This window comes from Pan paniscus, chromosome X (assembly GCF_029289425.2).
Source record: "Pan paniscus chromosome X, NHGRI_mPanPan1-v2.0_pri, whole genome shotgun sequence".
Lineage (NCBI taxonomy): Eukaryota > Metazoa > Chordata > Mammalia > Primates > Hominidae > Pan > Pan paniscus.
The window spans coordinates 47,368,672-47,440,760 of record NC_073272.2 but is presented as its reverse complement, the minus strand read 5'-3'; the positions used below and the strand labels follow the sequence as shown (position 1 = coordinate 47,440,760).

The 72,089-nt window shown below is 39.6% G+C and overlaps 1 long non-coding RNA gene and 2 other non-coding genes across 3 annotated transcripts; all 3 read left to right on the top strand.

Annotated features, from left to right (window-relative positions):
• Positions 1–39,301: 39,301 nt before the first annotated feature.
• Positions 39,302–64,313, top strand: LOC134729839 (uncharacterized). Its single transcript, XR_010111329.1, has 2 exons — positions 39,302–39,484; positions 39,615–64,313. It is a non-coding gene; the product is annotated as an uncharacterized LOC134729839 (long non-coding RNA).
• Positions 62,471–62,532, top strand: MIR222 (microRNA mir-222). The gene has a single exon (NR_163133.1). It is a non-coding gene; the product is annotated as a microRNA mir-222 (primary transcript).
• MIR221 (microRNA mir-221) lies at positions 63,261–63,370 on the top strand. The gene has a single exon (NR_106583.1). It is a non-coding gene; the product is annotated as a microRNA mir-221 (primary transcript).
• Positions 64,314–72,089: the final 7,776 nt, after the last annotated feature.

Sequence of the window (72,089 nt, the reverse complement as noted above, 5' to 3'; positions counted from 1 at the left end):
AGTCTCAGTTTGTTGCCCTGGCTGGTCTTGAACTCCTAGTCTCAAGCGATCTTCCTGCCTTGGCCTCCCAAAGTGTTGGGATTACAGGCGTGAGCCACCATGCCCGGCCTGATACTTTTTGTTAAAACAGGAACACACTCCTGAGAGGACAAGAGCTTCAACTTCCCCGAACAAGTACCATGTAGAGTCATTTAGTAGCAGCTCCTATGACTAGATTTGGAGAAGATGGGTGATGAAGTATGAGCAAGGAGGGGGCCTTTGGATGAGGAGGGATGAGAAGGGCAGGGCCAGGCCTTGCACACTTCATAGTTAAGGCCTCTCTTTTGCTCAACAGCATGTGAATTTGGGAGACTTTGCTGATTATAGCTTGGGACACAGATTATTGCTTGAACCATGACGTTGCAGTTCAGTTCTGTTCTCTCTCCTTTATTTCTCAGACCCCTGCCAGAATGTGCCTGGGTATGTACCTACCGCAGCCTTTCTTAGGCCAGTATGTGCACTGAAGGCTTGCCCTGGACAAAGCCTCACAGGGTTGCTTCTCCTTGGTTTTTCATCTCCTGTACCTCTAAGATGGTACTCTGTGTCAGTGATAGTGGCATTAGGTACAAATTAATTGAGACGGGGGCAGAAGTAAGAAAAATCATGGCATGCCTTATGGCGTTCAGAAACTAACCTTTACTCTGTGTGTGTGTGTGTGTGTGTGTGTGTGTGTGTGTGTGTTTTCAATAGATTACAGTTTGTGGAGGAGTATGCAAATCATACAGAAACTATGCAAATATATTTCCTATCTTGTTCATGTTTTCACATACCTCACTAATGCCTCTGGTGAAATGCAAAAGGAGAATGTTCTGAATCATAGATCCCAAAAGCTAAGGAGTCATGAGCTATTGGGAAATTCAGTTATATAGTACTTGTTTTTAATCTCCATAGCCAAGTTACAGAAATGTTCATCAGATTTCTGTTATAGGGGAAATAGTCTTCAGCATTCCAATTCTTTCCCTTACATTATAATTCTTACAGTGGAAAGTTGAAATCACGAGCTTTAGAACTGTGCAGTTTCCTTTGAGTTTAGCTTTTCTGAACGGAAGGCTGTGTGAATAAGTTTGCCTTGCCACTTTGCTCTTTCAACTTAAGAGTTATTGTTTCTACAAATGTTGTCTCCTTAGAGAAACGTCTACGTTTCAGAGGAACGGATGATGGATTAGTGTTTAGAGTAATGAGAGAGTAAAGAGAGGTTTGGTAGAGAGGGGGAACCGGTGCGGGAACCATTCAAAAAGTAGCGGTAGCTAGTAATGCTTGTATACTCCCTCTATGCATGAATGATTCATTTTGCCGCTTTGTTATAATAGCCACAGTGTTCAGTCTCTAAGGCTGTCTTGTGATATATCCTTCTTTTGCTAAAAGGCTACATATCAGCAGCCTCGTTTGATTTAGAAGCCGATTCAGCATACCACACATACCATTTGAGAAGAATGCCAGGACCCTTCCTGCTATGAAAATGTCATGCATGCTTAAAATGACAAGGTTTGGCTCAAGCAATGGTTTCAAGTGCTTCTTAATTATCCTTTTTGAATCTTCAAAGCAATTTAATTTTAGGGTTTTCATTTTCAGTTAAGATATAAGTCACCCAAATATTTGCTTTATTTTTAAATATCAAAATGCTGACTTGGCGATTTAGAGTATCCAAAATGTAGCATGAAGGTGGTACCTTTTAAACTGTGGCAAAAAACATATCATAAAATTTCCCACCTTAAGCATTTTTAAGTGTACAGTATAGTAGTGTTAATATATTCACAGTGTTGCGCAACAGATCTCTGGAACTTTTTCATCTTGCAAAACCGAAAGTATATTGAACAACTCCCCATTTTCCTCTCCCCTGCAGCCCCTGGCAACCACCATTGTACTTTCTGTTAAGAGTTTGAATACTTTAGATACCCCATATAAAGGGAATCATGAAGCAGTTGTCTTTCTGTGTCTGGCTTATTTCATGTAACATTATGTCCAACAGGTTCATCCATGTTATAGCAGATGACAAGATTTCCTTATTTTTAAGGCCGAATAGTATTCCATTATGTACATATACCACATTTTGTTTACCCATTCATCTGTGAAGGCAGTTTGTCTTTTTGTAAAGAGTGGTCTCACGAAAGCTTTTCTTGGGAGGTAAAACAACCAAACCACAGAGAACATAGAGAAATTAAATCTGAGACATGTACGCTAAGAAATGGAATTTTTGTTTGTGATATTTAATATCAGACTTTCATACTTGCAAAACGTGGAATTTCCTCCACTGAAATTCTAGTACAAGCAATTTAGGTTTGCACTCCTTCAAAATCCAAAACCCTCCTCCTCATATACCCCATCTGGCTCTCTCTTAGTATTACAGTCTCTGAGACTGTCCCTTAGGGGTACAGACTAAGGCACGTGCTCAAGTGTTCACTGGAGAGCTTGATAAAGTTGGCATTTTCTCCTAAAGTTGTCTGTGCTTCCATAGAATGTCTAGAGGGAAGAGATAAGGGGAAAAAGGGGTGGGGCGAGAAAGGAGCTGTCGGAGCCGTGAAAGGATGGATGACCTATGAGATCATTAAGGTTAGTTAATGGGTTTTCCCATTGGACTTTGTGGGTTTTTCTCACAGATCAGCTTCTATATGGATTCCAGCTCCACTCAGAGTTGAAGCAGCAGTTCTGGCTAAAGCAAAACCACACCAGCAATACGCTCTGTGGTCTGGCTTTAGTCTAAGAAGTGCTGCCAGAGAACCAGAAGACAAAGATTTGACTTGAAAGAACACGTGGTTGGGGTAGAATCTGATAGGGAGAATCTGAAATGCGTAGTGTTACTTTCACTTTTTCTCAACTTTGTTTTTTCCTGAGAGCAAAATGATGAGACAGCCGGAGAGGCCAGATTTTGAGAGTGGCTGGGGTCTTTGTCCTCAAAGATGCTGCAGTGTTAGTGATTGCCTGTCTTTGGCAGGTACAAGCTGTGAGAATGAGCCTTTTTCTCCTCCCCGTCCCTTAGGATTCCTGGATAAGGGTGAGAAGCAACCCAGGGTGGGAGCTTCTCTTTAACTTTTCCTGTAGTTGGCTAGGGCCCGTCTGTGAGCTGGGATGTGGTGTAGAGTGTGTGGTCTCCACTACAGCACTAAAAATGTCTCTATCTTGCCCGGAGTTAAGGGGAGTCAGGGAATGCTTTGCCTTTCTCTGCTTCTTTGATGTCCTCCGGAAAGCAAGACAGTGTGCAGCTGACTGGCTGGAGAGGAGAAAAGCTTCAGAAAAAGATTTTTTTTTCTTTTTTCCCCCAGAAAGCTTCAGAAAAAGCTGACAGACAAGTCTGAAGTGCCTGGGGAAGTACTTGCGTTCTGTAGAATGTGGCTTCCTTGTGGCCCCAGGCCCCAGACCCTCGGACACACTTGAGTTGAGTATGGGATGCAGAGGGAGGACCAGGTGCACCATTTTATAGCAGTGACAGCTGGTCCTGTCCTTTACACTACAGAATGCTGGGGAGGAGTTGCACGCTTAAGCCCTGCCAACTGTCAGGGCAGTCAGCTGTTTCTCAGGTGTGTGTCAGGTGAGGGCCTTGGCAAATCTTTTCCCCAAAGCGAGGGATCCCTTTGGAAGGCAGGTGGAAGCCAAGGACTCCTTGCTTTGTTGAGGCCAATTTGGAGACATGGAGAAATACTTTAAAGAGACTTTTGACAATCCCTATTTTTGTGTGTATACGACTTCAAAAAATAAGTTTTTCCTCCTATTTTTTATGAACATCTTCAAGTCTACAGCAAAGTTGAAAGATTTTACAGTGAACACATATGCCTACCACCTAAAAAATAAAGTTTAAAAAAATTAATACTTTATAACAAATAATGATACATAATTAATTTTTCTCATTCAAAATACTTATGGTATGGAGATATATATAAATTTTTTTTAATAGAGATGGAGTCTTGTTATGTTGCCCAGGCTGGTCTTGAGCTCCTGGCCTCAAGCGATCCTCCCTCGTCAGCCTCCCAAAGTACTGGTATTTTTTTTTTTTTTTTTTTTGTGGCAGGGTCTCACTCTGTCACCCAGGCTGGAGTACGGTGCGTGATCTTGGCTCACTGCAGCATCTGCCTCCCGGGTTCAAGCGATTCTCCTGCCTCAGCCTCCCGAGTAGCTGGGATTACAGGCACCTGCCACCATACCCAGCTAATTTTTGTAGTTTTGGTAGAGACGGAGTTTCACCATGTTGGCCGGGCTGGTCTTGAACTCCTGATTCAAGTGATCTGCCTGCCTCGGCCTCCCAAATACATTATATGAGAAGTGCAGTTGGGAAGGTAATTGGGAATGATAGCATACTATGAGCGTATTGGAAAAATCACGTTTACTCTAATATGAAGTTTATTCCCTTATCGTTCCTGGCTCTTCTCTTGGTTCTCTCACCTCCTCCCTCCTCACACACACACAAGAGAGAGAAAGTATAGCAATTAATAGGTGAAGATTTTTTCCATATTCCAATGTGAATGGCTAGTTAAAAAACTTTTGCATGTTGACAACCACTTTCTTCCATCTTTCCTTTTCATAAGAAATTCAAGGAGAAAGTCTACACCCAATGTTGCATAGCAAGCAAAACCCCTCTCTCAGTTCAATGCAGCCACTCTGTAAAGGCCAAATAGACAATTCCATGGCAATTCATGGTGGCATTTGTCCATGTGGAAGAAAAGGTCCCTATGAAGTGGCAGATTACCTTAGTATTGTGAGGGGCACATTTGTCATGCTCATTAGGAGGTGCAGATGGTGATTACTGGTTCTCTGGGGGAATTCTCCTTTGTGCTATTTATTTTAGTTATACACCACTGCTATTCCAGGTTGCTTGAATGAAACCCACACATGGGTAGGACAAGAATTTGCCCTGGGTCTCGGATGTCCTACCTTTAAAAAATGAAGGAGGTTTGGCTTTGCAGACATTTAGTATGTTCATCCAAATGCCAGGTGTTGTGGGTAAAACAGAGAAACTTCAGGGTAGAATCTCTGGAAGGAGCAAACTGTTGAGTAGGGAAGGGAAGATGTGGGTACATGGTGGGTTAGGAAGGATGAGATGTCAGTGCACTGTGAGTCCAGAGAGCAGGAAGTGGCTGGTAGTCACGGTGGTTAGGGAAGTTTTCCATTTCCATTTCCATTTCCAGTTCTGTTTCTCGACGAGCCTTTGGTTTCAGGTGGTTGGGGATGGATGGACAGAGGGGCAGGGGAACTTTCAAGGCCCCTGTGAATTGCCCAGAGCAAGGAGGCTTTTTCTTTCAATCCAGCAAGCATGTTATAGTGATGGCGGATTTGTGAAAGTCTTGCCAGATAGAGAAGATATGTTGGGGCTGTTTGTGTAGGACCTCAATTGACAGATAAGTTTGAAGGCCAACACAGGCCATAGTTTCCAGGATCATTTTTCTTTCTTATTTGTGATTGACAGAAACCATAGACTAGGGTCTTTCAAAAGAAAGAATGGTGCCCATTTGCCTATTTATTGTTTGGATAAAGAAATGAATTTGACTGTGTGACCTGTTACTAAATAAGTTTAAGAGACATGATGGCCAAGCAAAATATGCAGAATAAATTTTTAATCTGAAGGTAACTCCCTAAATCCCAGTTATTACCTTCTCGCGAGAGAAGAAAGTGGCTGGAAAGAGTTGTGAAGAGTTGCATTCCTTTTTTTAATGGAGATATGGTCACTGTTTAGACCACAAGCAAACAGAAGAAGCCCAGCAGCATTTCTTGGGTATAGTTACTCATCTTCTCAAATGTTGCAAAATACCGAAGGGAAAGGAAAACCAGAAGTTGGTTGGGGTGGGTGGGCTTGGTGGTTTAAAAAATATGGTGACTAACTGACTTGTGCTGACTAATATCGGTGAACTCATAATGAGTAACAATAGTGAATTTAGGAGGAATATAAGTAGAAGGAGAGCTATTTAAAGGTTGCTTTAATACAAAAGGCAGCTGAAGTGGTCACAACAAGGATTCCCTTAGGGAAATTCGGAAGTAACTCCGTTTACCCTTACAAAGTTCTGTTTCCTTTAGAATTCTTACAAGTATGGCTTCTTTTCCACTGGCCTCCTGGGGGGAGTTCTTGGCAGATGAGCTTGCTCGTTGTTTTGCATTGAAGAAATACCATAGATGTACAGTAAGCAAGAGCAACCAGTTGATTAAAACAAGGTTGGCAGTAATGTCTGTGAACTGAAACCATAAAAGGTTTGTTTGACTTTTTCTTCTTAGGGGTTTTTTTTTTTTTCTTATCATGGTATAAAAAAGTACAAGAACTGACCAACCATCTTTTTCATAAACATAGATGCTATCTTTTTAAAATGAAAGATCATAACATTATTTATAAATAGAGCAAACATACAACCAATCAAAATGTACAAGGACAGGATAGTCTGTTGTGGAATTTTCTATTATCTGTGTGTTAATCAGAGAATGTTTTGTTTTCATTCTTCTTGAAAATATTTTGTAAATGTTATTTTCCTTGAAACTCCATTTTCCTAACTTCACTTGACCCTGGGCAAGGGGTCCAGAGAAACCATCCTGTAGAGCTTAGTGTTGTATTTAGGAAACATTTTTTGTATTTAGGAAAAATTTTATCTAAGAGTTTTGCTTTCACAATTAGAGCAGATTGCTTATTTTAAAAGGAAATAACTTTTAAAATCCAATTTGGTTATTGTATTCTACTCTTCAGCGTTTTTGTTGGTATATATAAATGAAAAATGAATTCAGAGGGATTTATATGGACGTTTGGTATAAGAATTGCCTCAAGCCTTTGCAGGACACCTCAATCCAAATTGAGGGTGTCTCCTGTTTTTGTGTCTTTTGGTTTTGGCTAGTGCCACATATTACAAGTATCGTCTCTCTTATGCAGAATCACTATTTCCAATTCATTCTGAAGTATTATAAGCGTTTATTCTGTAAAGTCAGAGATTGAAAGTTTTCCAATCTCATCTAGGTTTAGCACTTTGGAAACTGGTTAATAAACAGCATGACTCTATTTTCATTTTGACATGTAAGCCCCCGAATGAGTTTAATTGTTTTTTCTTAAAAAAAACCTCATATTAGCAAAGTTTGAAATACCTTTCCTAAAATGAAACTTCAGTACTGGATGGAACTTAGAGTCTTGGGTTTATTGGAGCTTTTCAGCAGAGAGCAGTGATGAGCTGAGGAGTATGGACAACAGAAATGTTTTATTAAGGAGGTTATTGAATGGACCAGGAAATGCTATAGATATTAATAAATATGATTGGAGTGCAGAAGCTGAACCTCATTGGAACTGGTGAACTCCTAGCTATTTGGTTTTAATTTAAAAAAGAACTTTGGTTTTCAGCTTTGACATACAAAAGGAAGCTAGAAGTTATTCTTGAATAGCTAACCCTTTGTTTAAGCAGTAAAAATCAGTGGGGTGTCCAGCATCATCAAAGAGTCATGCAAACAAGGTGGAAAGCATTTGTTTCCTCCTTGCTCAGAGTTACTCTTTGAATCTTATGCAGTTTGCAAATGTGTAGGAGGATGGACAGTTTTTATGTTGGTCAATGCTAAAGAGAATGGGTTTCCTCAGACTGTAGAGATAATAGTGGCACAAAGTAATGGCTTACTGAATATGTTGAATGACTGGATTCACAAACCTTGTCTTAAAATTCTGGAATGATAGTGAGGCTTGAAACCTGAAAGAAGGCATTTTAAGAAAATAAAGCAAACAATGTTTTTGACTCAAATCACGGAATAAATTATACAAAGACGTGTGCCCACTGGAGCTATAAAATAAGCTCAAGAAATATTTCTATCAGGTGATGGATACTAGAAGTGTGAAGAGGTGTCTCTGGTCACTGAAGAAAACAGAGTGCCATCTAGTGGAAACATTTCACTATAATGTATTACAGTACACACTAATTTAGATTTAGGTTCTTTTTTTTCCCCTCGTTACGGAGACAGGGTCTTGCCACGTTGCCCAGGCTGGTCTTGAACTCCTGGGCTCCAGGCGATCTTCCTGACTCGGCCTCCCAAAGTGTTTGGATTACAGGCATGAGCCACCGTGCCTGGCCAAGAGTTAGGTTCTTAATAAAACATGTAACAATTGATTTTCTTACTCAAAGAATGATTTTTAAAAACTATTGATTTTGAACTAATTTTAAATTTGCAGAAGAATTGTAAAAATAGGCTGGGTGCGGTGGCTCATGCCTGTAATCTCAGCACTTTGGGAGGCCGAAGCGGGTGGATCACCAGAGGTCGGGATTTCGTGACCAGCCTGACCAACATGGAGAAACCCCGTCTCTACTAAAAATACAAAATTAGCCGCTGGGCATGGTGGCGCATGCCTGTAATCTCAGCTACTCGGGGGGCTGAGGCAGGAGAATCGCTTGAACTCGGGAGGCGGAGGTTGTGGTGAGCTGAGATCGCGTCATTGCACTCCAGCCTGGGCAACAAGAGTGAAACTCTGTCTCAAAAAAAAAAAAAAATTGTAAAAATAGTACAGAGAGTTCCCATATACCCTTTGCCCAGCTTTCTCTGTTAACCGTGGTATACTTATCAAGGCCAGGAAATTAACACTGGTACAGAACTACTAACTAAACTGCAGACTTTATTCGGATTTCACCAGTTTTTCCACTTATGTCCTTTTTCTGTTCCAGGATCCCATCCAGGATCCCACAGTGTTTTTAGTCATCGTGTCTCCTTAGGCTGCAAATCTGAGACAGTTCTTCCTCAGTTCAAAGAGTGTTTACTAAAAATGCTTCTCTAGGGATTGTGGCTGTTATAAAATACATTTTGAAAATACAGGAGACTTAGAAAATTAAAAGGTAGTTATGAAATAAGAATTTTGACCTAGAAATATTTATTCTGCTTGTCCATCCCCTGCCCCATCTTTTAAAACAGCTTTTTGTATTTGCAAAGTACTTTATAAGTTTTACTTATTCTCAAAAGTTATGAGGGGCAGAAACAAATCATTGACAATTTCCTCATGTTACTTAAAAGGAAATTGAGCCATAGGGGAGTTTTATATTTTGCCTTAACTTGTGTAGCCGTCTCTCACACACTGGGAGGTAGGAAAAAGGACAACAAATTACAAAGCAATTGAAAAGTGAACCTTATTTTGCCAACTTTTTTTATTATGACAGTAACTGAGTTTTAAAACAAAAGACAAATTAATGAATCAAATATTTTATTCTTTAAAATTGATATCTTAAATACTAGTCAATGTTTTCAAAATATTTGCCACATTTAAGCATCATATATATTTATCTGGTTTTTAAAGTAACAGTTTGGGCTATCTAAGAGTGCTAAATTTTTACTGCCTTAAATATTGAAAAAATATTTCTATTACAAGTTATTTTTTAAAAATAGAAGTGATTTTTGATCCTTAAACAACTTCCTGGTTTTGTTGCACCCCATGTAACATGCTGTGTATGGGAGATGAGAATAATGAGAATAATAAATTGGGGAAACAGTCTGAGGCTTATTTTACTGGTTTATGGCTTCATTCCCCAAAATACTGCCTTTTGCACTGTGTGAGTCTTCTGAATATAATGACCACAGTGAACTCTGGTGTACCTGAAAGAAGGGGAAAGGCCTGGAATTTCCACAGAGGATGTAACGTTTTCCTTTATCACTGCTCCACACCCACCTTCCCCAAATCAACTCCGATAGATGTGGTGATGCTATATGAAATGCAAGTGCCTCCCAAACTAAGAAGGACGTGAAGGCCTCAACCAACCAACAAAGACACCTTACTCAGAAAGCTCACCATCAGGTTGATGTTGGCGTGAGGGAAGGATGGATGTGCTGTGGCTCCAAGATACCAACAGGTGTTTGAGCTGCAGTCAGCCCGTGAAGTAGCCAAGCTGTCAAGGCTGAGTGCCTTTGGAAGCTGGCAAGTCTCCTTTCTCAGAATGCTCTTCTTGACTGGGAGGTATAAACGTGTTGCTTTTCCATCGATTGTGTAATTGGGCCCTCTCAATTTTTTTTATCAATTCATTTTAATTTTAGGCTTCACCTGTATGCATAGGTAAAGTTGTTTGAAAGTGAAAGCAAACATGGAATTACCTGCCTTTAAGGCCACGTAGGGAAGCAGAGAAATTTAGTGTCTTTTTAAGTTTCTCACCTACTATTAGGAACCCTCCTCTCTCTCTCTCCCTCCTTCCCCAGACTCTCCCTGTGTCCCTCTCCCTCTCTCCCTCCTCCCTCTTTCCCTGCTTCCCCTTTTCTCTCCCTGTCACGCTTCTCTCTCTCTTCTCACTGTCTCTCCCTCCTCTCCCCTTTTTTTCCTTTCCTTACCACTCAGGCAACCCCACTGGGTCATGGGGAGCTTTAGGTGTCCTCCCACCCTGTGCTCTCTTTACTGACAGAAGTAAACTTGCATGTAGCATTTAGACATGTATTTGTGGCTGTTAACTTATTACTCCTTTCAGGTAAAATACTTGAAACTTAATGGATGCCTTGGGAAGGTAATAACTGAGGGCTAAGAACAGATCATTGTAGGCTCGTGACCGTTCAAGCAAGAGCATTTTGCTAATGCTCAGTTGTTCCCCACACCAGGGCTGACCTTGCCAGTGTCTAATCACATGAGAAGCACGCAAAGTAAATCTTATAAAAACTACTGATTATAAAATGGCCTCCTTTGGAACGCAGCAAGCAAGCATTTTTCAGACCTGTGAATGAAAGGAGACTTTCCAAATGAATCCATTTACACAGTGTACTAGATCATATTACATCTCATGAACCGAACTGTAAGAGCAATGTGAAAACATTCCGAAGGAAATGGGAGAAATAATTTGCCTGTTCAGCTATATACTTCTAAAACTTTCTGTTGACATGTTTATTGGAGATTGGATTTCTAAGAGATCATTTTCACATTAATGTTTAGCAGGATTGATTATTTTTCACAAACCTCCATCTTTGGCAACTTGAGTTTATCATTAAGCATTTTCAGTAACATTCTGGCTCTCTGTATATTTCTCCCCTTACAGCAAGTGGGAAAAGAGTTGTATTGGTTCTTCTTGCAGTTGTCTGTAATTAAAAATGGCTTTGTGCTTTTTAGGACAAAATGGTATAAGTTGGGCATTTTATGCACAGTGTTATATGCCTAAGAAATGGTGTGAGAAAAGGAGGGATCCATGTTTTCCCTATAAATATTGAGAGAAGACATTTCACTTTGCAGAAATTATGTTAGTACAAATTATCTTATTCCTAATTAATTTTCTTTCATTGACTCTCAACATATGTGCTTTGTTGAACCATTGGCTACAGTAGTAGTTCTTTAGTTTTTAAAGATGAACTTTCATCACTGCAAACCAGGAACACTTCAAGTGCTTATAGAATCAGGCTGTTGTAGCGAGTTAAACTGTTGAACTGTTCCTAGGATTGGTTGTTGTTATGTGCTTTTGAATTCTTGCATTTGTAAGTGAGCAGTTTCCCTATTTATGTACTCTGCAGTTCTTAGTGCTTAATAAATGTTAATATTCTATAGCTACTTTGGGTTTCTAGAGCATGTGGCATTATCAAGTTTAAAGCCTATGTGAAGAGTTTTTATGACATTTAATGAATACTAAGGTTTTCTGTGTGTTGGAGTTAATGAAAAATTCATTTTTCTTCATGTACTCTAAATACCTCATGCTTTAAAAATAGACTGGTCTTGGCCGCATTTGGTTTTTGTGACCTTTCCTCCATTATTATTTGAGAATGTTACAAAATAGGGTCTGTGCTGGTATTTTAACTTGATTATACTTTGCATATATCATAAAAATATATGTGATTCTCCCCTCATCAATATTAAATGAAAGCACTTTTTTAAGCCTCGGATTTTCCTTGTCTGTATCATACACTCTTCACTATGAGCTGAGCAGGGGTGTTGAATAGCATATAGCACCAGGCCCATGTGGCCTTCTCACCATCCGCAGTGTGGGCCTTTCAACTCGATACCATGCTCATCTTATGTGATTATCACAAACCCATACTTAGCAAGAGAGTTCCCAGCCTATAAGTAGATTTATTCTATCTTAAGCCTTGGCTTATATGAGAGAGGTTTTGTGGCATCTGGGAGATGGAGTCATGGAAATTTGATTAAAAAGAAAAAAGGGGGGAATATTGTTTGGTCTGTCCTGTTTTGAGGTGAACAAGGTCTCTAGGAACTTTTTCTTAAAGGCTGTGTGAATTTGTGTTATTTTAGAAACCCTATTTCCTCTTACCCTTCTCACGAACCACGTACTCAAAGATACCGCATATTTGACAATGAAATACCTGGCCCAGAGGAAAGTAACAATGATTTATATTTTCAGAAGAGAAGTGTAGTATTTTGGAGTTAGCTAGATCTATCCCTCCCCGCTTTTTTTTAAACAGATGGAGAAACTGAGTCCTGAAGGATTATAACATCCTTGAAATTATACAAAGAACTGAAGTAGCATCTGGCTTGTCTAGGAGGTCAAGATGAGAAAGACTTCTCCTTGATTGGCTCCCTCTTAAAGAGAAATGCTTTTGCTCAGCATTGCAACTATTGACCTTCTGATTACATCACTCATGATTTTTTAAAAAATGTTAAAACTTACATTGAAAAAATACATATGCCACTTTTAAAATGGAGGCTTTCAGCAGCATTTCGATCTATCCATATGTTATGGTTTGGGCCAAATTAACCAGCCAATTTCAGATCTGTTTTTTTTTTTTTTTGGAAAGCTTAGGTATATATTCACTTGAACTTTCTGTCAAATCACAGCTTGAAGAAGCTATCTCCAAACTGCTTTTCATGTACTGGTTAAATTAAGGATGCTTCTCTCAGGCAGAGCTCATGTTCTCCTAATTTGGGCTGGCCATCCTTTCACTGGTGCTCCTCATGCTGTGCCTCCTTCTTATCTGCCTCTGAAGCATCACGCTGCCTGTGACCTTTCTGGTGCCCCTCTGTCTTCAAGTACCTGGGCTCCTGGAGGGCCTGGGTCAGGGCCTGAGTGCTCAGGAGCAGGCGGGAAACCACACCAGAGAGCCCCTCTCTTCCTGCCCACGCCTGGAGAGTCAAGGTCAGCAAATTACCTGGCTAGAAAGCTCCCCTGGGGTCTCTGATCACAGCCAGGGCAGAGAATTCTTGCTATAATGATTGAAGGACTCATCTCTTTGCGGAGAAACTCAGAAAATAACATGGATGATACTAACCTTTACTCAGGGCTCATGTGTGAGGTCGAAGGAGAAGATAAGAGGTTTCCCCATATTCTTTCATGTGTGTTTATTTGTTAAATATCTGTCTGTTGTGTGCCAGGCTCTGAAACAGTTATTACACATTTCATCTGTACTGCAACACTGTGAGGAAGAGATGATTGGCCTTATTTTAGAAATGAGGCCATAGATACTTAAGAGAGCATTCAAGTCATTTGCGCAAAATCACATTGTAAATGATAGAGAGGATATGCGTTACCTTCCCTTGTCTGATTTCACCAAGCCTATACCAAGAAAAAACATACAGCAAAATGGATGTTGAGTTTGAGATTTCCTTTCTTATTCATATATCAGTATAAATAACAAATTTGTTTTTCAAGGCATATTTTTCATTTTGCAGAGTTTTGGTGTAATAATGACATTGGGAAAATAATTCTGAGGTTCCACTTTATACCAGATCCTGTCTAGGTGCTGGGGATACAGCAGTGAGCATATGCAAAAGTAAGTTATTTTTATCAGGTTCTGAGATAAAACTAGAAAGAAGCTGTATCTGTGCATATTTCATTATGTTCTTTCTTTAATAGCAAGGCATGGAAACATAGAGCCCAAGATTAATTGCTGTTATTTTTCCATTGACTCACAGAATTACTGAACTAACAGGGTACTTTTGAGGTTACTTAGCCAGCTTCTGAGGGTCTGGAGGGAATGCCAACCTAAACCATTCTAGTATTCATCATTTTCAAGGAGGGAGATTCCATTAAGCCTTTGTGGTAGCTGCTGCTTTGGACCCTTACAGCCTGCTGTGATGATGATAAATTATTTCTGCCCCGTCAGAGCTGGATGGAATAAATGTGGTTTTTAAGTTGAATACATGAAAAGCATTTTTAAAATCCTAAATTCTATACTTTTATCCAAAATAAGCACCTTTAGAGGTTATGAAATGAGAAGCAGAGTCCCAGGCAGGTGGTCACACACCTGTTTGGTACTGGTGTGTCCGGAATCCTACCCACTGTGATGACAGTGCCTGATAGTTTCTTCTGCCTTTCTATCCCAAAACGATTGGTCAGTTTACCCAAGTTTGCAATGCAGTTTAGAATCTCCCAGGAACATCTCTTCTAGTAGTTGTCTTAGCCATCTTGTAGTTGATTTGACTTTGTTTTTTTTTGTTTTTTTGTTTTTTTTGCTTCCAGAAAGCTCTATGCTTCATATGGACTTGCATACCAATTTTTTGTTCATCTGTTGGTCATGATGGTTAGCAGAGCCTGACCTCCTGTTACAATAGAATGATCGGTTCCTGGGCTACAGACTCGAGTCTGTTTTTTTTTTTTAAACCTTCCCATGTGGCAATTTGCCATATGCAAAACTTAAATGGTAGCCAGTTTCACCTCAAGTTTCAGATTCCATCATTGTGTTTGTCCCTTGAAAGTATAGATTATTCCCCATCATGAGAATGCCAGGTGTAGGGGAAACATCTCCTGAAAGAATAGCTTGTCAAACCCTGATAGAAATTTTTCATTAGAAGTCTCCTCATCTGTGAAATAAGGGCATGGGCAGAGAGATTTATGAGGTTACTTTCAGCTTTATGAGTCTGACTAAATGGGGGAAGAATTGCAGCCATTCAGTTGGGTGCCACGACTTTGTTTCCAAACTCAGGCTGACTCCACTCAGGTCCCCTGCCTTGGGTTGGGAATGGCTGGCTTGTTGTTGTCCTGAGGAGCCCATGCCAGAAACCCAAGTCACCTCCTTTGAGGTATCTGAGGGCAGTGTTTTTCCAACTTTTTCTGTGGAAGCTAAATTTTCTTAAAAGGAATAAAGAGTTAAAAAAAATATTCCTTGTCACATGTAGGCAGAGACTGTGTCAGCACCTACCCTGTGCCTGGGTATTTGCTTCTTGTACAATGGAGGAATCCCAGAAGGTAGCCTCCCAGCAGGTGGTTCAGAGGGTAGTTGCTGTAGTTGGAGAGAGAGTGGTGAAGTCCCCATGGCCTTCCCTGGCCAGCTTTACTCTTAGACCTGACCCCTCCTCCACCTACCACCCCTGGCCCCACCTCCAGCCGCACAGTTCCCAGCTCATTTCATAGAACTAAACATTTCAAATCCTTTGCCCTGGCCAGGCAATAGGAATTTTGATGGCTGTGCTAACCACTGTGCTGTGTGACAACCCGGGCTCTGAAGCTGGGAACCTGAAATTTAACCCATCAGCATCCTCCTCTCAGCTCCCCTTACCCATTATCTGATTGTTGCCAAGAAGGTTGGGAACCTGTCTGTGACAATCTGGAAGATCCCAGATCAGGTGGTCTCTTCTGGAATTCAAGGAGATCAAGTAACTGAATCAAACTTGAGAATTCAACAAGAACGTCTTGCAGCTCCAATTCCTGAAAAAGCCACAAACTACTGGAACTCACCTAAGATGAAATTGACAACCCGAATAGTCCTATAACCATTAATAAAACGGGATTCATAGTTAAAAATCTCCTGAAAAAGGGATCTTCAGACCCAGATGGTTTCAGTGGTAAATTCCAACATTTAGGGAAGAAATGACAGTCTCTTCTAGAATAAGAGGGAAAACATTCCAACTTATTTTATAAGGCCAACATTACCCTGATACCAATGGCAGTAACAAAACAAAATAATGATGACAAAACTACAGACCAGTATCCTTTATAAACATAGATAACATAAGTTCATCAAAAAATACTAGTAACATCATCCATCAAATTTATAAACATTCCCTTCTTTTAATGTCTGTGGGATCTGTAGTGATATTCCCTCTTTCATTCCTAATATTAGTTAAGTTGTGTTTCCCTTTTATTTTTTATTAGTTTTGCTGGAGTTTTAACAATTGTACTGATATTTTCAAAGAATCAGCTTTTGGTTTCATTTTTTTCTATTGTTTTTCTGCTTTCAATTTCATTGCTTTCTGCTTTTTCTTTCTTGCTTGCTTTGGCTGTATTTTGCTCTTCATTTTCTAACTTATTTAGGTGGAGGCTTAGATTATTGATTAGAGACCTTCTTTTCTTCTAATATAAACATTTAATGTTGTAAATTTCTCTGTAAGCACTATTTTAGCTGTATCACACAGATTTTGATATATTGTGGTTTTGTTTTTGTTTTTGTTTTTGCTTTTTGAGACAGAGTCTCACTCTGTCACCCAGGCTGGAGTGTAGTGGTGCAATCTTGGCTCACTGCAACATCTGCTTCCCGGGTTCAAGTGATTCTCCTGCCTCAGCCTCCCGAGTAGCTGGGATTACAGGCACCTGCCACCACGCCCAGATAATTTTTGTATTTTTAGTAGAGACAGCATTTCACTATGTTGGCTAGGCTGGTCTCAAACTCCTGACCTCAAGTGATCTGCCCACCTCAGCCTCCCAAAGTGCTGGGATTACAGGTGTGAGCCATTGCACCCGGCCGATATATTGTATTTGCATTTTGTTCAATTCACTTGAGACTTTCCCTTCACTGAAAAATTATTTAGAAGTGTGTTGTATCATTTCCATGTATTGGGAAATTTTCCTTTTCTTTCTGTTGTTGATTGCTAGTTTAATTTTATCATGGCCAGATGACATACTGTGTATTATTTTAATTCTTTTAAATTTATTAAAGGTTTATTCTTTAGAGTATGGTCTATCTTGGTGAATGTACCTTTTTGGCACCAGGGACTGGTTTCATGGAAGACAATTTTTCCATGGATTGGTATGGGGGTGGGAGGGGTGAGGGAGTGGGGGGATGGTTTCGAGATGAAACTGTTCCACCTCAGATCATCAGGCATTAGATTCTCATAAGGAGTGCACAACCTAGATTCCTCGTGTGTGCAGTTCACAATAGGGTTTCCACTCCTATGAGAATCTAATGCGTCTGTTGATCTGACAAAAGGCAAAGCTCAGGTGGTAATGTTCACTCGCCTGCTGCTCACCTACTGCGGTGCAGCCCGTTCTGGTACTGGTCCATGGCCTGGGGGTTGGGGATCCCTGGGTTAGAGTATTTTATAAATATTAAATTTAATTGATTGATGGTGTTTTCTGTCTATTTCTATATATTACTGAGAGAAGAGTGTTGAAGTTTCCAACGACAACTGTAGATTTACCTATTTCTCCTTTGTATTCTGTCAGTTTTTGGTTTGTGTATTTTGAAGGTCATTTGTTGGGTAGATACGCATTTAGAATTGTCATGTCCACTTGGCAAATTGATACTTTTATTATTATTATGTGATGTTCTTCTTTGTCCCTGGCAATTGTCTTCAAGTCTGCATTGTCTAAATATAGACACTCTAGCTTTCTTTTCAACAGCTTGCATGTTACACCTTTTTTCATCCTTCTGCTCTTAACTTACCTGCCTATATTATATTTCAAGTGAGTTTTGGTTAGACAGCATGTAGTTGGTTCATATTTATTTATTCATTCTCACAGTCTCTGCCTTTAATTCTTGTGTTTAGACCATTTCAGTTTAATGTAATAGTTGATACGTTTGGATTTATGCCTTCTGTTTATTCCATTTTTGTTCCTATTTCTCCTATTCTGTGTTTTTTTTGAGCTATTTGAATATTTTGTAGTTCTTTTTTTGTGTGTGTGCCTGCTTGAGGGATTGCAATATGTATAGTCAACTAGAATCATTCACAGTCAACTTAGAATCACTTCGAATGGACATTTTATCACTTTAAGTGGACTGTAGAAACCTTACCACCATATAGGTTCCTTTGTCCTCCTGCCTTTTGTTATGATATCTGTATTCCACCTTTATTGAAGGATACATTTGCTGGATATAGAATTCTATATTACAGTTCTTTTCCTTTAATGCTTTAAAAATATTGTGCCACTTCTTTCTTTCCTCCATGGTTTCTAGTGACAAATCTATAACCATTTGACTTTTTGTGCCCCATACATAGATAATAGGGCATTTTTCTCTCCCTGCTTTCAGGAATGTTTGTTTCATCTCTGGTTTATAGCATGGTTTGGGGGGGTTTATCCTACATGAGGTTCACTCTGCTTTTCCAAGAATTTGTACGTATATGTGTCTCGTGAAATTTATGAAGTTTTCAGCCATTATTTTGTCAAATATTTTTCCTGTACTGCATGGCATTCTTTCTCTCTTTCTGGGAACTTCTATGACACAAATGGCAGACCTTCTCTTATTGTTCCCTGGTCCCCTGAGGCCCTGTTCATTTTTTACTTTAAATATTTTTTCTCTTTCTTGTGCAGAATGGCTAATTTCTATGTATTCAGCTTCAAGTTTGCTGACTCTTATATCCATGATGCCATTGAGCCCATCCCATGAGTTTTTTATTTTGGTTATTTTATTGTTCAGTTCTACAGTTTCCAACAGTTCTTCTTTAGATCGTTTGTCTCTTTGCCCAGACTTTCTCTTCCGTAGGTTTCAAGATTGTTTATGATTGGTTGCTGGAGCATTTTTGTAATAACTTGATTTAAAGTTTTTGTCAGTCCAAATGTCTGTCATCTCAGCCTTGGCACCTGTTGATTGTATTTTTCCATGCTGAGTAATTTTGAATTTATCCAGGGCATTGTGAATATTATGTTATGAAACTCTGCATCTTGTCTAAATCCTATGGAGAATGTCAATATTTTTGTTTTAGCAGGCAGTTGATAATGGTTAGGTTCAGAGAACAAGTTCCAACCACCTTCCATGAGCTGTGGTCCTTTGTTAGCATTTGCAGCACCATTTGGATATATCCGGTGTGTGTGCTCCACAGTGGCCTATCTGGGAGCTAGGTCTTCAGTTCTCAAAGTCATCGGTAGACTGTTAGGATGAGGTCAACAAGTGCAAATCTGAGGAGTGACTTGCACGTGGATAAGCAACTTTATGGGGTCTCTTTCTTGAGCTCCTTCCCCTTTGTGCTCTCTCTAGTTCTTTCCAGTTCTATGGGGCTTCTCTTTTGGGCCATTTAGCTAGAAAGCTTGGGCTTTAGTTACTCTATTTTGCCATGTACTTTCACAACTGTGCCCATGTCCCCAGGGTCAAGCCCCTGGAGGACAGAGACACTAAAAACAGTGGGATTTGGCCCTACTTTCTTGGAATCACGGCACTGTTGAATCTAGAGGAAGGTTTTCCTCCCTCAGAGTTCCCTGTCTTGCAGGCTCCCCTTGCTGCTGGCTGCTGTAGCCACTGCAGGGTTACTTGGGGACTGTGGCCTGAGAGAACAGAGAAAAGGAAAAAACAGGGGATTTTTCCCTGTCGTCTGTCAGCACCTAGGGTCTGCCGACAGTGTGTTGAGACCAGGCTTGGGCACACTGGATGAAAAAAGAAGAGGAAACTGTCAGTTGGGTGGTCTTTCATGTTCTAGTCTTCCTTCTTAATGTGCCTGCTACTGTTTACTTTTCAGAGTCCTCGTATAGCTGCTCCAAGCATTCTTTCTGAGGTTCGTAGTTGCGGCCCTGGGAAAAACAGGGTGGAGTGTGCTGACTATCTATCCTATGTAGAACTGGAACCTCTGTTTGATTTTGAATATGGAGAATAGTATGACTCTAAACAATGGGTGCCTTAATTGCCCCCTTAGTGTCACTCTACCCAACTTTACCTCTTTGCTTGAAAAACCATCCTTAGGATCCACAGACACCTCTTAGGAGGAAGGTGGGGTTAGTGCTGCCAGTTAAAAGCATTACCTTTACCATCTGATGAAACAAAAACTTGCTTCTTGACTCTACAGCTAAAACTAAATTGGGAGTATTTTTTTCTCATTAACCTTTTTATTAAAATGCAAGTTCTTTTTCAAAGATGAGAGTTATACATAGTAAGTCGAAGATTTCTGAAATCCTTTTAGTCCAGCTTAGAAGAGGACCAAGAAGATAATGCTTATGTAAATCTGAATCCAGCAGATACTCTCTCCACTAAATTGAGATATACTTCTCTCATGAAGAGCTTTGTTGTGCAGATTTTGCAGTGCCACGTTTTCGATTTTGAATGTTGCATATGCTTATAAATCCCGTAGAAGTGATTCTTGTGATAATAGTTTAAAAAGCTTAGTGAAAATCAAGAGAACAGGCTTCTATGAAAATCCGAAGTGAAGTTGTGCGTACCTCCCTTAGTAGCTAATGGCCAAATGGTTAAAGGTGTTACCAGGGTGGTGAATGATATTCAAAGACCTGTTGTTCAGGAGGGGTGGGGAGCAGGAAGCTCTGTTGGTGTAAGTGGAGAATGGAATGTTTTAGGGAGCCGGGTTTTGTCATTTCCAGGAGCAGGGCGGGCAGCACGGTGGGAAGGTCTGGCTCCAGCTTGAGCCCACTCACAGGATGTCAGGGGGAAGTGTGACTAAGGTCACGGCCACGCCACGTGGTGGGCCAGCTGGATCCAGAGCAGGGGCCGTTGTGGCCACACATCCTGAGTTTCCATGGTCTAATGCAGTGGGCTTGAAAAAAAAGGGTGGATGCAGGATGCTGGCTGGGACTGTGGAGTGCGTGGGCAGTAAGTCTTAAGTGACAGTGGGTGGAGATTACAGCATTTCATCTGCTTTTCCTTTGACACCTTTTAAAGATACAACCCACAGTTTTCAAGGGTTTATGCCAATGTCTGCTAGAGGGATCTTGCAGTAGATCTTAAACCCTATAGTATTCTTAAGAGCACAAGGAAATTCTTATTTGGGTTCCATTTACAACAAAGGTGGAAATTTAGAACTAGGCTGAGAATTTGAAATGCTGTTCACATTAAGCAGTTTATTAGGGGGTTATTTTGAAATCGTTCTTAAGTAATTTTAAGATGTTTCCACATCTCAAAAGGATACATACATTTTTCTTCAGTTTTCTTTGGAGAACGTCTGTTCAGGATGTTTAGCAGGTTGGGTTTCAGAATTTCAGCGGCTTTATGGTGCTGTCATCCAGTTCGACAGATTGAATTTGCACGTAGAGGAAATGGAATGTATTTTTAATCACCGGAATGTATTGTACCTAAGGAACATGGGAGAGTGTATGTCAGGTTTCAGCTGTGATTAATATTTTGCTGCTGATTTCTCAACTATGTGGCATGCTTACACTCTGCCTCTACTTGAACAATATCTAGTATTTCCTGATTATAACAATGGAAAAAAGTCTTAGAAAATCAGTCTAGAATTCTTATCCTTAGTCCATTAAAACTTGAGAAGGTCCTGAGCCAAATTCCTTAACTTTGAAAGAAAATTTATTATTAAAAGTTATAGGGTCCTAATCTCACTCCCCCCAACAAATTATGTAAAAAAAAAAAATACTTGAAGGAATGAAGAAAGGGATTTTCTTCAGATTACTAAGTAGTTTGAAATCAAACCATTTGAGTTCAAGAATCACCATAGAAACTTGGGTGGGAGGCTATAAGTACTGTGGGGTATATGGGGTGTTATTATTAGACACCATTGTTGAAGGTGCTGTGTTTTTAAGACCATGCCTGGCAAGAATTCATCGAAGTGTAGAAAGTATTTCCTTTAATGTGCTACTTATTTATTTAGTTCAGTTGCTCTTCCTAAGAATTAAGAATTGCATTCCTCTTATGGAGAGAAAATAAAGAGAATCAGAACCTTTAGTTATATTATTTTGAATATAATGTCATATTCAAAATATACGTGCATGCCTTTGAAATCAGGTGCCTAGAAGGGATAGGTATTTGCTTCAGAAGTTATGAATTCCTTAACAGAAAGGGAAAGTGGGAACCAACATTTCTTAAATGCCTCTTATGTGCCCTCCTGGAAGCAGGTTATCCATTCTGCTTATGGTTTCTTTTAAGTTGCATAACTGTTCATTGAAGTAAATTTATTGGTATGAAAACAAATTCATAGGTTGGTGAGTTTGGCTTTTGTTGGGTGGAGGATGATAAGAAGGAATGGGTGCACAGATTGGCGTGTTTGGGGACTTAAAGCAGTGGTTCTCAACTGAGGGTGACTTTGTCCCTCTGAGGGCATTTGGCAATGTCTGCATACTGTTTTGGGTTTTGGTTGAGGAGGGGAGATGCTACTGGCATGTAGTGAGTGAAGGCCAGTAATGGAGCCTAAATACCCTAGTGCCTTATGATGCACAGGATCCCCGCCCCCCCCCCCCCGGAACTTTCCCACCAACCAAGAGTGTTCTGACCCCATATGGCCACAGTGCTGACATTGAGCAACAAATGGCTTAAAATTAACACAGAAAAGAAATGAAAACCAAAGTCCTCCCTGCTGCATTCACTCGTATGGAAGATACCTGTCAATTTAGCCTGATTCACTCATTCCTGCAAATAGGTATGTCTAAATATTACTTCTAGACATCTCAAGGAATAGAAACTATAGCTTACTAACAAAAAGGTTTTACATGTGGTTTCAGAGATTCATTGTTTTTTAGGTTTTCACTTTTAGGATATACTTCTTTTTCTCAAGCCTGAATTTCTATAGTGTCATTTTAGCCTCTTCCATTTCCAGTTGAGCTTTCTGTCATGGAGGTAGCAATTAGCTGGTAGCCATTCTGCATGAAGTATTCTTTGTCCAAGTTCTGTAGGGGCTGCTATTAAATTGCCCCTGAGCTTTAGATAGCATCGACACAGTAAGGAGTGCTACAGTGTATTAACATTATTTGCATCCTTACTAAACATATAAAGATAGTGGGGTGGCAAAGACAGAATATAATGCTCCCTAAGAATACTGCCTTGTTGGCATCCAGTGGCATTATATGGGGTTCTTGTTAATAAAACACTTAAAGGTCTGTTTTTACATGTTTAGATTGTGCCTCAGGACTTGAGTTTGAGTTGTGAAATGCTTAGCAGTTAGCTGTGCTCCCACCTGCCATCCCAACCTTGCAAAAGGGAACAGAACCATGGTATCTGGGGCAATACATCATTCTTAGACATTTCTGGTGACTTATCATCAAATGTCAGGGCACTAAAATCAATGAAGAGATGGGGTAGAGCTGGTACGAGAGAAGAAACCTGGAAAGCAGAGAAAGGGAAGGTTTGTGAAGAATGGCACAGTAGGGAAGAGTGTAAAACAAACCAACAGTGATTGATTCCACATGCCAGAAATCCTTTTAAGCACCTAGCTAGGGAGCACCACATTGCTTTAGGCAGTAGGGATGCAGTAGAGAAGGTGAGGCAAGGACCTGGCCCTGGTACGGAGCTCATATTCTAGATGGATGAAATCTCAATAGAAGGTAACTGTGGTAAGTGAATGAAGGAGATGAAGCTATGATGTGGGAGCATTAACAAGGAGTGGGCTGTGTGAGGAACCTGAAGAAATTTAAGACGAGAGAACAGAAGGGATTTAGCTAGAACTGGAGGGGCAGGTAGAGGGAACAGCAAATAGAACAATCCTGGCTGCTGATTTTATAAAATGAAACATTTTATCATAGTCCTAGGAGAAGCCTACATGTCTGCTTCTCAGTTTCAATTGTGACATGTGCTTTAGTTACCTGGAAAATCACTGCCTTCTTAAAATTATATTTTAAAAAGATGCCACCACCATCTCTACCAAAAAAAAGTATATGAGGGTATAGAATATCATGAATTGATAATATATTTTCAATTATAAGCCCTAAAGTTCAATATTTAAAAATGCAGCTCTCCCCCCATACCTTTTTAAAAAATGTGGAGTTGTAGATATACAGATTTTTGCTGTTGCGGTTCATTGAATATTAGCCTTTACCACTCTTTTTGGTACCTTCTCTCACCTCAGGAAGTTAAAAAAAAATCAATAGGAAAATAGATAAGCAATTGAATATGTAAATATTGGCCTGAAAATATTTACATATTCAATTGCTTATCTATTTTCCTATTGATCTTTGTTTTAACTTCCTGAGGTCAGAGAAGGTACCAAAAAGAGTGGTAAGTAGCTTTCACTCAGGGTCTTTTTTGTTTGTTTGTTTTCCTTGAATTTTAATCTCTCAAAAGGACCTTGTACAATTTTTCTCATTGTGGTTTAAAAAAATTTGCCATAAAACTAATCATCTTACCCATTTTAAGTGTACAGTACAATAGTGTTAAGTGTATATGTACCTTGTTGCACACAATTTTTTTTGACTTGGCCTGAGTTACAATCTTATATGTGCTTCTAACAGGGTGACTCTGAGTGAGGCATTTAGGAGGAAGAAAAAACAATGTGGAGGGGCCAGATGAAACAAGATTAGCACAATGAGGATAATTTTTGAAATGGCTTTTTTTTTTTTTTTTTTGAGACGGAGTCTCACTCTGTCACCCAGGCTGGAGTACAGTGGTGTGGTCTCGGCTCCCTGCAACTTCCACTTTCCAGGCTCAGGCGATCCTCCCACCTCAGCCTCCCAAGTAGCTGGGACTACAGTGGCGTACCACCACGCCTGGGTAATTTTTATATTTTTAGTGGAGGTGGGATTTTACCATGTTGGCCAGGCTGGTCTCGAACTCCTGACTTCAAGTGATCCACCCACCTCGGCCTTCCAAAGTGCTGGGATTACAAATATATATATTTTAAAGGCAGCAGAAATAGACAAAACTCAATCTTATTTCAGGACTACAGTTGGTGTTCTTAAAAGGTCAGAGGAAGAGCTGAATATATCTAGAGGTCAAGTACAGCAGCCTGCAGGGTATGGGGCCAGTTCAGGATGGAGTGTAGAAGCAGTATTTGAGGAAGGGCACAGATAGAAATTCCTGATCCAGCTAGATTTGGCTCTCATAAACCCTCCAGTGAAGGGCCGTTTCCTGTGAAGCCTGTCTCTTGCTCATTGCTGTCAGCCCCATTTCCTCTAAAAGTTGGCCCACACCTTCCATTGTCCTTTATGGCCTCTGGATACAGCACCATCTCCACGCAACACATCTGTTGCGTTCTCTCAGCAAGATGATCAAGAATTTCTTTACTTACTTCGGCAAGTGTAGGATCTGCTCATTTCTGGGACACTTTGGTTTTTGCCCTGAACATCTGATTAAGTATCTCTCTTCAGTGGTTGGGTGCCTGCAGCCATCTCTGTATTACCTTTTGAGAGTTGTTTTCATTCTGATGTACAGGATCCACCTCACCCTGTTCATCTCCGAACTACCGACCTCTCCAACCTCACATTTGACTTTCTGTAAACTCCAGCTGGAGCTGCTGAGAGCAGAGACTTGGGATATATCTCAAAAACCTCAAGAATACATTTTGATGTGAGAGTGCCAAAGATGGTCCTAGCAACCCCAGGAGTAGGAAGGCATCACTTTCAGTTCTGATAAGGACCAAGATTCTGAAGGGCAGAAGATGAGAGCTCAGGTCTTATCACCTTTCCGAAGGTGGAGATAGATGTAGCGCCCCTTGCCATCCTGATATGGAAGTATGCATATACCCCCTCTCCCCCATTTACTTTGTGATTTTGATATTTTTTCCTCTAGTAAATCCCCAAGTGAGGTCTTTAAAAAACGTGAGAAGGGAAAAGAGGATGAAAAGAATTAGATTGGGATTGAGGTAAACATAACAGCATAACTGAAGAGCTTGAAGAATTGCGATGTGGAGGGCAATAACACTAACCCTGGCACTGTTAATAGTGACTTGGTGAGTAACTTATATGTAGATTTCCTTTTACTTAGAACCTGCTACTCCATCTACCTCTCTTAAGCTGTAGTGTTTCTTTAATGGAGGAGGAAGGAAAGACGTTGGCTTACAATTTGCTGCCTAATCTAATATTTGGTTCTCATGCACTGATTTAACAGATATGTATTGAGCACCTACCTTTGTTAGACCTTGAACAAGATACTGGACCCAGTGCAATAGGCAGGATCAACTCAGACCCCTCTTCTAATATAGGAACTGCACACTGGCCTGTAGACATGTTCTCTTTGGTCCACACAGTTATAAACACTGCAGTGTTTTTTTTTCTCTTGAAAAACTGGTTGATTTGGCCCCCTGGACCTGCATCCTCACATGGCAAAGTCAGGGAAGTGGCAGGGGTAAGGGGTTGCTGAGAAATGTCTGCCATGGTCAATAGAGGCACATGTTCTACAACCTTCCCTGGCCTCTGTCTCTCATCGTGTTAGCTATTTCTGTCCTTGGTGGAATCTTGGTTGGGATTCCTCCATCTTCACGTGCTTCTCTTCACAGGGATCATCCTGTGGGCTGGGGAGCCTGGGATGAGAGCTGGGACAGAAGCTGAGTTGGGATGGGAAGTGTGGCTCCCTGCTGCTCTCCCTATGAGTGAGCGATGCCCCAGAGCTCTGCCCCTGAGCAGTGCCCCTGAGCTATGCCCTTCGTCGAGCCCTTCCCAGGCCACTGCTGCACAGCTTTTTGGCTGCGCAGTTGCTTTGTACTCTTCGGGATTAGAATTTCAGAAAGGGGAAGTCATGCCACCAGCTTTTGTAACTCTCCCATCCATGAACTTCTGTTCTTGACAGTTGTGCTCTTTGTTTGTTTGTTGAAGTCCACCTGTGGCATTATTCCTGCCTCCACACCGGTGTCTTGACAGCCCTTCCTTCAGCCCTTCCTGCCTAGGGGACCCTTTCCTTCCTGCTCATGGGAGTGCTGCTCACCTTTGAAAGCACAGCCTGCCTCCCCTTCTTGAAGGCTCTTCTAGCTTCTACCAAAACAGTTGACTTTATCTGTTTTACATTTTGGGCTTTCTCATACATTTTCTTTGAAGAAAACATTGCAAAGCTCAAGGTATATAATAATATAAGGCATGTTGTCTTATATTATTCATTGTCTTTCCTAATCTTCATACCTTGTCTCTAAGATTCCATCATGAATTCTGGAGAACAAGGTCTCAGTCCTGTATATTTCTACTGTCCCAGAGCCCAGCCACTGCACTGTAAATCATAAGGTTGAAAATAAATATTTGTTGCAGGAGTGAATTAAAATATTTCCTTCCCTGATTTTCAGAGCACAGAGTTTATAGATGATACAAATTTAAGTTTTTCATACCCTGCGACCACCTCCTTCTATTACTTGCTCCTCTTAAAATGTGTAGTTTTGAAAATGAGAGCCATCTTCTCTTTGTCTTACTCATCCTTCAGGTTCCTTTCACCTATCTCTTAAGTCTGGGGCTAAAAGTAAAGGACAGGTGGGGACAGGTAGTGACAGGCCTGGCTGGAGCATCTCTGGGAGCTGAGCCACCTGACGTAGGGGGAATGCAGGGGAGGCTGGGCCCTTTGACAAGGTTTAGGGTGGAGACCACTGTCCTCTCAGAAGCACTCCGAGGATTCCCAGACTCTCTTGTTAAGAAACTGTACATACAACATGGTGTCTCCCACTGGAGACCTCAAATACCAGGGCAAGGTAAAAAGATGGCTGAACTGGGAATTGGTAGCCCTGATTTACTTGCTAACCCCACTGCCTATTTATTTAACCTTAGGCAAGTCACTAAACTTTTCTAGGTCTGTTTCATCTCATTTTGAGAATTCGATATGGGAGAGCCCTCCCAGCATGATTTCCCTGCTGGTTGTGAATCTCCTCTGACTCAGCAGACAATGCTTTATGTCAGTATTCCTCTGCAGTTTCACAAGAGGGCACTAAGCCTCAGAGGGTGTGAGCATGAAAGGGCCAGAGGCAAACATACAATTTATTTCCAGTCTCTGCCGTATCTTCAAGTGGGATTTTTTGTATTCTAATCTTCACTATAGCTATGTTTTCGTATTTAAACAATTTAAAATTTATTTTTACAAATTACATTATTTATTGTCCTTAGATTTTGTAGTGTAAGTTAAACCCCAAGGATATGGAACATGCCTATCCCCTGGTTTTGTAAATTCCCTGGAGTGTCCGCATGCTACTTATAGCTATATTGTTCGTGGTCAGTTTTAAATTACAAGATGGATAGAGATTATGCCTCATTATAATTATTGCATATGCATATAGCAATTAACTTAACCCCCACCCCATAACCCTATGCAAAAGGTACTGTCCGTTACTCATTTTATAGACGGAAAACTGAAGCACATAGATGTTCAGTGAATTGCACAAAGGTACACAGCTTGTAAATGGTGTAGCTGGGATTAGACCTGGCCAGTCTGTGTTCTTAGCCTCACTCTATAATCCTGCCTCTATGGTAAACTAATTTAGGGAAGCCAATTGATTTTTTTTTCAGATAATGATCTGATAATTTTGGTGTTACTTTTCACACAGCATTTTTAGAATAAATTTTGACGTCGTTTGCAGGCACCTATTTTGCCTAGAGTTCAAGAAACTCAGTGGTGGGGCCTGATGTTCTCAATTACTGAGAGCTCAGGTCAGCTTCAGTTCTGTGGCTACAGATAGATTCTACCTGGTGTGCGCAACTAGCCAATTCCAGAGAGGCACCACATAAGGCAGGCGGGGCAGGGGCTGCCTCTGACTAGAGTGATTGGTGTCACTGCCAGAGAGAAAATCAATCTGAAGTTTGTCTCATGATTCCAGATGATGGATCTGCATAAGCCATGTAGTTGGATGTTTTCAAACAATGTGACTAAGATACGAAAGATACAGATATTAAAGTTGCTGTAGTGGCTTTGTAGTATTATTTGCTATTGATGCACTTTGCTTACAATTCATTGTGTTTCTTAGCTGTGTAAACAAAAAGCAAGCGCCATTTATTACACACAGTTCTGTTTTATGCTTGTGGTTTAACGTTTGCCAGATATTTCAATATATAGCCACAGATCACTCTGCATGACATTAACAACGACAAAGTCTGTCTGTTTCTTTGTTGTAAAAAATTGGGATCGGCCCATGGGCCTACTGTATATCTCAATGTGGCAAAGGCAGCAATAAAATGTCACAGAGGAGAACAAACTAGCCTATATCTAAAGAGAAGATTTTAAACAGACATATGGCATAGAGTTAGGCAATTGGAAGAAAGCTTTCATATGTTGCTACTTGGGAACCTACTGACATACTTTTATGGGTGCTCATGGGTTATTTTTCTGTAGTGCCCCACCGAAGGCCCATCTCTTGACAATGCACTGAATCCCATCATCCTGTCTTCTAATCAAGGTTTCTGCAATTGTCCCTGTGGTCCCTGGTGGCATCTGTTCTTGCACCCACATTGCCTTCCAGCTGCTATACCATATCTCTGAAGAGTTGTTGTCTCTATTTACTGCCGCACATACCTCTCCTCCCATGCTCTGCAGTCCTCACTCCAGTTAGGCTTGGTGTTCCCCTCCCCACCCCCAAATGACTCTCTGACAAAATTGCCCAGGACCTCCACCTTTCAAATTCACTGTTGAGTCCCCAGTCTTCATCTTATTCAGCCTACTGGCAGGATCTGGCCCAACCAATCATGACCTCTTCCTTGAAAGCATTTTTTTTTCACTTGGCTCCTTGATGCCACACTTGGTCCTTTGCCTACCCAGAGGGTGATCCATGCCAATCTTTTTTGCTGATCCTCCTGGCATTGCTTCAGCCTCTTCATATTCAAGTGCCTCAGGCCTCCACAACTTCTGTAACTGTCCTCACTCCCAAATTATCTAGTCCCTTGACATTAAATATCACTTAAACACTGACGATTTTATCTTGGAACTCTGCTCAATTTCAACCGTTTTTTCTACCTCTCTGCTTGGATATCTGATTGGCATCTCAAGCCTAGCATGTCCAAAGCTTAACTTCATTTCCTTCTACACACTTTCTCACCCCTGCCATACCCAAACTGCCCCATCTTGGTAAATGTCAGTGCCATTTTTAAAATTGCAAAATCCTAGTGCTGCTATTGACCTCTGTCTTTAGCTTCTACTTCACATCAGCAAATCATGTCTGCTCTTCTTTTAAAATACATCTGGAATCTGACCACTTATAATCTCCACTGCTACCACCTAGTTCAGGCAGCTGTCATGTCTTATCTGGAGGTGATCAGTTGGGTGCCCTGTTCCACCCTTGCCTTTGGAATCACCCTGGAAAGATTCTTAGATCTCTCCCAATCTACTCACGTGGGTTTCCATTTCTCTCGGAGTAAAGACCATAGCCCTTGTAAAGACAATGGCCTAGAAAGTCCTATGTGATCTGCTCTCCCATCTCTACCAAACCCAGTCAGTCTCATATCCCCCTTCATTCTCCCTTGATCATTTTGCTGTGGTGACACTGGCTTCTTTACTGTCTCTTTTACAAGTTTTCTCTGCCTTGCCCTCTCATTTGTTGCCTAGATATTTATGAAACCTACTACTTCTCTTCCTTTAGATCTTTGTTTAAATGCCTACTTGATCAGAGAGGCTTTCTTTCACTGATCACCCTAAACAAAATAAGTTGCTCCTAACCCTGCTCCCACCCCCATGTCCCAGGATTGCCTGCCTTCTCTATCCTGCTTGAGCACTCATCACCGGGAGCATATTATGTAGTTATTTGGTTATATTTCCTTCCCCTTTAGACTGGACAGGGAATTTGTCTCTTGTTCTTTGCTGTATCACCTTAACCTAGTGCGGTGCCTGGAAGTTAGTAAGCACTCAATAAACAGTTTTTAAATGACTGAGTGAATTTCCTAGGCAAACTGGTCAGAAATAGGCTACAGAGAACGGAAGAGTGGCTGTACCTGTCATTTAATATGCTCTCAATACGATTACATTTATTGAAATAAGATTTTATTCGTGATGAAACAAAATGCTATTGGGCATACAGAAAGGCATGAGAAAACCAGGCACTAAATTTAATATTAGTCAAGCAAATGTTCATAGTTGGAGAAATGATTGAAGCTGTGTTATGTTTTGTTACTGAGTTACATTCAGAAGGACTGCTGATCACACGACAAGCAATGCAACTCAAGGCAGAAGAAATTGCCAAATCCCCCAGAACAAAGCAGTGAGGAACTAGTTTGACTGTCACCCAAGACTGTCTTTAAGGCATTGTGTCATAGTTAATTGGCAAAGTTTGTTTCTTTCCTAATGATACATAAAATAATGAAGTGTCTTACAATCAGCAGAGTTTTAGCTTGGATAAAATAGGGTGGGTCTCTTTTCTAGATCTTAGAATGATAAAATGAATTTATAAATCTTAATTTTGCCATTTACAGTTGTTAGTTTACTTCTTAGTTTCTAAGATAACAAATGTTACTCTTCCATATTAGTTAAACCAAGAAGGGAGAGCTTTGGCCAGACACTTGTGTATCATTTCTTGGTTTCCTTACTGAATGTCTTTCTCCAAGCGTTAGGTACAGAACTAGCATAATTGGGACCAATTATCCAGTCGTGAGTTTTGACTTTTGTTTCTCATGATTAGCTTGAAGATAATTTTTTCAGACAGCTGCTGGTTTTGTTTTTCAATTTTTTTTTGAAATAATTATAGGTTCCTAAGCAGTGATAAAAATAGTACAGAGAGGTCTCGAGTATCCATCAGCTAGTTTCTCCCCATAGTGACATCGCCCATAACTATAGCACAGCTGCAGTTTTTAATAGATCGTTTTGTTCTTTTCCCATGACCTGTTGGAGTAGGAATAGAGAGATCAGGTAATTTCGTTATGGTCTAAGCCGCCTCGCTTTAGGAGGGAGTGTTTCTGGTCGCAGGCGGTGAGCCCAGAGGCAGAGTTGCTATAGAGGGACTAATACATTGATTTTCCTAGAGGAAATAATCACTCAGGTTAAAATGTCTTCAAGAGTTAGTGGCCTGAAGCTCTCCAACAGAGAAACTCTTAATTGATTTGTTTTTGCTTCAGCACAGCTTTCTTTTGAAGCAATCATTTTAGAGTGATTTCAGGTGCTCCGAAAAACCTCTTGATCAACTTAAAGATCTAGAACCTCATTTGGAAGGGATGTGAGGTCAACCTTACCTATTGGATAGGGTGATTTCCCCCTTAAAGACCCAGCCAGGTCACTGTTGCAGTTCTTCTTAAGATCCTTCTCTGCTTAAGGCCTCTGTCCAGTTTCCACATGATGGACTTTTCTTACCCACAAATCAGACAACAGACAGGTACCTCTGTGCTTTCCTTTTCTCCTTCCAGTTAAATACATCTGTGTTCTCAAATCTTGTGGTGGTTTTAGTCACCCACTCCTGACCTCCCTCCTACTTGCTACTTCTCCACAGGCTGCAGTTTTTTGATAGCTTGGCCACGTCCTAGAGAGAAGATAATGGTGGTAGATTAAGGGGTGAGCTGAGAGAGGTACATTATAGAAAAAATATGACAGGAGGTATTTGGTACAAGATTAGAAATGAAAGCTCATTATTAAAATTATATTCTTCAAATGAGGGTAGTGCCTTCCTTATCCTGTTTCTCTTTCCTATTTCTATCATTTGTTATCTTTCACTTGCACTTTTGGACACCCTGTACTGTCTTCTATCCCTTGAAGCCAGACTTCTAGGGTATGGTCTGCATTGTGAGGGGCCCTGATACCCCTATCTCCTCGGTCCAAATACTCACCTTTTGTTTTCTGCTTCTGCTGACTCTTTCACTACATCACCTCTCAGCCAAGACAACCACCTCCACCTCCACCTCCACCTCTATCTCCACCATTGTCCTTCACCTCTACCTCATTTCCATCATTGTCCTTGCCCAAATGCCTGGCCTTCAAGTTGTCTTTGCTGCTGTTTTTTATTCTTTTCTCTTATCACTAGATGAGAACCACGTCATGTCAGCATAGTTAGTGACTATGCTGAGACCAAACAGTCTTAAATTCATGTATATTCAGCATCAATGATGCCTTTGAAAATTCTGATTCTCCCCAGATAAAATATCAGAATGGCAACCCCTGCCCCCTGCCCCTGACCTTCAGCCTCAAACATCTGGCATTTTGGGAGCCGATAAAACCCATACAGAGTGCCCAAGGACTCTTTTCTTCAGAGGGCTGGAACTCTGCGAATTTTCCCCTGCAATTGCTATTTGAAATATTTTTTAAAAAAAGAGAGAGAGAGAACTAAAATATGAACTGGAAATTTCTGGAAACTGCCAGCCCCTTGCAATAGATGCTGGTCAGGATGTGACAAAATTGGGTTTGGGAGTATTATTTCTAGTACATAGGAAGTTAGTTGAGAGAGCACTGAGTTGAAGGGTAGAAGGACAAATACTGCAATACAGTTAACTTGGCTTAGGTGGGATGGTAGAGAAGCTGAGGGTTGGGGGTAGAGGTAGCCAAGTCACCTGTTCTAGAAACAGATCTGGCCCATTTTATATGAACCCAATATTGATATATCTTTGTAGATTATGTAAATATATTTTGACTAAGGTCTCCAAAATTGTTAATGTTCTATAGGCAGACTTAGGGATATGCAAACTTGGGCATACAAATTATCATCCCTAAAGAGCTCATCCTTACAGATTAAAATTTCCAAATTGAGGAACACATAGAAATAGAGAAGTAAAAGCCTTGGCTTATTCAGAGTGGTCTTGAATTTATTTGGAGACCCCAGTAAAGATGCTAGCACAAAAAACAGTGTTATATAAATAGAAATGAACTTTGGAAAACCCGACAATGTGATAAAGACTCTATTCTCTGAGCTCCTGGGTGTAGAATATTCTGTAAGGGTACTAATTCACAGAGAACATTTGCTTATCTAAAGAATATCCATACCTATGTTTAATAAAGGAAAAAATCATGGGTAGGTAACTAAGCAGACAATGTATTTTAGCTCATTTGTGTATTAAAACATGTAACAGAATCTCAGTAGAGTTCAAATATGCCCCCTTGACTTCCTAATGCATAGACTCCGTTAAAATAGTATTTTAGTTGTCCAAGCCTTCCCCCTTAGCCATTTTACACCTGGTAATAACTATGTAAATTCAGAAAAACAGATTTTATATGTTTTGATCCATCTTTTTCTTAATATTACTCTTAGTAAATTCTCACATTGATGAAGATCTGCTTATTTCACCCTAAGGCAATTCAAAAGTTCTGTATGACAACTTTATTCTCACTGCCAACTATTAGGAAAGGAATGCCCACTTTTCCCTGAGGGCGTGTTGTTGCATGCAGCATTCCCATTGGAATGCTCTTGAGAGGTTGAACTCATTTTCTGAGCAATTGTTTTTATAAATTCAGTATTTTGCTTCCAGTGCTCATGGCCAGATAGTGTATAACCTGGTCTCTACCCAGTATTATCCATGCTGTTTTCACACTTACCTCCAAGGGCCAAAGATTATCTCACAGAAGCTCTGAAAGAATTCCTGTTTCTGAAATTCATGTGTAAAAGGAAATTTTTAAAGGGAAGAGGGTGATAATTGAGTTCAAAGTCTGAAGAATTTTTGTCAAGGATTATATTGATTAATAACAAAAGCTCTCTGGCATTTTCAGGCAGACATGTGAAAAAAAGTAGTGATTGTAATTAATTTTTAGTGAGTGCCACATATTTGATAATTGCTCTGATTCACGCTATTATATTCCTCTTCCTTCACCCACAGCAAAATAAGCTTAATTTGATTCATACCCTTAGGAAGAAAAAAAAAAGCCTAAGATTACTCACATGGCTGTGATTCAGCTCTTGGCTCCCACCACCTCCTCCTCCTCCTCATCCTCCCTTTCTCCCACCCTGCCCACTCCCATGTTCACTCCCACCCAGTGGTGTTGCCATCAAAAAACTGAGTCAGTTTGTTCTTTAAAATGGGTGGGGAAAGAAGACAACTAATAAAAACTTTTCTGAGCGAAGTATACTGCTTAGAGCTGAAATCATTGCAGGAAGACAGGCAAAGCGGCTACTTACATAACATGAGAAGCTTGAAACAGAGGCCAGCCCTCATAAAGAAATGTTCAGATTCTTATATAAGACTAGTATAGCTTGTGTGCATGTCTGTAGAGGCATACACATAGCCATGGAGGCAGGTTTCTGTGAAAAACCTCTGATATTGTGGATCTTACATAAAATGTATACAGAAAGAATCTTGTTTTCAAAGTAGGATACTTTGCTATAATCAAAAAGTGAATATAGAAGCAATCCAAAGATTTTTGATCATTGCAAAACATAGGTGATAAAGACATTTTGTTTGCCTTCAAATGAACGTGTGACTTGGCAGCTTGAGGTTTTTTTGTTGTTGTTTGTTTTTTTGTTTTGTTTTGTTTTGTTTGTTTTTGACAGTGTCTTGTTCTGTTGCCCAGGCTGGAGTTCAGTGGCACAGACCACGGCTCACTGCAGCTTTGAACTCCTGGGCCCAACTGATCTTCCCATCTCAGCTTCCCAAGTAACTGAGACTACAGGCGCACACCACTGTGCCTGGCTAATTTTTTTATTTTAATTTATTTTATTTTATTTTATTTTGTAGAGATGAGGTCTCACTATGTTGCCCAGGCTGTTCTCCAACTCCTGGGCTTAAGCAATCCTCTCACCTCGGCTTCCCAAAGTGTTGGGATTATAGGCGTGAGCCACTGCACTCGGCCACAAGATTGTTTTTTGTTTCTCTCCTGAGGAACTGTAAGATTAGTACTAAAGGTGACAGCTCACCCTTAGAGAGCTGATGGTGGTAGCAGACATATTGAGGCAGCAGTCTCTGTTCCTTGCTTGTATTTTTTCGCTTATTCCCATTCTTCAGATGAAGTAAAAGCCTTAGAGAAATGAAGGGACTCTTCTATGTCCCCACAGGTAATAGCCTCAGAGACAGTATTACAACCCAGGCTGTTTGTCTTTACCCTGACTTGTAACTTTGGTTTCTGGAAGCCTGACACAGTTGGATCGTTTGGTATTTTAGAACTTACCCAAGACAGGAGTGGCGGTGGACAGGAAGTTCCATGCTGGAGCTCCAAACCAGCCTTGAACTGAACTGTTGAATCAGGTCTGCGTGCATCTTCAAACTGGGCTGCGACATGGAGGGGAACAGAATGGAGCCTTCCCCCATCACTCATTTGTAATCCCAACCACCCTCTCTTCATTTTGCTGGCTTTTCCCCCATTATGTTACCATCTGTCTCCAAAACATTGCCTGGGTAAAGACAAACTGGAGCAGTTGCTCGCCCTCAAACAAAACACAGAACTACTTCTCCTCACTCCCATTCCCCCCCACACTAGTGCCGAGCACCATATTTGAGGAATTCCATATTTATAAAGCTTGCCTGCACCTCGATGATGTCTGCTTGCTGTCCTTTTTATTATTCTTCAAATATGTTATGTGCTGACTGGAAACGATTAGCTTTTGTTACTGAGGGGTTTGTGGGATGCTTGAAACAGCTTCATATAGTTCTCAGATGGAAATGCATGCTGTTTGCTCCTTTAAGAAATGCAATTTCTTAATGAAAGTCAGCATAGAGGAGAATGCATACTGAGGTTCCCCACCCAACTCTCTGGGTTTCTCCTAGGGTAGTTGTGGTAGGGTTTTATGTCACGGCCCTGTGGAGCGAATAAACAGTGGATCTTGGGTATTTTTTTCTGAGTCTGTACCCATCTCTTCATGCCTCTGACTAGGGGCCCTTGTTAATGTCAAGGGCAGTGCTCTGTCCCCAACAGAGCTGTAGTGTTGCCCCCAGTCTCTGACCCACTCACCTTCTTTCCTGGCTGATGACACTTCCAATGTCCTGACACATCTGGGCAAAGTGGAATTGGAGTTCTTAAATGCCCTCTCTGGCTGGCCCCAGCTCGATTCTGCACTGGCCTTAGCAGGCTCCAGGAAGTTTGGAGAGGAAAGACCCAAACAGATCTCAGATGTAAAACTGGATGAGTATTTCAACTGCTGAAACTTTAGGAGGAAAATATGGATGGGCTACGTGTTTGTCAACATTAGTAAAATAGTTACTAGTGATTCTTTTTTTAAAAAGTTATGGAATCATATTTTTCTCATTCAGAAGTGTTACTTAGGGAATGACTGAAATGTGTATGACTCCAGAGTTCTCTGTCAGACACTGTTCTCAGCACTTAACATAGAATCATTTTTTAATCCAGGTGCCACAGCTAGGAACAGCAGAACCAGAAGTCAAATCCCAGCAAGTCTGACTCCAGAAGCTAGACTCCTCAGAGATGTCATAGGTCCTTTTAGATGCCAGAGTTTTAGATGTTCCATTTTATTCACATTCTATTTTCATAGCCTGTGTTTATTTCCATTGAAAGCCATATAATTATAGACTTTATGTTCTGTATCTTAGCAAGGTAACTGTCTTTAAGCCAATAAAACTTAATATATTACTACTGAAGTATGAATAAGTTTTAATAACTGAGAAATACATACACATGGTTAAAGTAGAATTCAAAAGTGTAATTTGGAAGTGCTCTCGAAATAGTTTCGTGTGATTTTAATTTCTGAAAATCAATTCTGTATGTAAATTGAATGTAGTGTTTATTCCAGTAAAACCCTGCAGGAAGTCTTTTTATAAAGTGAATAATCAACTCCTGAATTAACTGTTATACATGATTTCAGTGTGTATACCTTTTCTGTGCTCTCATCTACCAATCTGAAAATTAGATATCTGAACATTTTTCTGTGTTTCAAATGTTGGATGTATTTCCTGTATTGTAATAAAACTAGTTATCCATCAAGGCATAATCAACAATAAATGCCAAGCCTTAGTCAGAGCAGTTGCTGACTTTGCTCAAGGTTAAAGGAAGTATGCTGAAAAGAGATAACTGTAGTTAAATTGCTCAGCCCAAGCCTTCCAGATTTTTCATGTGGGGAATTGCACTTCTTATTACTGTATTCTTCCTGTCTACATAATACCTGGGAACAATTTACTCCATGTAATGCCACTCCCATCTTGGTAGTAAAGTTTTTACTGAAGAGGAAGACTACTAGGGCATGTCAGTATATTTAATTGGAATTTTCACTGGTGATTTTCAAGTTTTTATTTCACAGCTTTTAGGCAGGTCGAGACTAAAGGACTGTACAGATTTTTTTGGTGATGTGATTGTATTACGTGTGTGCTGTGTGTGAGTAGCTCAGCTTAGAGTGTGAATTGCAGTAAATGCAAAAGTGAAAGCTGCAACATGGCTCTCATGCTCCCAACCACTTCCTGAAGAACCCGCCACGTGGGCCCCAGACTTAGAGACTTGAATCTTCAGGATGGAAAGAGTCCAAGTCCCTCATGGTAAAGACCTCAAGTAAACCTAAATGTAGAAAACCTGTTTGCTACTCTTGTGTGAATTAAAACGTTTGGTTGCCTCCATTGTAAAAATTTCAGTGCACAATTCTGAAATTTAAAATATTAGGGAACAGAGCCAGAGCGTTGCCATACCTTAAAAATAATCTTGCATCTCTCCTGTTTACATGATTCAATTCTTGAAACCAGTTGGAATGTGCGTCCTGATCTCTAAATGTACAAGTTATTTAAAAAAAAATGTGAGCTTGTCAGCTTAGCTACAGCCACCAGTCTAATAAAACTGAGTCACATCCAAATGGGCTGCACTTAAACTACCCTCCCATTCTAGGGAAAACGTGGCTGGAGGAGGCAGTCTGAGTCATCACCTGGTTTGTTTGACATACACTTCCTTCCATAAATTGGGAATGGCAAGCGGCACAGTGTTCTGGGCTTGCCTGGGAGAAGGAGCTGTTGCAGCCTTGCACGATCAAAATAGGGCCTTTAGGTTTGAAGGATGAGGTTGAGCCCATATTTTGACTCCAAATGTCGGGGGAGGGGAGAAGAAGTCGACAGATCCAAACAAGGAACATTTGTAAGTACCATTTTTGGAGGTCGGAGCAATGGTAGGGGTGTTCACAGTTGAATTTCTTCCTAAACATAAAAGGTGTTTAAGAGACAAATTGGGGGCATTCAAATAAGAATAAATGGGTATCTAGTTCACAAAGTGGGCTCGTTTACTTAACAAGAGTGTCCTTGATGTGTACAGTTTAAAATGATTGAGAGAGAGATGATTTGTTGTTACCATACGAATCTGTTCTGACAATGTTTAATTTCACTTAATTTATTTAACTATTTTAAAAGAAATGTATTTCACTTAGGAATCTTTTCATGGCCAATTTGAATCTCCTTCAGGGGTATTTTGAGGGGATGGGAAGAGAGGCTCATGTGTCTCGCACATTTTCTTACAGCGGTTTTGCAGAGGCTCACTGGAGCTTTTTAAAATAAAAAAGTTTAGAATGTAAAATTATTGGAGACTATAGAGGAAGGGGAAGGAGGAGTAGATTTATAGCTGAAGTGGGTTTGTAAACTCAGCGTCTGCTTTGGGATTATTTTTTAATATGTGCCAGACATTCTTCTGATTTTCATCCTGGCTTGGTTGTGGCTCTTTCTCTGTCTGTGTGAGGCTGGGGTGTTCCCTGTTTTAAAGCCGTAGTTGTCGCAGTCTGGGCGTTTTCTGTTTCGGCTTATGGCTTTTTTTCTCTTTTCCTGAATGAGTGTCCTTTGTGTAACCCCAGTAATTCAGAAATCCTGCAGTCATAGGGACTGCCCTATCATGTGACTTAGGTACTAGGTGCTGGCTGCGATTGGTCAGCAGCTAATTGGCGGGTCCCTATAAGAGGTCTTGGGTCGGGCGTCCGGCCACTCTCCTGCCTGGGCTGCTGCTCAACGGGGGCTGGGGGTGTGTGGGGCGGGGGTGTTCTGTCCAGTGATTCAGCCACATGTGATAGATGACCAAGTGACTGCTTTCTTGGAGTCCGCACACCAGTGGAAGACTCTCAAAGTGGTTGTGACCGACTTGATCAAACTCTAGGCTTCCTGAACTGGTAACTGTCACTTTAATATAGGTTACTGATTAAACTCAGAAAAATGCAGCTTAAAATCTTTGCCAGGAACTTGTGTGGACTTATTCCCTGTTCCCCCCCACCCCCCTTGTTCTGATTTGTTTTGTCACAGGAATGAAATGCAGATAACTCTTTAGAAAACTTTTGTAGGAAAAGCGCCTCGTGTGATCTGGAACAAAGACGTTTTATAATCAGATTTATCAAGCTGCGAAGAGGGAGTTTTAGTGAACGGAAGCAGCAGCATTCTGTCACCAGGAAATACTCCTTTATCCAGAATTGGTAAGTGAAAAGTGGCATTGCTCCCTAATAGATATCATATGTGTGTGTGGGAATTGAAAAATTGTTCACAGACCCCTAACAACTGTGTTGAACAGAGAACACATAAACAGTGAGGAGTTCTAAAAAAGAGCAGCACGAGAATACCGCATAAAGACTGAGAAGAAGCCAGGTAATTAACAAAAATGAGCTGAGTGCTATCAGTTTAGCTAAACATATGTAATACAGCTAGATTTGGTTGTTTTATTTTTTCTTGTTAGTGGAGGAGAAACATAAAATCAGAATGGGCTGTTTAGTAGAATTGCGACATTAACTTTCCATGGATGTAGATTTCCATCTAGTCTGAATAGCATGTATGAAATTTGAAGGGATGCTTTCAGAATTAGTCTACTTGCCCTCCTTTCCTTTCCTCTGCATTAAGATGTCAAGTATTTAGTTAGAACCTTACAAGATGAAAGTTGTACAAAATGAAAGTTCAAGTAATGCGTCGGAAACACCTCTCCTGATTGGGAAGGGTAGATTACAATGGCAATAGATTTTTGTTTTTTCTTTCTTACATTTGTGTCACGAATTTTAAGTTTGTTCTATTGGATTACATTAGTACAGCAAAAGGGGGGTTATTTCTATCTATATGGTTCATGACATTTTGAGAGGTCGTGATTAGTAGTTCTTACTGGTTTCGTATGCATGTTCCTGCCTGTTGAATTCAGTTTTCTAATCTTGAATCTGAGCTGCCTTTATGTTAAAGGGTTCTAGAAAAAGACAATAAAGCTTTGAATGCCTGTGTTATATACAACAGGTTCCTGTTCATGATGTATAAGGTAACGCAATTTTATTTTAGGCATGAATGTCTAATTTCTTGATTTGGCTTCTTAAGAATATACTGAAAAGGTTGAATAGAATAAGAAAAAGAACATTAGAAAAGAATGGTGGGTGACTGCCTGATTTTACTAGTTTCTTATTGGTCAATAGAAGTAATCATGTGATGTCTACTTATAGAAGCAAATGGAAAAAATTTTTCTTCTTTAACTGCTAACAATTATATAGGCAATTTTAGCAATCTTCATTTATTAATTCGAATATATAATTATAACTGTTATTAACAGAATAAGTTTTGGGTAATATAGGAAATAATAATTATTTCTTTCTTTTTAAGCCAAATTGGAAGTTGAATCTACTTTTGGTTCCTGTTCTGTTACTTTCAAAATCTTAAAATCCTTAACTCAAAAGGGAAAATGTATAATAAAACAGGATAGCAGTGCTGAAATTTCTCTCTCTTAGCAGTGGAGTGGGATGAGGGTGGGGCAGGGAGATGAATCTAGTGAGATATATTAATTGTTTTTTCCCCCTCTTGTATACTTGGATAACTTTTGAGATCAGTTTTCTCAGACTAGCAGCTCTCAAGACTTTTGCCTAAGTATTTATTCTTAAAGAAATAGAAAGACAAGATAAGCACGGCTCTTAAGGGCAGGTCCTCCAATAAGTCAGGAAACTGGTGATCCAAACTTGTGAATATGACAAGTCAATTTGACTTAATTAAGGAATGGCATTAGTTTTCTTGAAGCACATGAATTTATAGGTTTTTAGAGTCTTGAAGACAGAAAAATGGCAACAAAGCATTAAGGTATTTACAGGTAATTTATATTCAACTGCTAGCTTATGTTTTCAACTCTGTATTTCATGTAAGTAAATACTTGGGGAGAACATGATGATTTAATAATCTAGATAAATACTGCCGTGCCTGTTGGAAAAAAGCCTCTAATTTTTAGGTTTTCCTCATCCATTTAAAATCCATTGTTTTGAATGACAAAATGTGATAGAAACAGGTTGGAACAGTAAATGCTAGAAAGTATATCCCAGAAGAATTAACTGAGAACTTCATGTTTTCAATTCTATTTGCCGTTCTCTGTTCTCAATTTATTAATTTTTAAAAGTACATCGAAAGTGAGTAGCATTGCTTGCTCTGAATTCTCCTCTGGGGTCATTGAGAGTATTCACATTTTCGTATACACTGTTAAAAGATATTAATGCCATGCATATGCCTTTGTCTTTGTGGGTATGTAAAACAACAAACTGAAGGGATCTGGTCAAGAGACAGACCTCAAAATAATTTCTCTGAAATAGTGTTTGAATTTGCATGTTCGGGAATGTAAATGCTTTCCCTTTGGGCTTGTTTCTGAAGTTTTTGGTGTAGTATACAGTTTTACCCAATTAAATTTTTCTTTTGAGGTCTGTATATGTATGGGTGTCTATATTTGATTTGAAGGGGGAGTTTTAATCATTAGTGAAACAAGTGGCTGTTTGTTAGAACCCAGATAAGCCTCATAGTGTTGTTCCTATGACAACTGAGTAGTTGGGTGTTGAAATGTAGCTTTAAGTTCTTGGTTTGGAAATGTCATTCAGACCTCCCACTATAGTCTCATTGAGTAGGAGGATAATGAGAAGGGGAAAAACCATGAAGCAACATAAGTATCTCCGTTCGTTTCATGTCTTCCTGACTTGTCTTTGTGTACAGGATCGCCATGGGAGTGGTAAACATAGGTCTTGAACAAAGCAATACTTCAATAAAAAAAATACACGGAAAGGGTCAGAAAAGTTGGGGAAGATAAATAACAACACATGGGGGCAATAAAGAGGCAAGAGAAATAGGCTTCCATGGGTTTCTGCAAATCCTTTATCCAGTACTGACCAGCAGTGAGAACATCTTGAACCAGTTATTGTATAGCTCTTCAAGAGCTGTGAATTTCCTTAAAATGCAATGTGGAGAAAATTCCTTTGGTAGCAGGATGGTTTACCACTTTGGCATAACATTTATTCATCTCCCCCAGGCAGACTACAGAGGATACTGTGTTCTTTTAAGGCACATGTTTTTAAACCAGTTGTTCATTTGTCATTTAATAGCTTTTGTCTTTTTTCTATGGGAAAGACAAGGTTGTACTATTAAAATAGTGATAAAATTTAAGTATTTTATTCTATATTCAAAAAGTGCTTTTGAAAAGTACTTAGAAAAAGATTGTTTGAGACCTGTTGTTTGTGGAAATGTCTGTCAATGGAGAATCTATGGAGCACTGTATTTGAGGAGAGGGATTGTTCAGACTAATATTTGGCATAGCTTAATTATGCAGTTGTTGATTTTCCATGTCTGAAGGTCTTCCTATTTCCTACTCCTAAATAGTTTTAACTATTTATTTGGTTGCTAGAACCTCCTGAAGTTAGAAAGAAAAAGATTTCAGTGGGGTTAGTCTCTTAATAAATATATGCCCACCATCTCTTCTGTAATCCAAAAAGCTCTGAAAATCAAAAGATTTTCATGTAACAAATTTGGCAGCAAATCCTGACCTGAACTGATGTGAAGCTAATGATAGTCTTTGTTTAGCTCGCTCAGAATGAGTCTTTGTATGTTTTACTGTAGAAGTATTAATGTGTTTGATCACGGAGTATTGTTCCAGACTCCCCTAGAAGTTTATATACTATATTGAATAGTCAACCTATTACCTTTATAAAATAATAATAATAATCAATCTGAGTGTCAGGTAAGCATTTGTGGACCCATAATTACTGACATACATTGAGTTCATATTATATGCCAGGTACCATTCTAAATGAATCACTGGCATCTAAGAACAGTGTCTGGCACATAGTAGGTACTTAGTAGACACGTTTTGGTAGGAACTGCTTTACACTTATTAAATTCTTTAACTCACAAAAACAGTATACAGGAAGTAGCGGAGCCAAGATTTGAAAGCAGACAGTCTAGCTCCAATCTGCTCTTAATGATTCTGATGCAGGTACAAGAGAGGACTGGAGATGTGGCACTGGACTTCTTAACTGAGTCAGAGGGGGTGTTTGAGTGATTTACTTTATTCATAGTTGCCCTATACCTCCTACGATCAAGAGCTGGTGGTATCACCACTATGGTCATTAGCCGGGGCTGTGGTTGAATGCTTATAACAGGTTCTCCTGGGTGGGAGTGTAGGAATTCCAGGGGTCTGAACTCTCCTCACAGGCTTCCCAAGGTGATCTCCATCAGTAAATCAGCCCGACTTTTTCATCTTGAAAAATTAAGACATAGGAAATAACTCTTTCCTTAACCCTAAGGAAGTTTCCTTGAACAGTGGGAAAAACGTTTTTGTAGACATTCCTTAGACCCCTTACCCAGCAGGAGGTGTGGAATCAATAAAGAGGGCATGGGTCACCTCCAAGGTTGTGAGCTCCCTGGCTTGGGAACTACACTGGGACACAGCAGAGCCTCTTGGGAGAAATCAGGCAGCCCATGGAGCTTCAGCTGCATGACTCTTTGAATTCACAAAAGGATACCTTTAACAGTACTTCTCAAAAAATGTATATAAGGCATGTCTCAAGTCCCTATATGTTTCTAGGGATAAAAAAATTCATTTCAAACTGATGGCAACCTCCCCATTCTATTCCCCAGCTTTCTATCCTTCTTCCTGCTTAATTTTTCTTCTTAGCACTTGCCTCTGTCTGACATATTGTATGTCTTACTTATTTATTCATTTGACATTTTAATTAGACACTAGCAGTATTGTTTTCTTTGAATACATTTAAAGGTCCTAGATTTCTTTCTTTTTGATGTTCATCTTCTAACTCATTCCCTCCTATCAATCTCAGACTGCTGTAAATAAATGATTTTTTGCCTTTTTTTTTTTTACTATTAGTTATCATATTTATTTTTCTTAAACAAGCTGTACTGGTTATACAGTCTGAATTTGGAGAATAGACGTCTTCATTCAGGAGGGGAAATTGAGCCAAGTTTGAATATAATCATTGGGTAACAAATCCAGAAGATTAAGTTACTAAGGAGAACATGCAAAGTAAACACTTGCATTTTATGAACTACCTTCAATTTAAATAGACAACTGGGTAACTGTATATGACATGTTTTGGGAGTAAGACCTGTTAAACCTACCTACTTCCTACTGTTTTCATTTGAAAAATAAATCAATTATTAAACAGTTATTCTACACATTAAAGACTGTAAGTGATTTAACCTTGAATATTTCCTGACTCAAGTTCTTAAAATCCTCAACTCTAACCTCTTGTTTTTCAACCCCATATTTATTCTAGTTTATTCTTTCCAACATATTTAGGGTAATCTAAAACATAAAGTAAAAAAAAACCCCACATATATTATTAACTATAAACAATGTGGTTATGTAAATGCATCATTTTAGTTGATCTTTTTTCTTTAGCCTAGTTCTTTTTTTCTTTTCTTTTCTCTCTTTTTTTTTTTTTTTTTTGAGACAGAGTCTTGCACTGTCACCCGGGCTGGAGTGCAATGGTGTGACCTTGGCTCACTGAAACCTCCACCTCCTGGGTTCACGTGATTCTCCTGCCTCAGCCTCCCGAGTAGCTGGGATTACAGGCACACACTGCCACGCCCGGCTAATTTTTTTTTATTTTTTATTTATTTATTTTTTATTTTTAGTAGAGACGGGGTTTCACTATGTTGGCCAGGCTGGTCTTGAACTCCTGACCTGGTGATCTGCCCGCCTCAGCCTCCCAAAGTGCTAGGATTACAGGTGTGAGCCACCGCGTCTGGCCTAGACTAATTCTTAAAGGAACAGATTAGATACATACAAAAGTTGAATTTAGTATGCTTTTGTAAGTTAATATAATGATTGGGACATTTTGTTTTCTTAGCTATGCTTTATAACAAAATAGTTCTAGTTACTTTCTTTTAAATGGTTACTAAAGTAATAAGTTGCTTTTTAAAAACCTAGTATAACTATTTAAGGTAGACTATGAAGAGTAGGCTTAGGTTTCATTTTAAATTATCTCCCCTTTCTGCCACGGAAGAGTTTAATTCCCCTGATGTGCTTATGGTATTGAAAGCCCATTGTTGGTGTTGGTATTGAAAGAAAGCTTAGTTTTTCTGTGTTTCCTAAAAGGAGAGGGAAGAAAGATTTTTAAAAGTGAAAATCCATTGATTTTTTTTTTCTTGATTAGGATTTGTATAATATATCTGAAGTGAGACTAGAGTTCTTAAAGTTGAGAGAAACAGTAAATATGTACACGCCCGGCAAAACTTTGCAGGGAACATTCAGAGTTCGGATTACCTGAAAAAAATCTTGAAAGCTTCAGACATTTTCCAGAGAGTGTTAGTGCGTGAAAGTGGTACCCATGACCCCAAGAGGGTGTCCATTCACAGCCTCCATTGAAGTAGTTTACTCCCTAAGAGGCCCAGGCTTTGGAAATAAGTAGATTTGTGCTTTAAGCTCCCTTTGCCCCTTGCTAGCTGAGTAAGCTACTCCGCTATTTCCCTGAGCCCCAGAGTGTAGAGCATCAGAAGTAGTGCACAGGTTTGTTGTGTGAGATAACACATGTAAAGCACATGCTGTGGAACCTGGAGTAATGGTGCTTAACACACTTGCATTCCCTTCCAAAATCCCTTTAGGAACAGACTTCTTCAGTTTAGTCCTAAAGCCTGTAGATCCATGCTAAGTGATATGACTTTTTTTCACATCAGATTAAGCAAAACACTGATGATGGTGACTGTCGCTTATTGTGCAGTTACCATGTTCTGGACAGGCACTGTTGTAAGGGCTCTACCTGCATAGACCCATTTTTCCTCATGACAAACTATTGGTGCAATTATCATGCCCATTTCATAGATGAACACACAGAGGCACAGAGAGGTAAAGGAACTTACTTAGGGCCACTCATCTGTCATGGAACCAGAATCTAAATCCAAATAGGCTGTTGCCAGTACAGATGGTAAGTACATGTACTTCTGGCAGGAAAGCAGAATAAAAGTTGACTGAACCTGAAAGTCTCGGAAATGGTCTTCTCATTTCTATTCTGTAAAGTGTCACGTCTTCTAGGCCTACCTCTGTCAATATTGAAATACAAAATTAACTTTTTCTGCTTTTTATTTCACAAATCAACGGGAACAGTCTTAGTCATTTGTGTTTTATGAGTTTTAATTAGGCCACTGCAGTCCAGGAGGGGAATTCCTTGTTTTCAGTTGATCTCATATACTAACAAGTTTAATCATGTAACTTCCCCTATTTTTTTCTCTAATGTTTTCACTTGAAAGTGGGGGTGGGAGGGAGAAGTATGTTAGCATTTGAGTCCTAGGGATGCACTTACATCAACCTTTCTGGAAATTCCTTCTTGCTGGCATAGAACTAATCCATAGAAAAATGAAATGTGTAAGAATCTGTATTTACTAATATTTTTCTTCTTTATCTCCATCTAGTTCTGGATATTTTCTGGAGGATGGGGTAAAACTTCTAGAAAAAGAAGTACAGGAAGCCATCTATGTGCATAAAACCTTATGTTTGGGTGTGGACTTAATTTTCAGAATATGGGAAAGGGGTTTCACATTGAGAATTTCCTCTTTCAGATGTAGATTGAGAATTTTGACTTAGAAGATGAGGGCATGTTATCCTAGCCCGTGGGTTCAGAGCGCTTGGAAGTCTCTTTAAAAAAAAAAAAAATCCCCTGGCCTTGGACTGAGCCTGCTCTTGGAGGATTTATTAATCATGCCGGCCTTCATTCTTTCCTTTGTTTGTTCATTCCTTCATTTGTCCATACTCTCGCATAAGTCGTTCAACATCTACCTGCAAATAGGTGAAAGAAAGGATGGGAGTGAGAGTCCATCAGGGGATGGGAGAGGAGTAGCAATAAACTCACTCTATGTTCCTTTCACCTCACCGACTGCATCTTGTATCTGATTGTTTGCCCCTTTGGAGACAACGTATATTTCACAGACAGACACTCACAACACTCATGAAGGTCTTTAAGCATCTTCCTTTGGGAGCTGCATTTCTTTTTTTAAAGTGAGAGGAGAAAATGCTTGTGAGGGAAAAACAGTGCAGAGAAATGGTTTTTCTTTCTTTCTTTTTAATGTTGGCGGAAGAAGGGTTCATAGTAGGGAACGTATCAGTAAATATAATCTAAGAGCACCCATGCTTTCAAATAATTTCCTTGTTTAAAGATATTAAGTGCAGTAGCGTTTACAATTAATGATCACAACCAGTTACAGATTGCTTTGTTCTTTCTCTACTCTTGCTGCTTCACCTGCCTACGCTTATAATAAAAGAACATTAAGAGACAACAAAGGCCATCACAAAGATGTCTTCAAAAATAATTTTAAAATAGAATTTTAATTAATTTAAAGGTAAGAAGTGTTGCCATGCCCTCAATCAAATTTATTATGACTTTTTGAAAATATCTCTAAGTAAATATATAGAAAATGAGGAATGAACATAGGGGAGGGCTTTTGGAATTTATACTACTATTCTTTCAAAAAATATTACTCGTCTCCATGTTGCAGTTAGGAATACGCTTCCTTAAGACAGAGTCATTATCTTTACTTGTTATTTAAGTCTTGATATCACCTCCTATAGTTTTTGAAAGACATCACTCTTCAAGTTGTCTTCAATGGCACAAACTATACCTGTGCATTTTCTGAAACAAGTTTGACCATACAAGCAAAGGCAATGAAAATGCTTTGTCTTTCAGCATGAAATGTGAAGTCTACATTATTAGTGGGTATATATGGCCCAAGGGAAGAAAATGTTAAAGTAGATTTAAAAACAAAAACAAAATCACTCACACTCTAAAAGAATGTCTCAGTATTTCAAGGCTCTTCTCTCTCTCTGTGTTAAAACCAATAAGGAGGCCTCAGGACAAGTTAGGTTGATAATGACAGTGAATATCTACCTTTCTCCCCATTCCGTTTGACATCCATACTCCAAAAGACCTTCCCTTATTTTCTATGCATGGGTAGCAGGGAGATTATAGAGAAACTGTTCTTTTTCCTGCTTTCTTTTTTTACTGCTGGGGGAGTGATCACTTTCCTACAGCTCTTGTCCACCTGGCCCTTGAGGCGTTTGGAGTTTTGGTAAGGTGTTAACAAAAATTGTCTCAGGTGCCAACTAAATTTCATAAGCTTATAGCAGCACAACAGACTAAGACACCACATGGGAAATGTACATTTTACAAAAATGTATTATACATCTACCATGTCTACCATGTGCCTTACAGAGTTCTGGGTCTGATAATACAGCAGTGAATAAAGTCCCCGCTCACATGGAGGGGGTAGGCTGATGGTGATGGAACTCATAAGTATACGGCAGGTGTTAGTAAACACTGCAGAGAAAAATAAAGCTGTGTCAGAGAGAGAGTACCTGGGGATCAGGGGTAGAGCGACGTTAACCAGGGCTAATAGGAAGGCCTCTTTGATATTATTAGGCCAGTGAGGAATCAGCTGTGGGAGTGTCTGGAGGAAGAGGATTCCAGGCAGAGAAAATAAAAAAGTAACTGCAGTAGAGACGGGAGCAGGCTTTGTGTGTCCAAGAGACACATCATGGCAGATCAGGTAGGACTCTGTTGGCCACAGTAAGAAGCTGTTTGGAAGGTAGGAAATGATAACTAGAGAGAGTGAAGATGGTATTCTGAGAGTCTATGTGATTTATTGTAGGGATCCCAGAGAGTCGAGCCCCTTGTGCCTCATAACTGGAGTGTTTACAAGCCGTGTAAGGCCTTCTTGCAGTAAAATGCTACTTTTGTAATTTAAATTATTATGCTATGAAAACCTTAGCAAAGATAGATAAAGTTGAACTATTTGAAGCACAATTACAGCTAAAAAGCGCAAAGTGGGCAATTCTTCCTATCACATCTACTCCTCAGAGAGATGTGGGGTACCTGAATGTCTAACTGTGGAATGTTTTGATTTGATTTAAATTTGCCAAAAACTCATCTTCCATAAGGCATATCTTTGCTGATTTTTGCACTCAGTAACAAGCAGTTTAGAATTTTGAACTGAAGGGATTTTAAATCCATGTTTAAAGTGCTTTCATTTTAAAATAATTCTTAGTTTTATGTTCAGTCAGATGATAAGCTCCTTTTTAAAATTCTGTATGAAAACTTACTGTTTGGTACAGGTTAAGAAGTCTTGTTATACAGTACTTATTTTATTGGAGGTACAAAGAGAGTGTGGAAAAATAAAGGCAATTGGCCAGGTGGGAAGGGTAAAATTGTTTCATGTACCTTTTCTCTTGTAAAGTTGTGTTAAAAACATTTTTGTAATTTCTTAAAGGTAGAGTTGATTGCCATAATTTGATTGCAGCCCCCTGTCATTACTTCACTATTATACTCGGATACTAAATGCCCCTTACTAAATGTAAGGAAATGGGCAAGTTCTGTCATCTGGGAGTTTACATGTTAAGAGACATTGCACGGGTGAGAACAGACATAAAATGTATATGTAATTATATCGACAACATACAGGGCTTAGAAAGGGGCTTGATAGCCTTTTATAGGTGTCGTCCAGGTTTATCTTACTTGAAATACTGCCTGAGACTCTATACCTAATTCTTATCACATAGCCTTTCTATTAGTCAGTGATAGATTTGGGTTGGGTTAACCCTCATATTCTTTTAGCAAGGGACCCACCTGCAGAAAAGAGTTATTATTGGTTTTGTCATTTATAGTTTAGTTCAACAAGACCGGATTTCCTCACCGCCTTTGGCTGAAACTGACTGACTAAATCAGTTTCACTTGTGGGGTAGAGAAATGAGTAATTTGGGAACATAGAGCGTTGTGTGGAGGAGAGCTTAGTTTGCCCCTCTTCATCCTCCCCTTAGGTAAGAAGTCTGCATTGAGAGAGGGAGAAAGATTTGGGACATCATGGGGAAACTGACCCCCTTGAGTGAGACACATTGGGAATTAAGAGAAAGATGTAAAAATGGACCAGGAGAGGATGTACAGAAGCCCCAGGGGAGCCAGAGAATTTCTGGTCCTAAGCTCAAGTGTCAGCCTCAGTTCTGCCTAGCATCTTGGACATGCTGTCCCTGCTGGCTTATCTCCTGTAAGACAAGGGGCATACTCCTGACTTACTGAGCATCCCATCTCAGAGGAGCTGGGAGGACAAGGAATTCAGGAATGGACTTTCAAGACAACATCTAACCCGAGTCTTCTGCAGACATTTCTCTACTGAATCTACTTTCTAAGTGTAGATTAATGTCTAAGAGATAGACATTAAGTTTCTTTTTCTACCAGCCTCTGACCCCCTTGCTTTGAGGAAAACACATGTGTTGTCCATGAAGTGGTGAGTTCTGTTTGGTCCTTCCTCTAAGATTGGTCCGGGGCTTGAGCCGTTTTGCCCCATGTGCTCTGGGATTTCCCCCGGTTGTCCTCCCATATAAGTAGACAACTTGCTGTCTGTGTTCTAAGACCTTCATATTTTTCCCTTTGACTTGAGTCTGTTCTGGAACAATTGTGTGGTGGCTGGGCACTGCAAAATGAGTCAGTTCCTGCAGTTTGGTTACAAGTTCTCAAAAAGTATTTCAGAATGTGGATGTGGTCAGCAGAGTCATTTTCCAGACATCTAAAAGGAAACCCACATCAACTGTAACAATTGAGCTACGAACCGATGGCTCTACACAACAGAATGGGGCCTGCTTTTCCTCAAAGCCTGTAGGTGCCCTCAAATCTAGCATTCTCTATGGATCGGAAAGGAGAATTCATCTTCATGCTTGTAGATCACATTTTATCTGTTACTGTTGACATAAAAAAATGCGATAGAGGTTTTGGCCTTCATCACCTTTTGAATGTGGGCACAAATTTGACATAAGAAATAATTAGTAAAATGGAATATATGGGATTAGAGTATAATTAGTGCAAAGTGTGAAATGTGGCTTAGGGATAGATGCTTGGGTAATTGAACTAATGCACGAAGGAGAGGTTAAGATGGTTTGGGTACCGATAGAGTACATCGAAATATGCTTATTTGGTTTACTAATAGTCTGAACCTGTGCAGACTTAGCAGCAATACTGATAAAATATCATTAAATCCTTTTCAAGCTTTAAAAGAAGTTCAGATTTGTCATAACATTTGGAGAATATTTTCGCTCCACACAAGTTTTGGAAAATAATCTTTGTGAATTTTTTTATCCTCTTGGGTATCATGAATTGTAAAATTTTGTTGCAGTTCTCGGTTACCAGTCTTGCTCCACTCATTAAAACTGATGGCATTTTCAATAATAAGAAAACAAAATTTAAAAATGGGTAAACGATTTGAACAGACACTTCACCACAGAAGATACGCAAATGGCAGATAAGCACAAGAAAAAATCTTTTCAATGTCATTAGTGAAACACAAGTCAAAACCACAGTGAGGTACTGCTACACACCTATCTGAATGGCTAAAATTTAAGAAGCCAGCCATGCCAACTGTTGGTAAGGATGTGTAGGATTTAGAACTCTCATGTAAAATGATACAAACATGTCAAACATACACCTATCATATGATTCAGCTGTTTCACTCCCAGAGAAAAGAAAGCATGTGCTCACCTGAAGACTCGTACGTGAATATGCGTAGTAGTTTTATTAGTAATAGCTAAAAGCTGGAAACAATCCTAATGTCTATCAACAGGTAAATGGATAAACAAATTGTGGTGTATCTGTATGATGGATACTACTCAATAATAAGAAGGAATGAACTATTGATACCTTCAATAACATGGATGACCCTAACCCATGAGAGTCATATCATATGATTCCATGTATACAGAATTCTGGAAAATGTGAAAGCAGATCAGTGGTTACCTGGGGTGGGGGAGATGGGGGTGGCAAGAAAGGGGTTACAAAAAGGCCCGAGAAAACTTCCGGGCTGGTGGATAATTTCTGTCTTGTGTTGATGGTTTCATGGGTGTATATATGTCAAAACTTATCAAATTGTACAATTTGAATATGTGCAGTTTATCGTATGTCAGTTATTCCTTAATTCTTAAAAAAAAACTTAAAATAAGAAATCCTTGTTATAGTAGATGGAAGGCTTTAAAATGCCCTTATTTGGCAAAATCAGCATTTCTTGGGGGGAGGGGGGAACCTGATAGAGTTTTAATGGTTTGAGGACAGAAATACGACCTTCTAGTACAGATGAGAAACCAAAGTTAAACAGTGAACATAATAAATGGGATCTCTTTAGTCCCTTTTGTTTACAAAGCATTTGAACAAGTGGTTCAGGAAGTATCTTTTCCAGCATGGTGGTTCCAGCTGCCTGCCCGACTTCTAAGCATTAGCACTTAAACAAACTTACTGTAGCAGTCTACCGTGCAATGTGGCTAAGACATCCAAAGTTGCTGTGTTCAGATTGCAAAGATAAGACATGAAAATCCCCACTTTCAGATTCTATCATTGTTGGAGAAATAAATCTCTCATATTTACACGGTGCATGAAAATTTATGTATTTCCAGCTGTATTGAGGTATAATTGACAAATAAATTGTATATATTCACAGTGTGCAATATGATGTTTTGGTATATGTATACATTGTGAAAGGATTACCACAATCAAGCTAATTAGCATATGTATCACCTCACATAGTTATCTTTTGTGGTGAGAACGTTTTAAGATTTTCTCTCTTAGCAAATTTCAGGTATATGATGTAGAATTATTAACTATAAAGTATTTTCATAAACCTCATCCTGTGAAATCCTTTCAATGGTCCTATTACAGGTAGGATCAGTATTATCCTCGTTTGCTTTGGCAGCAAACTGAGACCCAGAGAAGCCAAGCTACTTGGCCAGGAATACAGAGCCCCCATCTTCTTGCTCAGAAATCACCATTCTAACTACTACACTTTGCTTCTTCCTCCAACTATTGTCATTGAGTGTTTGGCTAAGACTCTTCACTCACCAATTTGTCAGGTAGTTATTAGAGTTCCTTTTTAAAAATATGAGATGTTCAAGATGATAATTCCCTCTAATCCTCTGTTTCCCCGTTTCTAAATGGGTAATAACACAGCCACCAGCTTCCCAAGTTTGTGACCCTTACACGTGGAAGAGTCATGAAAAGTGGGCAACTCTGTGTACCCAGTGGGTGTTGATGTTACTGTGTGACTGCCCTCTTTGTTCCTGGGTTACTGATGACACAGTACTGAGTGGCTTTGCAAACCCAACAGGGAGACATAGCAGTTTAGTTACATTAGTTGCCCTATAGCTTCCTTCAGAATTGGAAAGTTGCACAATAAGAAATCCTATGTACTGGATTATTTTAAATTCTTCTTTAAAGGACACTAAACCATCATTAGTTGGGTCCCAGAGACTCACCAAACAGAGCTTAGAGGCAGATGCCATTGAGGTTTACTTAGCTAACAAGATTGACCCATGTCTGGCATCCTCCTTTTCTCCTTGGTTGTGTTGCCTGTACATCTCTCCTCCTTATTCTTCATCATTTTTGATGGCCTTCTCTCTTCACTAGCCCTCTAACACACTTTAGAAAATGTTTTGTTTTTTTTTTAAATAACTATTTGATGTATTGGCAAAATGAGCAATTTTCCTGAGAGTTCTCTGTCTATCCCGACTGGCACTTCTTTTTTTTTTTTTCTTCTTTTTTCATATATTGATTTCTTTTAAATTAAATTAAAATTTTTAAAATTTCTGTTGGTTTTGGGGGAACAGGTGGTGTTTGGTTACATGAGTAAGTTTTTCAGTGGTGATTTGTGAGATTTGGGTATACCCATCACCCGAGCAGTATACACTGTACCCAATTTTTAGTTTTTTTTTTTTGAGACAAGTCTCACTCTGTCACCCAGGCAGGAGTGCAGTGGTGCAATCTCGGCTCACTGCAAGCTCCGCCTCCCGGGTTCATGCCATTCTCCTGCCTCAGCCTCCTGAGTAGCTGGGACTACAGGCACCCGCCACCACACTCGGCTAATTTTTTGTATTTTTAGTAGAGACGGGGTTTCACCGTGTTAACCAGGATGGTCTCGATCTCCTGACCTTGTGATCCGCCCACCTAGTCCTCCCAAAGTGCTGGGATTACAGGCGTAAGCCACCGCGCGCAGCCCCAATTTGTAGTATTTTATCCCTCACCCGCCTCCCACCCTTTCCCCGAAGTCTCCAAAGTCCATTGTATCATTCTGGCACCTCTAAAACCAGACATGATTTGTTTTCTTGACTTCGGCTTGAGAGTTCCAATTTCTAACTCTAATGGATTTTAATCTTAGAAAATCAGGGGATATAATCATATGGGAGTGCAAAGAGTATCAAATTTTGTCTAAGGATGACAATCAAAGGGAGCCCTATTTTTTTGTTTTGTTTTTCATCAAATCCTCGAATTTATTCCATCCCTAATTCCGTGGTCCTTCATGGCATTCATAGGGGCAGCTGTGAAGAAAAGTGGTAATGTACCTTACGACTCTCTCCTGTCGGTGTCAGGGTTGCATTTACTATTACTGATCCCAGTAATAGGATGAGTTTGATCTCTCAGCATGAAAAGAATGACCATATTAGGGATTTGTTTGCTCTCCAGACTACAGAAAGTTTGATAACCAGAGTAGGACTTACTGGAGAGATAATGTCAGAATGAATAGAGACTGTCTGTGAGAAATTTGAACGGGCTCAGTGCTGTTACCTACTAGCTAGAAATGGGAAGCAAGAGGATGAATGTGAGGTTGGGGGCATTGAGTCAGGAAGAAGATCAGGCAATTCTGGAGCTAGGTAAATTGGGATCATTCCTGGCTTGTCACATCTACGTGGGACATTTAGACTATCCACGGGCTGGATACCTTAGGAAAGTTCCTTCTGGCTCTGGGACTCACTGCTCTTTCAGCATTGCCAATTTACATCTAGTGTGTTCTTGTTAGAAGTGGAAGGCTCCTCTTCATTTTTGAGCTCCTTGCGCCCTGTCATTTTCTCTGTATGAGAGGGTTTTGCTATTCCTTTTTGAGTGAAAACGACTCCCATAGCATATTGCCATTCACACTCCACCAGGTCTCCCCTTCACACACACACACACACACACACACACACTCACACACACACACCCCATTCTCTTGTCCTCCCTGAGCCAGTCCTTTCAAGGTTATATCATCCTTTAGTGCCAAGTACCTCCCCTGACCTCTTTCTTCACTCATAGAAAGAGGAACCAGATTTCCCCTGTGTGACTGCCATCAATACAAACAGCAGTTTTGTTTCTGTTATTTCCCCTTTCAACCTAGTGATAAAGTTTGCTGCTGCTGCTCTCCCCACCCCGCACAGGAAGAAAGACTTCCTTCCTTCATCTCTTGACTTTGCCCAGGCCTATGAATAATCTTCGCTTTGTCATGGACTCCGGATGCTCACCTTTTCTAACATTTTTTTTAAACCTCCAAGAGTTACTCCTCAGCCTCCTTCCCTTCCCCACCTTCTGGTTTTCCCTACCTGGTAAACTTCTTATTCTACCTAGTTAATAATAGTGGGCGCCCATGAAGCTCTTGCCTCATTGATGAGTATCTGGGCGTTGGGCTTCCCTATGTCCATTTTCTCTTCTGGTGTATTGACTGACGTCTCTCTCCCTGGCTCTTTTCTCACTTGCGGTGGTGCTCCCTCTTCAATATCCTGCTTCCTTTTTACATTCCAGACTGTCATGTTGTAGACCATCTCCAATTGTAAGCTGAGTGCTTGATATTTTGCCATTTTCCTCTTTGTTAGTGTTTTGAATCCTAATTTTGAATCTGATTTTTAATTATATTGATGGTGTTTTTCTAGATACTTATATTTTGCTCTATAGAACTGTCCATACATTTTCAAAAAACCTTCCACTGTCAGCACAAATACAGTCCAGCATCAACCAATAAGGAGAGAAGAAGGGGGTAGAAGGATGCTGTTGTGCTATTATCAAGGCTTTGCATGGTCCTTGGGTTGTACTGAGTTATTTCCTCCAAAACAGTTGAGGTTTCCTTACAACCTGTTGAAGAACTGATCACACGTCCACTATGTGGCAGCCACTCTGGGAGCAAATACTGGACTTGTAGGTTAGGTCTTTATACTGTAGTCTTTCTTTGTAGTTTGAAAATATCTATTTCCCCTCTTTCCCTTCGTTTAACACATTTTAGAACATTCTTTCTTTAAAAATCTTAATTAGCATTTCCATTTTCTCTTTGTTACACAAGTAGAATCCATGTTTTCATCCTGTTCCTCTTTGCTGAAGTATGTGTTTGTGTGTGTGTGTGTGTGTGTGTGTGTGTGTGTTTTGTACCTGATAGGTCATCAAATAGCATCTGCGGGAAATACATTTAGCCCTTCATCATTTAAAAATCATTTTTATTAGTCTTTCCGAATCTTCACACTTCTTCTGCTAACTATCTTCCTTTCTCTTCCATTGTGGTGTGAGCTATTTATATAAGCCACTTAATTTTAAAAGTCCACATACTGTCATAGAACTCATAATAATTGATACCTAATGTGGTTGAGCTTCTGATAACCATCATAAGCAAAAGAAACTGTATATATGGATGTTCTCTTTCTGGTCTTCCCTCATTACCTGTTCATTTGTCTTAGTTTTATCATTTTACTGGAGTAGATTTTATTTCCCTGAGGACCCTTCTGTGCTACAAACCTGTGATGGTACACAAACACACTCTAAGATAGTGCTTTCACTAGTCCATACTTCTGTTAAAAGGAACGTACACTCTTTTACAAATAGCATGATCTTATAAGCACCCACAAATCTTACAGAAAGCTACCATAAAACTAAGAGAGAAAGCAAGAAATGTTTAAAGGATGAAGAAATACAAGAGTTTCCCTGAATGGAGATAGTCTTCCACTGTGTGTGTGTGTGTGTGTGTGTGTGTGTGTGTGTGTGTGTTTTGTTGTTTTTTGAAATGTATCAGTATAGGTGTCAGGCATTTTACTGTCTATTCACTCACATTTCTTTATTTGACAAATATTTACTACAAGGTGACTATGATCTAGTGTACTATGCTGGTACCTGGGGAATCTCAAAATTATGGGACTGATTCTTACCCTCAAAGAGCACATATTCTCACAGGGAGACACATTTCTAAACAAATTGAAGAGCAACGTGTCTTGTGTTTCTGGCTGAGACCACAGACTCAGTGATCTGGGAACCAGCCCCCAGTAGTATGCAGCTAACTTTCCAGAGGAATCCAGGAAGGTCCCTTAGCATCCTATAAGAGAGCTGGGCCTTGCAGGGAGGGAAGTGCTTGTCAGGCGTGTTCAGAAGCCGAATTTTGCTCCTCCATCAGTCCATCTGAGGAGAGGGAAACTTGATGGGAAGATTCGAGGAAGACGACACAAAGAATTTTGTACCATAAGAACACTGTATGACAAAAGAAGTTCTGTACAGTGCCAAAAGCAGAGGCTTGGTAGAGATCTGATTATAAATGAAGGTTGCAATGGTAGACATGTGTGATGTTGATGCCTTTAGAAAATAGCACAAGGCTTAAAAATGAGACCAAATCCACAGAAAGGCCTCGGTAATAGTATAGAGTAGTAATGGGTTAATTGTCACTAAATAAGTCTCTAAGTCATGAATTCTTGAGAGAACTGACTGGTTTTTCTACTATTCACAAGCTCAGAGAAGTTACTTTATTTTGACGTCCTTCTTTTGTTTTTACTTATCATTGATGGAATGCAAATTATTTTCCTCTTTTATTTAAAAACAACAAGAATTCCTCACCATCGTTGCACACTGCTGACATTGTATGTAGAGAATGCCTTAGGGATTTCTTCTAGAGTGTGGGGAGAGGGACAAAGAGAGATATATATGTACATGGATTTAGGGCAATTAATTTCTGAAACTTGCCCATAAAAAGACTGTTTGTTACTTAGGTTAAAACTATCCTTTTCCTCTGAGTGTTTGCAATGAGTAAAATGCTTCATGTTTTCATCTATTGATTGTTTAAAAAATGTTGTTTTTCGTTGAGAAGGATTAAAGGCATGCACCTAATTGTTAAATATTAGTTTTTAAAAAACTAGTCTGAGTCTGTCTTTATGGGCTCTGAGTGGTTTCACCTTTAGAAGCTTGTTTTAGGATCTTGTGCCAACCAGTCCCTTCTGAGGCCTGTTCAGACTAGAATTATCTGGCAGGGGCAATGTCTTTTAAAAAAATGTCTTCAGCAGGAACGTCCCAGAGAATGTTCACCTCAGTCTTCAAGTTGGCTTGCGGAGCAATTTACTAAATAGAGAGATGTGAGAATCAAGTGACCATCAGCTGGTATAAATGTTTTTGGTCAGTGTAGTCACAGGATCTCAGGTATGCAAGAGCTGGACGGGTTTCAACCACGTGCCCGGTTATGGTGATACCCTGGCTCAGTTGCTCTAACATAACATAACACAGAAGGAATCCAAGTTCATAAGAACATACTTTAATTAGACACCTGTATTTAAAAGGCTGATTTCTCCTCTAGCATAATTTCACCCTGTGGCGCACTGTGTATACATGGGTGCATTTCTTCCCTGGCCTACAGTTAGAGTTAATTGGACTTTTTGTTCTTAACGGTGTGGGAGGCAGCTTTTTAAAAAAAAAAAAACAGCTTTATTGAAGTATAATTGATAAAGAACTGCACATATTTCATGTGGATAATTTCATGAGTTTGGATATATGCAAACACCTGTGATACCATCACCATAATCAAGGTAATGGATGTATTCAACATCTCTCAAAGTTTCATTGTATCCCTTTGGTTTTGTGTCTGTGTTTGTGTATATGTTAAGAATCACTTAACATGAGATATACACTGTGGGTGGCAGTTTTTATTCACTTCTAAAGTAAACTCTGACTTCATTAGAATAGTGGACTGGCTTATGCTCTGTCAAATCCCTAAACATGATTATGATAGAATTTGACTCTATTCCTATTTAGTTACAGAAAACTACTGGTGCATGAACAAAAATATGTGAAATATCATGGATGGGGTTTGGGGGGACATGTGGGGCCAGACTTTGTGAGGTTATAGAAAATCATGGAACTGGAAAGCATCTGGAAGTTCTTTTACTCAAAGAAGCATAGATTCTTTCACATTTGTGTTAAAAACAGTGAATTAGACAATTTTGACTTGGTAAAGTTAGCATTCTGGCAATGCTGTGAAATCATTCATCTCTCTTCATTTACTTCCACATATAGTCCCTAGGGTCAAAATTTCTTTCTAAAAATGATAATTTCTAAAGTCAGAGATGCTTTTTGGGGGCAAAATAGAATTGTCCAGGTAATCAGTTTAAAAGACAGAGTAATTCTACTCTTCCTTCAGTAGAATGACGCACGAAGCAGCATTTCTTTCATTTCCAGTAGAACTTTGATGCGAATGTGACTTTTATCTCTCTCAGTGTAGCTTTAAACATCAATGGGTTTCTTTACTTCTTGGTTTGGTGTATAGGTTGCCCCTGTTCTAACCGTGTGGAGTGTAAGCTCTTCAAATTCTAGGTTAACATTTCAAGAAATGGTCTTTATCCCAGTTCAAAGCAGGCCTTCCAACAGCAGGTGGCAGGCTTAACTTTTAATAGTCTTTCCCTCCCTTTAAACTCTTTCTCATACCTCAAATAAATGGTCTTTAGCCAGAATGTATGGGAGTTTTTGTTTATTATTATTTTTGTTTTGTTTGTTTGCAGTGTGACTAGGACTTGAGCAGAAGTACCTTGGTTACAGTCCTATCACTCACCCTTGGGGCTTAGTTGTCATCTTAATTGTTAGATAACAGAATTATATAACTCAACATTTCTAGTTTGAACCTATTTCTTTTCTTTTCCTTTTATTTTTAAACTGAAAATGCATTATTGGTTAATATTCTATGGTGTTATATATTCTACATATTCTATTCTTTGTGTTTTTAATAAACTTAAAACTGTATAGTATTGTTTAGTGGTTGACACTAATTTACAGAATAACCTTTAATAAAATTTTATTTACAGATTTTCCTATTTGTATTACCTAGATTAAATTTAAAACAAGGGGCAAAAGACCACCTTAACTTTAGTACTAAGATGTGGAGAATAGATACCTTTGAGAATTAAAAATTTACCTTTTCTCATCTAAATGTAAAGATTTATAAAAGATAATCTTTTGTATTTTGGCATTGAAAGTGACCACACTAAACCCTTGCCTCACTTTAATTGTTAGTCTTATTCATAAAAGTAGAGTTATGAACAGTTAGTTTTAGTGGTTTATGAAATGTAAGTTTGTGTGTTCTACAAGTGCTTTATTTTACATTGAGGGTAAGACTTAGCCAAACCTATATAAACGGTCTTTTCCCCCACTTCAGTATGTATGCTCTGGTTTGTAGGCAGTGCCAGAATATACTTCATAGATGGGATTGGCCTTAACTTATTTAAAGAGAAAAAAAAGCAAGCAATCAAAAAAACCCCTGCTTCACCTTGTAAATTCCACCCTTATCCTCCCCCACCAAGAGCTAACCACACTGGTGAAGCACTATTATTACAATTTGGCAAGTGAGTTGCCTCTTAAAATTAGACATCTGTGATTAAATAGTTAAATCATTCCCTAGATATGTATATATTTAGAGCTCCCAGAAAGCTGGTTATCTTTTCTTATAGCTAACACATTTTTAAAAAGCCACTTTTCTCTTGGTGATAAATATGTGTGTGTCATACTGTGGTATAGCTGCATGTCCGATCAAATGGTACTAGTTTCCAATTGACAGTAGCTTTATTAAATCTTTTCTAAGTGATAGCTGAAGCATTTTAAATTCATAGCAAAGTAGGATTCAAAGACGTGTACTTGGAGAAAAGTTGCATAGTCATTTACCTTCTAGAATAATCCTAAAAGTAGGAAACAATAATTGGCCATGTGGTCATGTGCTAATAAAAGAACACCTTGTCCAAGATACCAGGCTTTTTCCTGTTCCAGTGCTTTTTGTTCTGACTCTTGCCTCTCCCTGTGGTGTCCTTTCCCACCCCAGGTATGTACATGATTCTTCTCCTCCTACTTCAGGAATCCACTCAAATGCCAGGCCCTCAGTGAGGCTTTTCCTAGCCACCTTATCGAAAATAGCATTCCTCTTAACTGTTTCATTACTCTATGAAATGACCGTCCATATCTATGGAGGTTTTTTTCAGTCTTTTTCTACCCTTTCCTTAAATCTTAGACTTAAACTTCCGTGAGTGCAAGGATTTTGTTCAGTGTTGCATTCCCAGTGCCTGGAATAAAGTACGCAGAAGTATTTCAGTAAGGTACTGAAAGGTACTTATTGAAGGTACTCAGTAAGTATTTCTGGGGTGGATAAATGAATAGTAAAGAGAACACCAATCCTGTGACTTATTTTGTTACCTGCATTGTATCATGGGAGGAAAGCTTGGAACTGACATACTAGTGAGCACCTGCTTTGAATATTTATTATAATATGCATTTTCTGTAATTTTCTTTGGTGTTTGAGATATTTGGTAAAATAACTGTATTATCCTCAGTTCGTAACAGGAAAGAATTTTTTAACTGCAATTTACTTTACATATGTGCATCATTGCTAGATTACCCAAGTTAAAGTGACAGGAAGCAACAAAAATGCTCCAAGCCACAATAAAATGGTAGATTGGTTTTTTGTTTGCTTGTTTGTTTTTCTCTTGTGTATATCTCCATTTTACTGCAAAACATACCAAATAATTGATTGTAGATTTTGTCACAAGGAATCATGTATGCTGTAGAAGTATAGAGATTTTCCACTTTTTTTGTTTGCTGCTGGATCTCCAGCACCTAAGAAAATATGTGGCACTTTATTTAATGTCACTCAGTCAGTATCTGTTGGATAAGTAAATAAATCCAGAGGTTGTTTAAAATTACGTACATGGGAATATTGTCAAAATGTCAATTCATGATCCAAAGAAAATGTGCAATTGAAATCTGATATCTTCTTTTTTCTTCCACAGAGCCCCTCCCCAGAAGGCAAAGGATCACCCAGCTGCTGGAAGGTGTAGGTACCCTCAATGGCTCAGTAGCCAGTGTAGATCCTGTCTTTCGTAATCAGCAGCTACATCTGGCTACTGGGTCTCTGATGGCATCTTGTAGCTTCTGCTTCAGTGTCCTGAGAGAGATTATTGGGCAGTCTTTAATAATGAAAACTTTACCTTGAATTACACACACACACACACACACACACACACACACTCACACACACACAGAGAGAGAGAGAGACAGAGAGAGAGGAGAGAGTCAAGTTCTAGGGTGTTAAGTCCAACATTATCAGCTGGGGCTTGGGAACCTTCAAGGTTTTATGAATGATGAGGTCTATTTGCTTTCAGTACTGCAAGGGGGAGGAATCTGGATATTTATCCATGTTTTACCTCTTACCTGTTTTTGTTTTACCTCTTTTTTTCTCTTTCCCCCCTATGAAAGGTATCATTTGGATAGATCAATCTATTCATCTATCTACCTACCTACCTATCTACCCCTACCCATCCACCCATTTATCCATCCACCCATCCATCCATCCATCCACCCACCTGCCCGCGTACCTACCAGTTTATCTATCCGACCTTCCTTCCATCCAGCTTTTTCATCTCTTGACTTTTAGATGGCATTTTCAACATGATGTCATGATTAAATGATGACAACTTGATGATATGATGGTTTAAGGAAATTTTGTTGGTAGTAGGTAAGTCCCAGCATTTCTGACTGTTGGTTTTCTTTTCCTTGTGGTAGAAAAGACAAATGCCAATTTTGAAATCTTGAATGCAGTAGGCAGTTGTGTTGAAATAGTATGTGAGAATTACTTGCAAGCTGAACATCCAGGTCTGGGGCATGAACCTGGCATACAATGTAGATTTCTGTGTTCGTTAGGCAACAGCTACATTGTCTGCTGGGTTTCAGGCTACCTGGAAACATGTTCTCCATTGGCTGTCTCACCAATGCTACCCCTATAATGTTTCTGAATAACTGTTTTCCAGGAGGTATAAACCAGTGGAGTTTATCATTGAATAGAGTGCAGAGAAAGGACCGCAAGAAAGCTGATCACCTCAGCAATGAATGATTTCGATACGATTTCACCCAAATGGTCTCACACACCAGCCTAGTAAACCAGAGATAAGGTGTAATGTCATCCTTCCTTCCTTCTCCCTGCCTCAACTGTCAAATATTGACAACTTACATGTTGTTTACTTTTTGGCTTCTATTTCTGTTCATAATTATTATCAGAAGGCTTAGCACCCACAAGCCTAATCATACTGCCTTACAACCTTATTCCTCTTCATTTTGTCTTCTCACTTACCTGCAGAAACCCAGTTTATTTTTGTTCTCCCTTTACCACACCAGCCTTGTAACTGTTATGAATGACCCTCAATCTCACTGGAATCTGAATCACTCAGGAATTCAAGCAAACTGGATGTTTTAACCACTGTTCAGCTTTCTTATGGAATGACAGAGAACTTGTAAAGATAAAACACCAGTTTGCAGGAAGAAAGGAAGAGAATGGAAATTGCTTCTGGAAAATACTAGTTTTACAATATGTTTTGTTTGTCTGCTCTCTTAAATAAACTTAATCCTATAAACATTTTTTAAGAACTAGCCATTAAGACTGTTAAGTTCTCAATTATAAAGGAATAAAATGTTTTAAGGAGGATTTATTTGCCCTTGCTTATATGAACTGCATATTTTTAGTAGGAAATCATGTAATTTAAATTAGTATTGATTAACAGATTTAATGTAGAAAATGGACATATAAAGAATACAAGGATAAATGTCTACATGTAATAATGGATGGTAGTGATATAATGCATTTTTGTCATCCCATGCTGAATTCAGTAAAAATAAAGCTAATGACTTGGAGCTTTTAAAAGATTGTACTGTTCTCTGTGTGTGTCTTTTGGCTTCCTACTCACCAATCAGTTCTATTATCTATTCTGTACCTGAGCCACTGGCTTTTGTGACCCGGGAAGAGAAAGTAATTCCACTTGAGATGTTTGACAGGCTTTTAAGAGAAATAAGTGGCTCTGTGCAACATGGTTATGTTTAATAAATCATAATTACCAAAGGGACAGTTTCTCTTCTCCCATGTCCACTCATACTTCTTTTTTTTTTTTTTTAAGAGATGAGTTCTCATTCTGTCATTCAGGCTGGAGTGCACTGGTACAGAACTCTTGGGCTCAAGTGATCCTCTCGCCTCAGCCTCCAAAAGTGCTGGGATTACAGGCTTGAACCACCATGCCCAGTCCTCCACTCCCTACTTCTGATGTTCTTTGAGTCCCTTTGCCTATCATTAAATGAGAAGGTGTTGACAGTGGTGCCAGGTGTGAAGAACTCCCTAATTCCATTGATAAGTTTACATTTCCCTCTCAGGTACAAGTATTGGGTTGATCCTCAAAGCAAGATTGAATGTTGTGATAATATAATAAGAAAAAGACATATTTGGTCTTCACCCTCAGTTCCTGGAACAGAGCTCCTAAAACTGTCATAATTTTCTAACTAATAGAGGTGATAGCATCTTTTGTTAAAGTATTTGGTCTTAGTCCCCTGTTCCTGACACAAGAGCTTCTAAGATCCTTGGACTCTCTGGAGTGATGAGTGTCTTTCTGTATGCTAACAAGATAATGAGATGACTTGGCTTAGCGGGGAGTAGAGGTGGTGGCAAGTTAGCTTCAGGATGAAGGCTGGTTGTCAGAAAGACCAAGGTATGATTAGAGGGTTGGAGCTTTCAACATTCAATCCCACACCTGACCTCTGACAACTGAGTTGATCACTGTCTTAGTCCATTCATGCTGGTATAACAAAGTACCCGAGACTGGGTAATTTATAATGAACAGTAATTTATTTTCTTACAGTCCTAGAAGCTGGGAAGTCCAAGGCCAAGGCCTTGGCACTCAGTGTTGGGTGAGGGCCTTCTTACTGCTTCTTCATATGATGATGAACGGGCAAAAAGAAGATGAATGCTGTGTCTTCATAAGAGAAGAGAAAGAACACACTCCGTCAAGCCCCTTTTAAAGAGCCTAATCCCATCAGTGAGGCCTCTTCCCTTGTAACCTAATCACCTCTTAAAGCCTGTACCTCTTAATACTATCACACTGATGACTAAGGTTCAACATATGATCTTTGGAGGACACAATCAGACCATAGTGTCTGGCTCCTGGCCCCCCAAATTTATGTTCTTACGTATGAAATATATTCATTCCATCTCAGTAGCCCCAAAGATCTTAACTTGTTCCAGCATCAACTCAAAAGTCTAGAATCTCATGTAAATCAGATATGAGTGAGACTGAAGGTAAGGTTCATTCTGAGACAAATTGCTTTTGTGCTGTGAACCTATAAGGTCAAACAAGTTATATACTTCCAAAATACAATGGTGGAACAACCATAGGATAGACATTTCCATTCCAAAACAAAGCAATAGGAAAGAAAGAAGGAATAACAGGTCCTAAGTAAGTGCTAAAACCAACAAGGTAAACAACATTAAATCTTAAGGCTTGAGAATAATCTAGACACACTAGAGTGGAGGTTAAGCCCCCAAGGCCATAGGGGGCCTCAGCCCCATGGTTTTTTTGGGCATATTCTATACAGCACCTCGCAAGTTGGAGTTGGGTGTCTGCAGCTCTCCCAGGCTAGGATCACACTCCAGTGGCTCTGCAGTACTGGAGTCTCAGAGGCAGTCCCAATCTTATGGCTACACTGGGCATTGTCCCACTGGGTAGTCTGGTGGCACTATCCCTGTCTCAGTTCTCTGTGTTGGTCCTGAGGCTCTCCAAGTCATCCATTGAAACCTACGTGGAATTAGTCATTCCTCCACAGCTCTTGCGCTCTGTGTGTCTGCAGAGTTATAATGTGGACACTGGGGGCACTAGCCACACCTAGGCATAACCACAGCTGAGGTGGGTGAGGAGTGCTACACTGGAGTAAATGGAGCAGAGATGAGGCATCACTGGGCAGTGAACGCAGAGGTTCTTCGGTTACCCTAAGCCCCTAGTTTTAGTTATGTGCCCCAGGCCTTGGCACTCCGGGCTTGTCATGAGAAAGGCAGCACCAATAATCTCTGATATGCCTTCAGGGTGTTTTTTGTTTTGTTTTGTTTTGTTTTGTTTTGAGACAAAGTCTCACTCTGTCACCCAGGCTGGAGTGCAGCTGGACGATCTCAGCTCACTGCAACCTCCACCTCCCAGGTTCAAGTGGTTCTCCCACCTCACCATCCCCAGCAGCTGGGATTACAGGTGTGCACCACCACACAGCTAATTTTTGTATTTTTAGTAGAGATGGGGTTTCACCGTGTTCAGGGTCACTTTTCATTGTCTTGATGAACAGTATATGACTTTCTTCTATCCGTACTAATCTCCTTGCAAATGGTCACTTCTTCACACCCCTGGTGTTTTCTTCCAAATGCTTTTGCACTTGGCCAAATCTTTAAATTTAAAGAATGTTCCAAATCTTTAAATTCTGCTTCCCCTTTGATTTTATTATTTATTATTATTTGAGACAGGTTCTTGCTCTGTTGCCCAGGCTGGAGTGCAGTGGTGAGATTTTAGCCCTCTGCAGCCTTGACCACCCAGGCTTAAGTGATCCTCCCACCTCAGCTTCCCGAGTAGCTGGGAGTACAGGCATGTGCCACCACAGCTGGCTAATTTTTTTAATTTTTGGTAGAGACAGGGTTTCACCATGTTGCCCAGGCTGGTCTCGAACTCCTGAGCTCAATAGATCCACCCACCCTTGGCCTCACAAAGTGCTGGAATTACAGGCATGAGCCACCATGCCTGGCCACTCCTCTGAGTTTAAATTCCATCTTCACTATATTTCTCTCTTGCATTTTACTATAAGCAGTTAAGAGAAGCCATGCAGTACCCTGAACACCTTGCTCAAAGATTTCTTCTGCCAAATATCCTAGTTCATCACTCTTAAATTCTGCCTTCCATAAAGTTCTAGGAGGTGGGCAAAATTCTGCCACGTTCTTTGTCATTTTGCAACAAGGATGACTTTTCCTCTGGTTTCCAATAAGACACTCCTCATTTCTATATAATACTTCCTCACAATGGCCTTTACTATGCATACATCTGTCAGCATTCTGATCATGATAACTTAGGTACTCTCAAAAAAAGCATCTCTCTACAGCTTTCCTCTTCTGAGCCCTCACCAGAATCATCCTTAATGCTCTGTTCATGGCAATGTATGCTTTTTCTAGCCTGCACCTTCAAAATCTTCCAGCCTCTATCCACTATCCTGTTCCAAAGCTGTGTCCACATTTTTAGATATTTGTTATAGCAACACCCCAATTTTCTAGTACTAGTTTCTGTTTTAGTCCATTTGTCCTGCTATATAAAAGTACCTGAGACTGGGTCATTCATAAAGAACAGAAATTTATTTTTCTCACAGTTCTTGAGGTTGGGAAGTCCAAGATCAAGGCACCAACATTTGGTATCTGGTGAGGACCTTCTTGCTGTGTCCTAACATGATGGAAGGTGGAAGGGCAAAAGAGATGAACTATCCTTACATGGCAGAAGAGCAGAAGAGAAGACCCCACTCCCTCAAGTGCTTTTATAAGAGCCATAATCCCATCCATTAGGACTCTGCCATTATGACTTAATCACTGCCTAAAACCCCACCTCTTAATGTTATTACATTGGAGATTAAGTTTCAATATACAAATTTGGGGGGATGCAATCAGATCACAGCAGTTACCAATGGCCAATGATGTAATCAATTGTGTATGTAATAAAACTTCCATATAACCCCCAGAATTACAGAGTTCTGATGGCTTCTGGGTTGGTGAACACATGGAGATATTAAGGGGATGGCATTCCAGGAGGCTGCATGGAAGCCCCTCATCCTTTCCCACATACTTTGCCCTATATATCTTTTCCATTTGGCTGTTCCTGACTTGTACCCGTTATAATAAACCATTAATATTAAGTAAACGTTTTTTCTGAGTTCTGTGCGCTGTTCTTGCAAATTATCTAACACAAGGAGGGAGCAGTGGGAACCCCTGATTAATAGCCAGTCAGAAATACAAGTGGTTCAGAACTTGGAATTGACATTTGAAGTGGGGGCAGTCTTGTGAGTCCTTAACTTGCACCGTCTGACACTAATTCCAGTTAGATGGTGCCAGAATTAAATTGTAGGGCACTCAGCTAGTGTCAGAGAATTGGTTGGTGTGGGGGAAGAAACCTGCACATTTGATGTCAAAGTGTTAAGCATGAAAACAAGATGGAAAGGTGCAAACAACCAGGGGCTTGTTTTCTCACTTTTTCTCAACTTTTTTTCTCTCATTCTGTAAGACCCTGAAGCAATGGACATTGGTTTGTTGGCTCTTACTAGAAGAGGCACAACAACCTGACTATATTCTTTTTTTTTAAAACTTTTCATTTTGAAATAATTTCAAACTTCAACATAGTTGCAAAAATAATATGAAGGCAGCGCTGGTGGGAGTAGTCATAGTGAGTAGTGAGTAGAGGTGGAGAGAGGGATATCTAGATAGATAGATAGATACATAGATAGATAGATAGATAGATAGATAGATAGATAGATAGATGATAGATAGATAGATAGATGATACATAGAGAGATGACACATTTTATGTAATCGCAATCTAAATTCCACCAAGTTGTTTCATAGAAGTTGGAAACCTTATTGTAAAATTTATATGAAAATATAAAATATCTAAAATAACCAAATGAGGCTCTCCTAGTCTGCCACCGGCCAACCTGACTACTTTTTCTTTACTGCATAACTGTGTTTCCCCTGGAATAAATACTTTTCTTGTTTCTTTTGTTTCCTTAGTTTCCTATGTATTTACACGTACTTTTGCTTCCAGACTCTTCTTCATTCCTTCCTCAATACATTTGAATACATTAGATATTCCATCAGTTTTGTCTTTTTAAAGAGAAATCTCTCTCAACAAACCTCTGATCTGATTAAATATAGACAGCTTGCTCCCTAGGCCTGTTGAACACTGTCATCCTATAATCTCCCTTTGCCACCATATTGGGCATTTTTTTTTTTGCCACCTTCTTGACTTGGTTCCCCTGTTGCCTTATATCTTCCTCTTCCTTGGTTTACCATCTTTCTTAGTGAGCACATACTCTAGTAGTTTCCCCAGAAAGAGGGCATGGGAGGTAAAATTTTTAAGACAATATATATATATAGTCTTAAAAAATATATATATACATATTTTTTTTTTTTTTTGAGACAGAGTCTTTCTCTGTCTCCCAGGCTGGAGTACAGTGGCATGTTCTTGGCTCACTGCAACCTCTGCCTCCTGGGTTCAAGCGATTCTCCTGCCTCAGCCTCCTGAGTAGCTAGGATTACAGGCATGAGCCAACACACCTGTCTAATTTTGTAATTTTTTAGTAGCGACGGGGTTTCACTCTGTTGGCCAGGCTGGTCTTGAACTCCTCACCTCAGGTGATCCACCTGCCTTGGCCTTCCAAAGTGCTGGGATTACAGGCGTGAGTCACCGTGCCTGGCCTTCCTTCGAATTTTGATCGCATTGTTCTATTGTTTTCTAGCTTCCGGCATTGCTGTGGAAAAATAAAATAGCACAATCATTCATTATCCTTTATATAAAAGCTGAGTTTTTGCTGTTGCTGTTTCATCTCTTTCTCTCTAGAAAAACCTTTTATTTGACCTAAGCAATGTAAAACTGCCTTGATGTGGCTCTATCTTCCTTCTTTGTGATGAGCCCTTTCAAATTGGAAATTCAAGTTTTTCAATTTTTGGGAAAATTCTGGAAATCGTTTTGTTGCTGATGTCTTCCTTTCTGTTTTTCCGTCTTATGTTTGTGGCCACAGATAGTTTGCCTCTTAAACTATCTACATTTCATCATGACTTCAAGAAAACTAAATTATAAATCAGAAAAACAACTAAAACTTAAAAAAAATTTGTAAAGCTTAGGAACTCATAAGTATAGCTCAGCAAATGATTTTAGTTACTTTAATTAACACAGGTTATTCAGATTAGTATCTTCTGAATGGATTCTTATTTTTTCCTTCATTTTTAATTCTTTATACTTTTTGCTCTATTTTCTGAGATGCTTTCCAAACTCGTATTGAATTTTTATATTATTGCCAACAGCTCTTCAACTTTTTGTGTATTCCGAATGTTCTTTCCTCATACCATATTGTTCTAGTTTCATGGATACAATATCTTATCTCTCAGAAGATGTAAGTAATCCTTTTAAAAGTTTTCTTCTCTCTCCAAGTTTGTTTCCTGTTTCTTTTCTTTCTGGTTGTTTTGTTCACTTTGTTTCATATTTCTCATATCTGATGACCCTTGACTGTCTGAATACATTATACAGCTTTGTACAAATGAGTAGGGTTTTTCAACTGTGGGAGACACTATAATGTGATTTGCCTGATCTATTTCATTAGAAAATCCCTAATGCCAATATCTCTTCCCCCCCACCACCCCAACCCCCGTCTCCCACCCAATTGGTCAGGTTCCAAAATGAAGACCTTTACAATAGCTTATGAGCATTTGGGAAACTGAAAGAGATGAGAAAGCTGACTGTGCCAACATTTAATAGGCAAATGTCCACCTCTCTATAATCAACTGTGCCTGGTGTACCTTAGTCCAAAGACCCACTGTCCGCATTCGCTTCAAGAAATAAACCTTCAGTCTCCTGTTAGGATGAAGTAGGATCATTCTCGACTGCTTTGAGTGGAGGAAGCACTTTGGGACCCCAATTCTTGTTAAACAGATTTTCAGTGAAATCTCCTGTTTTTAGCCTTACTTTAACCAGCATTTCTACAGCTGACACCAATTCCTAAGCTGTTAGGAAAAAGTTCTGAGGTGCAAACTGGGTTGTTTCTGGTTTTCCTGCTGCTGGCTTAGAATTCAGCTGAGTTGAGCCTTTTAGGTCAGTTACCATCTATCCATCTGTTTTCTGGCTTCCATAAATTTATTACCGTTGACTTCTCTCTCTTCTCTTTGTTCTTGTGACTCTATGACAGATGTAAATGTGTTTGTTCAGTTGGTCATTGTTATTCAGAACAGTGCTCTCCTTTTAACTTAAATTCATGATAATATTCATGTGTTTTCTAATGCACTTGTTTCCTCCCATTGTTCCTGCCGTCCCTCTTTCACCTCAATGTAGCCATATATTTAAGTGTTAAACCTCATTCATGATACCCACATAATGTTATAAATGACAGTTGCAGAATCCAGTGCAGCTGTAGGAAGAAACCATACATGCACACCTAGGTTAGATTAAACTCCTGGTTTATTTAGGCAGGAATGTAGAATCTTCTTGGAAACAAGGTAGCTGCCTTTCCACTGCCTGTGCTAGCATCTCTTGGAAGCTTCCATTAACATTTAACACGCAAAGTTGGGTTTTTCTTTTGTTTTTTTGATCTGAGGAATTCATTTTTTGACTATGTCACAGTACCATCGAGGAAGCATTTACACAGATAATGTTTGCCCTTAGAAGACAATATTTAGATATATTCTGGAACATTAAAGACAATCTAGAGGGTAAATGGGCTAATGATTCTTTAGCTAAACTCAGTGTCAGCAAGATTTATGCTTATTTAAAGGATAAAACAGAGTGAGTGCCCAGAAGTCCCTGGATAATCTCTGTATCCTTCTTCTCAGTGTCCTGGAAAGCCTATTTCCCCATTAGTCCACGCACAGTTTTAATACA